The sequence below is a fragment of the Diabrotica virgifera genome, chromosome 8, assembly GCF_917563875.1.
Source record: "Diabrotica virgifera virgifera chromosome 8, PGI_DIABVI_V3a".
NCBI lineage: Eukaryota > Metazoa > Arthropoda > Insecta > Coleoptera > Chrysomelidae > Diabrotica > Diabrotica virgifera.
In genome coordinates this window covers 51,376,988-51,437,935 of record NC_065450.1, presented here as the reverse complement: position 1 = coordinate 51,437,935, position 60,948 = coordinate 51,376,988, and the positions used below count along the sequence as shown (strand labels likewise).

Here is a 60,948-nt window from a genome sequence, read left to right as displayed (position 1 = left end):
CTACAGATTACCTTCCATTTACCTTTCTTTGCTTAATATGCGTAAAGTTCTGATCTGTTGGAATATTTAATCCGCTTAACACTTCAACAATAGCCAATTTTTATTATTATGGCATATAAAATACAATGTTAAAATATAAATCAAGATTTTAGAGACAGTTGTTGAAGTAGGTAAATATTTTTACTCATATGATGAAAATCTATACCTATACTTACCTAAGAATCTCTCTAATAAATAAACGATATTTTTGCAATGATTAGTTTTGCAGACAGTTTTGTGGGCTTATTAGTTTCTGCACGGTAATAAAAACGTGTTCAGAAACAAAAGTTGTCATTACCTACCTATATACATAAACTAATAAACAATAACTAATGCAAACATTACCCACACAATAAACGCAAGTAGATAAAAGATGTCGAGATAACACTGTATGAGTTAATTCCGAAAGACACTGACACAATGTTAGTCAGTGATTGCGATTACTATTAAAATTCTAATTATATGTGTTAATAGTTTCCGATTAATTAAAATAAGTTAATACATATTTTTGCAATATGACACCTGCTATTGTTTGTGATATTTTAGTGATTATGTGTTTTGTGCACTCTGGTAAGATTTTTTTCATACATAAAGATAGCCTTTACCTTATAATGCAAGAATATATCGTTTTTTTCATGTTATTAATATATTACATCGTTTTTTATCTATCTGTCTATAAGTAAGGTTCCTACAGCTTCTGCCGCTTCTCGCATTTCGACCGTGTCATCGTTCTCTGTCCATCCATTTCTTCCCAAGCTACTGAAAGCCTTCCCCCTATTCTTCTTTGTTATGGTATGTAATTTAAAGCTTTATTTGGCCATCAGTCTTCATTAATTCATTTTACGTGACCATACCACACTAGTTGTCTCGTTTCAATTCTATCTACACTGCAATATACAGTATTCGTGCTCCTTCTAATATCTTAATTCCTGATTTGATAATATTTGGATATACCACACGCTCTCCTTAGGTAATCCATTTCTACTCCTTCTACTCTTTTTCGTGATCTGCCAAACTTCTGCTCCAAAAGTCATAATAAGCTCTACACCAAGACCAAGGTTAATTTCGTTTCTTGTCTTATATTTTTAGACTTTAGGCCATAGTAGAGATATTAGAATGTTTACCGCCTTTTTGCCTTGCTGCGTTCTGTTTGCGATGTCTCTTTTGGTAGTGCCTTCTTTAGATATTATAAATTCGAGATATTATATTCTTTACATGGTTTTGTGGTTCTAATTTCTAACTATGGATCTTCTTCATCAGCCCCTATTTTAAGATACTCTGTCTTTGACATATTCATATTGAGGCCCCATTTTTCATATTCTTTCTTTACTAAAACGGGAAAGTTCCCGGGACTTAACTGTATACCATGTATAACATTTTAAATATAATGTTATATATGATGTTAAAAAACTCTGACATCGAAGTAAAAAACTCCTAAATAGTAGGTATAATTTAATTAAAAACCATAAAAATCTAAATGGATTACATAAATATGTTCACAACGAACGTTTTCGGACTTATCAGTCCATCATCAGTGAACTCATGTACTTGCAAGATAGCCCCAAAACCAAACAATGGTTAAATGTATAATTCAATTTACATTCTTAAATATTAAAATTATAAAGACTTGAAACCGATGTTAGCGGATACTCTCCGGGAACATTACGAGACCCTACCCGAAATCTCAAACAACCATCTTGATCAACTGAAGTCTGCCAAGTTAAGTCAGACTAAGTTAAGACGTTAATTGAGGTATTGGAGGGTACCTCCAATACCTCCAATCAACGGTTAAGAACACTTGGCAGATTTCAGTTAATCAAGATGGTTGCTTGAGATCTCGGGTAGGGTCTCGTAATGTTCCCGGAGAGCATCCGCTAATATCGGCTTCAAGCCTTTATAATTTTACTATTTAAGAATGTAAATTGAATTATACATATAACCATTGTTTGGTTTTGGGGCTATATTGCAAGTACATGAGTTCACTGATGATGGACTGATAAGTCCGAAAACGTTCGTTGTGAACATATTTATATAATCCATTTGGATTTTTATGGTTTTTAATTAAATTATACCTACTACTAAGAAGTTTTTTATTTCGATGTTATAGATTCTTTCTTTAAGTTTTCTAAACATGTAGGCCATGTCTTCCTCATCATTCGATATGACATTTACCTCCGCCTATGTCTATTCCCAGTAGTCTCTGTGGCCTGTTTTCCAGGACATCGAGTAGAAGTTCCTGTCTCTATAAATGAACAAAGACACGTTGCACTACTTCGTGAAACTCCGTATCTATTAGCCACGTAACCTTAACTTCTTCCTTCCTGAACAAGAGCAACAATATGTGCAACAATGTCTGTACTAAAAGACATCTTGAAATTGCCTACAATTGACACGAGCAATAATTTTGACACCAATAAACAAAATATTTTTTTTTTTATTAAAAACTGACATTCATTATGTGTATAATTTAGTTTTAGCTACCAATAACATAAATAATAATCTACAGCAAATAGATTTTGGCTTGGAGGAAGAACAGGATTTTCCTTATCAAGTAAGTAACTATATATATAATAAGCGAGTCTTCTACAGCTGTCGCCGCTTCTCGCATCCTAATTTCCAGCGTCTTCTGTCGAAGCAATCTTCAGTTTTTAGATCTCTGGCGGTCATTGCATCTTCGACATCCTCTCTCCAGGATCGCCTCGGTCTACCTCATTTTCTTCTAGAGGGTGGAGTCCATTTTTTTATTTTTGCGGCCCTCTATTTTCCGGCATTCTCTGAAGGTGTCCGTACCAGTTGAGTCTTTTGGCTTCGATTGTGTCTATTATATCTATATCAATTTCCATTTCTCTCTCAATATCTTCGTTTCTCACCCTATCAAGTCTAGTGAGCCGGCAACATCGTCTCCAATAGTTCATTTCCATGGCCTTAATTTTTGATTTGTTTCTTTGGTTTATTTCCCAGAGTTCGGCGCCGTACAACCCAATACTTTCTATTATTGTTTTATGCATTCTCCTTTTATTTTCTTTTGTTATTTCATTATTCCACAATAGTCCGTGTAGCTGTCTGGTGGCTGATCTTGCTTGGCCAATGCTGGAATGTATTTCGTCATTACTCCCTCTTTTTGAAGTTATTTGGACTCCTAAGTATTTAAAGGTTTCTGTTGGGTTTATAGTTCCCATTTCAATTTGTAGGCTTCCTGGTGTTTCCCCTACAAATAAGTACTCGGTTTTTTGTATATTAATTGTAAGGCCCCAGGCCCCACTTAGTGTACTCCTCTTCCAATTTTCTGAGCATATAGTCTATCTATATCACTCTCGTCTTCAGCTAGAATGGCTTGGTCGTCAGCGATGTGTATTGTGTACAATCTAAAGTAAGTAACTAAATACGATTATAAACTCTTTTAATATTAGGAGTATGTGATTCCAAACCGTCTACTAAAACTGATGTTGTTTGATTCCAATACTTTGCAATTATGCGAACGTCTCTGCCATCCAAGCTAATGTATCTTAGAACTTCGATCAATATAGAGTGCTTAACACGATCAAATGCCTTTTTGAAGTCAATAAAACAACAGTATATGTCTACAGATATATCTCGACATCTTTGAGCAAGTACGTTCATCCCAAATAATGCCTCTCTCGTTCCAAACCCGTTACGGAAACCAAACTGTGTTTCACTTAGGTATTCCTCGCATGTATTATTTTTAGAACAATTTTTAATAAATGGCTTAACTCTTAACAAACTGAACGTTCTATTCTCCGTGTGAAAGTACTTGGAGGGGATACGAGAAACGATCGTGCGCAAATAGCGGAGAAATCTTGCAACTTTCTTAAATAATTCATTGTCAATAGGGCTTTTCATCGATTGTCATTTGTTTAGAGCTTCTGTCATAATATGTTGTATAATCTGTATATAATATTAATATATACGGATTATACGACATATGACAGAAGCCCGAAATAAATGACTGTGAATGAAAAGCCCTATTGAAATTATATAGCCCTATATTTCATATCTACTATCAATGAAGAAGAAACATTATATATGTTGCTCCACAACTTTGATATCATATGCAATCATTATATCAAATAATTAAATCATTATATAAAAGTTAATTTAATTAATTGTATTTTGCTTGTAGTAGTGCATTTTAATAATTAGTTTTATTTACTACATACATTTGTTTACCTTTTAATAACATAACCTTGATATTACTTTTTCTTCTTATAATTTTTTGGGCTATGGCCTTGACAATTGTTCAGCAACCAGGACTAATATAATTGGCCAATCTAATTAAAAGTGCTGAAAATGTTGCTGAGCTATGAATCCAGGTGTCGCTTTTCCGAACTTGCACGGTCCTAATAATCAGCACAGGTTTTTGCTGTTGTCTTCTTGAGTAGGTAGAGCTATTGTTGTAGCTATCGAGTTGCACTCCCATTCTCTAAGTTTGTCCTCTACTCAAAAAATTACTTTACCATGTTCATCGTATAGCAGTGCAGTCTCTTATTGAAGTTACCAGCCGCTTCTTTCACTTATTTATAGACGTTAAACGTGTAGTATATATGTTCGAGTTGTTCAATTTCATGACACTGTTTGGCAAGATGTTACCTCTTTGCTTCTCGTATTTTACGTCGATTTTTTTTTTTGTATACTTCTATAAAGTTTTTCGTTGATTTTGCTAGTCGCCGTTGCTCCATCAAATGCAATATGTTTTCTGTCATCCAAGCCTTCTGTTTTAGCTTTGAGCTGCCTTTTAAATCCCTTTATCAGATTTCGTTAATGTTATAATAATTTTATTTAAGCTCTCATCGACATTCTCATCGATATTTTCTCAAACTAAATTTTCGTTCAGTTGTCTTTGAAGCGTTTCCTTAACTTTCTCGTCTTGTAGTTACGTTGTATCAATATTTTTGCGAGACTTCTTTTTGTTCACTTTTTTAAATTTTAATTGAGTTGCTGCTACTAATATGGGATTGTGATCAGACCCAATGTCAATAAATGATATATCTATCTATTTAATCAGCCCTAAACATCCACCTTGGATATAGGCCTCCTCTTCCTTCTTCCATGCCTCTCTATCTTGAGCAATTTGCATCCATTTTGACCCAGTGTGTTTCTTCAGGTCATCTGACCACCGCATCTGTGGCCATAGATTAATAATATAGTATTACCGGATTGATCTGTGGCCTTCCTCTTTTTCGTTTGTGGTTCCACGGTCTCCCATGTATAATCATCTTAGTGAATATTTCATCCTTCTGCCGTAGGGTGTGTTCGGTGAACTTTCACTTAAGCTTTGCTACTTACGGGTTGAGACATCTTCCACTTTTGTTTTGTTACGGATCCATTCGTTTCTTTTCCTGTCTGATAGTTTAATGTTCAGCATTTGTCTTTCCGTGGATCTCTCTGTCTTTGCTATTTTTTCCATATTTTCTTTTGTAAACGTTCATGTCTGAGAGCCATATATTAGAACAATTATACATTGATTGAAGACTCTTGTTTTTAGGTATTGCGGGCATTTTCTGTTCTTTAGAATATAAGACAGTTTTCTGAATGGTGCCCAGGCCAATCTTATTCTTCTCTTTATTTCTTCGGTCTGATTTTCTTTATTTAATCTAGTGATTTGTCCTAGATACATAATATACTCTTTTACTTGTTCTATTCTTGTTTGTGCCACTGTAATTATTAGTTCTTCTTGTTGCGTGGTCATGGTTTTTGTTTTACTGTAATTCATCTTTAGTCCTATCTTTGTCGATTCTCTATCTAGTTCTTCCATTATTCTTTGTAATTTTTCACTTCTAGCTGTTATTAATACAATATCATAAGCATACCGTAAGTGATTCAAATATTGTCCGTTTATGTTTATACCCAATCCATCCCAGTGTAGTTGTTTGAACACATCTTCTAGCGCTTGGTTGAATAGCTTGGGCGAGATGGTATCTTCTTGTCTTACTCCTCGCTTTATTTTAATTTTCTCCGTTTGTTTTATTAGCTTAATAGTTGTTGTCGCCCTATTATATATATATATATATATATATATATATATATATATATATATATATATATATATATATATATATATATATATATATATATATTTGTAATTAAGTCATCGGTATATCTGTAGTCTATTCTGCTGTTTTGTAGGGAATTCTTTACTGTCCAGTGTTCCACGCCTTCAAATGCTTTTTCGAAGTCAATAAATGCCATGTATAGCGGTATATGATATTCGTTAGCTTTTTCGATTAATATATCAGTCAATGATACCATTAGATAAATATATTTTTTTTGTTCCAGGTATCCGTCCATTTGAATTATAACAACCAATTTGTTTGTGGAGCAGTAGTAATCGCTGAAGATCAAGTACTTACTTTGGCGCATTGTCTTTATTACGATTGGGGAGGTCTTTTACCGCCTATAATAATATCTGTTAATAGCGGCGGAAAAATGTTAAATACTGAAGAGTATGAATCTTTTTCTGTATCTGATATAAGATTTCATAAAGAGTTCAACACATCTGAGATGAAATATGATTTAGCCGTGTTAGATGTAAGTAATTGCTGTAAGTGTTGTTAGAATTATACATGTTATAAGGAAGAGGGTCGTAAGATGATGTACCTAATCATAGAAGCAGAATATATCTAGCGATTCTTTATACTTAGCTACTAACTTGGTCGTTTCTCGCACCCCTTACATAATAAATAAAAATTGATGAACATTTTACTTTATAAAAGGTACATTTATTTTAAAACCCCTAAAAAGGGCTACAAATACAACAGAACGTTTTCGCTCTCTAAAAAGAACATCATCAGTGTTCTTGCAAGCTTTACATGCTGTCACCAAAAATACATCGGTTAAAACTAAAACCATTCAAATATCGACTAAATGTCTCACATTAGACTGTTAAATATTAAATCCAAAGGATGGATAAAATCCCTAAGGATAAAATCCCTAAGGAACTCGGTGAAAGGAGTTGACTTTCACTGTTCTCAATGTAAAGACATAGAATTTTTACTCAACAACCCACGTGCTTCGTGGAAGGTTATATAATGCCTTAGGGCAGATCCTTAGGTATTTTATCCATCATTTGGATTTAATATTTAACAGTCTAATGTGAGACATTTAGTCGATATCTAAACGGTTTTAACCGATGTATTTTTGGTGACTTAGCATGTAAAGCTTGTAAGGACACTGATGATGCTCTTTTTAGAGAGCGAAAACCTTTTGTTGTATTTGTAGTCATTTTTAGGGTTTCTAAAATAAATATACCTTTTATAAAGAAAATTCCTGGGGAAGTATAGAGAGCATAGGAGAGACAGGAATAAGTTGGCTAGCAGGTCTCTTTAATAGAATTATGGAAGTTGGACAAATGCCAGACGAATGGAGAAGCAGTATATTAGTACCTGTCTACAAAAACAAGGGAGACATACAACAATGTACAAACTACAGGGCTAGAAAACTACTTAGCCACACCATGAAAATATGGGAGAGAGTAATTGATAGACGGATACGTGAAGAAACCGAAATATCCGATAATCAATTTGGCTTTATGCAGGGCAGATCAACAACAGATGCAATTTTCATTGTAAGGCAACTAATGGAAAAATACAGGAATAAAGAGGCCAACGCTCATATGGTATTTATTGATCTTGAGAAAGCATATGTAAGAGTTCCTCGAGAGATTCTGTGGTGGGCACTCAATAAGAAAGGAGTCCCTGGCGAATATGTAAAGATTGTGAGAGATATGTATGAGGAAGTAATGACTAGTGTTAGGACAGGTGTGGGAGAGACTGATAAATTTCAGGTAAAAGTAGGATTGCACCAAGGCTCGGTGCTTAGTCCTTATTTATTCTCATTAGTTTTGGACCAGATAACAGCGAAACTACAGGGTAGCATTCCACGGTACCTAATGTATGCTGATGATGTAGTGTTAATAGGAAATAGTGAAAGAGACTTAGAACAAAAACTGGAACAGTGGAGACAAGCTCTGGAGGAAAAAGGTTTAAAACTTAGTAGGACAAAAACAGAGTATTTGGAATGTTCATTTAAAGATGGAGAGAGAAAACCAATAGTTTTAAGTACCTATAGGATCGGTATTACAGAGTAATGGAGAAATAGATGGAGATGCATGCAGTAGAATTAGGGCTGGATGGACGAAGTGGAAAGAAGCGAGTGGTGTGTTGTACGACAGAAAAATTTCAATGAAGCTGAAGGGAAAATTCTATAAAACAGCCATAAGACCGGCTATGATGTACGGAACTGAATGTTGGGCAGTGAAAAAGAAAGAGGAACAACAAATGCATGTGGCGGAAATGAGAATGCTTAGATGGATGAGTGGAGTGACAAAGAAGGATAAAATTAGAAATGAGTATATTAGGGGAAGTCTAGGTGTGGCACCAATTGATGCCAAAATGAGAGAGCATGGGTTAAGATGGTTTGGTCATGTTCACCGTCGAGACGTTAGTCATCCAATACGAAGAATAGCTGAAGTGCAGATTCCTGGAAGTAGTAGTAGAGGAAGACCAAAGAAGACCTGGTGGGAGACGATAAGGCAGGAAATGTTGGTAAAAGGGATTAACATTGATATGACCCAAGATATAATTGTGTGGAGAAATGCAATTAGGGAAGCCGACCCCGCATAGGGATAAGGCAAAGAGAATAATGATGAAAGCAAATTTTTCATCAAATTTTTTGTAATTAATGGTATACAGCCAGCTACAGAAAATTCTTCCTTGTGAACCTTACATAATTCTTTTTTACCATTCCAGGAGTCCTCATCCAAATTTCTGCTTCTCGTCGCCTCTTTAATACGTTCTATCCATCTTTTTGCTGGACGGCTTCTCCTTTTTGGATCCAATTATGTCTCACCTCTATTCTGTCTACTAATGTCGTTTCTACATTCATTCTTTCCCTCCTGTACCCCAGCATTAGCCTTTAAGTATCTCTGTCTCTGGCTGCTCTCCTCCAGTTGTCCACCCTCAATATCTCTTTAGCATCGGTTCTCACTTCGTCTATCCACCTCTTTTTTGGTCTTCCTACTGGCCAACGTCTCACCATGTTCCATTAAGCGTTCTACTAGATGTTCTCCATTCTTCCTCCATGCATTATATTGTGAGTTTATTCATTTCTGACACGATATAATAATGATACTTAACATATCTTCTACAAAACCCTGTTTCAACCATATTAACTTTTTTGTTAGATATTCTCTTCTGATAATATCCTCACTTCTGCTCCTCATGTTACAGTGCTTTCTACCTAGGAACTGAACGACTTTTCCTTCGTTTGATTTGGCAACCTTTTATTCCATAGTAGGGAATGTAACTTTCTTGTTAGAGCTTTACCTATTTCCATCTTGTTTTATAAATATATCTGCATTAGGGATCCTTTATATTTTCATTTAATTGAAATCCTAAGCATCAGCAACAGTGTGTTCTGTCCTCTGTATCGATTTTTATATCCTTTATATCACGTTTTCCTATTTTGCGATACTCAGTTTTCTTAGCATTAATTTTCAGATCCTAATTTGAGTATTCTTCAAGTAATTTCCATATCATGTAGTTTGCGTGGTCCTCATCTTCATCAATGACGACATGATTCCGCAAATCAAAGGGTGTTGATTTACCTGATTCCAATTCAAACTCCCATAGGATTGCATTTCATTGTCCATTGTTTGAGTGCAGCATTGACGTATATTTTTAAAACAGTTGGTGAAATACACTAATCCTGTCTTAACCCTTTGTTAACTGAAATCATTTCTGAGCAGCCGTTTCGTGTTCCTACGCGGCTAAAGTTGCTTTCATAGAATTATTTAGTTTAAGTTAGTAAGATATTTTGCTGTTTCATGGCAAGCCACAACTTATTCAGGGGTACGCTATCATAAGTCAGGTCAATAATAACTATTAAGTGTAGTTCATTCTCAATTTCTTTAGTTCACTCGATTAACTGTCTGAGACATAATGGGTTATATGTACAAGACCTATGTACCAACTCCAAATCCACTCTGCTCTTCTACATCTATTATTTCTACTTCATGTAGAAGACCTATCAACTCCAAATCCACTCTGCTTTTCTACATCTATTATTTCTACTTCAAGTTGATTTCTTCAAAGTCTGTCATGCAGTCTATTAATAAAATAATATCACACTCAATTCTCATCCTCGATTTAAACTCTTGTCTTGCATTATTTAGATATTTATACAATTTTCTGGTTAAGTTTTGATCTGTTAACCTCTCAAGTTCTTCCAATATTCCATTTTCAAAAGCTCGCTCTTTTCTTCTATGTAAGTAGGTACTTCTCTTCTCTTCAACGATCTTCATAATTTTATTCCTTTCCGGGTTCTTCTTTGTTGCATAAGTTTATATGCCGGCATTTTCTCTTCGGGTGATGTCTTATACTCAGCATCGAACCAGTCATTGCGTGTTGGTGTTTTTTCAAGTCCTCAAGTTCTAGAACATTATTTCCTGCGGCGTTTTTAATTTTGTTCTGGTACTTTTCCTACTGTTCACTGTTGTTAGATAGATATAATTTGGAAACCTTTCCAGTGTTTGAGGATTCTTGCGGAGTTTCACATTATGGAGGGTTGTTTTGGTGCTACTCTCCTTCTTAGCATGGACGTAACCAAGGGGTTCGGGGGTTATAACCCCCCCCATCGATGTACTTTGAGCTCTATACGCTTAACATTACCATTCCATACCCCCCAGAGACCCTCAAGTAGTTGTAACCCCCCCTCTATTCCAGCTCGAATCTTTGTGCCTGCTAAAAAGTGGTCTGAATCAATATTGGCGCCACGGTAGGTACCTACCTACTAACATCTATTAGGTTGGAGAGATGTCTAGCATCTAGACGCACATTTATTTATTTATAAAAGTATATTTTAAATTCATTTATATTGTATTTGTTAACGATTTATGCTTTTTGTAGATACCAGTTAAGTTGATGTCAAAAAACTCACCCATCATTCCCATAGGATTACAAAGTGATTCGATGCCTTCCAGGTACGACAACTGTATAGCTATTGGATGGAATAACGTAAGTTTAATAATATTACTAAACTAAAATACTATATTTTTTTCACATTTCATTTACTTAAGGAGGTAGGCGCAAAATCTTAGTCCAATACTATTTAAATGCATTCATTTTTTCGAATCCTGAGAAAATTAATTAACATTTTTAAAAAATTTAAACGCAGTATAAGAGATTACATTATTACCAAGGGCCGAAAGTCTCTTAGAATAAACAAAAGGTTTATGTATTTTGAATGAAATATTTGAAATTAAAATTCACACTAATTTTTTTTAACTTGTTAAAATAAACATTATAGAAGTTTTCAGGGACTTTCGGCCCTCGGTAATAATGCAATCTTTTATTCTGCGTTTAAATTTTTCAAAAATTTTTATTAGTTTTCTCAGGATTCGAAAAAAATGAAAAATACGATAATTAACAGCATTAGACGCTAGTGTGGCGCTAGCATAAGAATTTACATTTATATTTAAGCTTAAGGTACGTCTTAAGCTTAATATCTGTTTTGCAACCAGGCATTAGTCAATTAAAATTATGCCTTTGCCCCTTTGCAATCCCAAAATACAGTGGCTATGACTTTTACAACCCATTTATCGACTCTTGGCCGCTTCGGAGTACCTACTTTGTCGGCGTCAGTCCACTGCTGTGCGTTCATTATGTTCTCTAGTGTGCAGTAGGCAGTAGTGAATCCAGGTTTCATCAACGGCTACCAATTGATCCTAAAAGTCTAACGGATTACGCTTCATAAGGTCCAAACACTACTGACAAGTGGTCATACGATCATGTTTTATGTTTTTAATTAATGGTCAACAAACGGGGCACACAGCGGAAGGATAATTTTTTCATATTCAAAACTTCTTTGAAAATATGACTAGTTCGCCCTTTATTAATTATTGTGGCATCTGTAAATTCACGCATCTTCACTTTACGATCAGCTTAACATTTCGTGGACTTTCTTCACATTTTCCGGTGTTACTACATCGGTGGGCCGTCCAGTACGTAGTTCATACAATGGGTACCGACGGTCTCATCGTGATACAATTTTATATGCATGCCTAAACAAGGTTATACTTTTTAGTACTAATGTCTTTTGGGAAGTCGCAGCCAGTGGCGGCTCGTGGCTTTAGGGACAGGGTCGGCAAGGTTTTGTCTCTTCAGATAGGTATGCCATCTACTTAAAAGGCTTCAATTTCATAGGATATTTTTAGTTTTTGTTTTTTTTGAAGTTATACTTCTTTACGGGCGTAATGACGGTGAAATTTTATATGGGAAAACCTAGCGACCGGGCGCATGCGCATTATAACTTTGTTCTGATTGGATGTTCAAATGACATGACAAAAATTATCCAATATGGCAGCTGTGGCACAGCTGTGGGACTGTGCATGGTTTGGTTATAATGTATGCTTGTTGCGTTTTAAAATTTGTAGGAAGAGAAACAACAAACAAATAGTTAGTTAATGGTTATACTGCCTTTTTAAATAGTTTTCATATTATATTTTTGGACTTATTTACATAGAAGAGATGATTGTTGCATGCCAATGTGAAAGCTCATCAAACTGTGCCTAGTATGAGTGCCGCAGATCTCGCTTATTCAAAGCTAAAGAATCTTTCACTGGTAAGTGTTTTATAAATAGTTGATCAAATTTTGTTATGATATTTGAACATAGCCACTTTGCACGACGCAAGTGATTGCGAAATTTATTAGTCGTTATACGGGCTCCGATACCTACCTTGAACCTACCAAAATACATAAGTAGTATGTAATACTTTTATTTACATAATTTGATTACCATCAAAATTTCTATCAATATTCACCTAATATATTGTCTTCTTACTCTATGTTTTGTTGTATTTTTTCAATTCTAAATCATTTCAATTCAAAATCAAAATAATTTGATTTACATAAGTTAAAAATGTCAAAAGGTTAATCTGTTTAGTTAGACGATCTTCGCACATAATGACAAGCTGTCTCTGTGGCGAAGTTTTAATGCGGGTGAATCCCAATACAACGCAAAAATACCAGCCGCGTGGTAAGTTGGTTCGAATCCCAATAGAAACTTTTATTTTTTTATTTTTTTTTTATACATTTTATGATTGTAAGTATATTTATTATATAATTTTATTTTCAGAAAATACGTATTTAGTTAAAAAATTTTCCGACAATTAATGTTCAGAAATCATTTGTGGCATTTTTAATGTGTTTTTTGGCACTGTTTTAATAAAAATGTTTGAGAAGTAGTAAATATAAATTAATTTAATATTTAAATAAAATATAAATAAAAAGTATATTAATTTCGTTTATAATCATATAATAGAAGTATAACTTCTTACGTGCGTACAAAGTACACACACATTGTTTTTTTATTTTTTTTTATTTTTTTTTGTTTTTTCCTATAAATTTATAACCTAAAGCTGTTTATAAATTAACTCTAGTCTATGTTGTTTCGAAGTAGCAAAATGGGTTATAACGTCATTGTAAAATTTATTATTGCTTTGGAGAGATTTTAAAAGTTTTTTCTATTGACATTTGAGACCACCTTGTCATTCTCTCTTGTTTTATGGTGTTTCGACAATACGTTTTGACTCTTTTGAGACAAGAGAAATCCCGTTGATTTGAGGCAGAATTTGTCCACATTTGAGCACAATAATTATTTATTAATTTCGGGAACATTTTGTTGTACCTGATGAATTGCAGTATATAGAGTTATACATATTTTGTAACTTATCCCACCTTCCGAAAATATTTCGATCAGCATATAAAACTGTTAATTCATTTTCTTATTTTATTTGATTAAAGAATTATGGATAATTTTTAATGAACTTGTCTAATAGATATTTTGAAAATCTTTGGCGTAACTTTTAAATTTTGAATCGTCAAAGAGGTCAATGACTTATGACAGTGAGTAAATAAAGCGGGGGTGCAATAGTTTTAACTTTTGCCTGGAGACCATTAAATTCACCGGACATCAAGGCAGCGCCGTCATAAGTTTGTCTTACCAATTTATTTTTGATATCAAAAAATTTTAATCTGTCCTTTAAAACACCAAAAATGTATTCTGTCTTAAGGCTTCTACTCACGTCTGAAAACCTAAAACCTCTCATAAATATTAGACGTAACGCGTATCGAAGAACAATTGATAACTGTGAATGACATGCTACCTCTATCAGTAGTTTCGTCTACTTCTACCGAAAATGATCAAACTGTAACTACTAATTGATTCCTTCATTCTGTGCTGTTTTAGGTATTCGAGTCAGAAAGTAAATTAGAAAATTCCAGATCGTATTGGTTAAAATTAAAATTGGTTAAAAAAATTATCAAAAATTAAACGACATAAAACTACTTACCTATTTCATAATTTCATCCCGGGCGCAATAGCAAGGTACGTGGCTAAGTACGTGCCTTGCTGCCGTTTGCAGATCACCGATCGACAGATTGGTATCTGCCGGACTTGCCGTTCAAATGAATACGGGGAAAAAACTTATTACAAGCAAAACCGTCAATCTGGGGACGGCTTGCCGAGCCGGGCTTTATAATAAGAATTCACACAATCTCAATCGGGTGCATGGCTATAGGATCATTAATTTGAAAAGTCTTTTACGCACAGCGCACAGGGATCACTTAACGTATCGGATCGATCGAATTCTTTTAAAAATAATGAATAAAATTTAGTCTGTATTATCTTACAGATATTTTTTTATTTCACAGAAACGAATATCATCAACTCTGATTAAATTAAATATTTAAAAAATCCATAATGTGTCTATAAATGTGTGAGTCGGCACTGCCGACCCTGACCAGCCTCCACTGGTCGCAGCGCCCTAATCGGCAAAGGAGGCTACTTATCAGACCACCAGATAAAATAAATTATTTTTCAGTATTTTATTTCTATTCTTTTATTTATTATTTGTAGGTTTCTGCTAATCAGGAGGTAATAGATGTGATTTTGACTGATTGTAATATTGAAACGTCTACAAAAATGTGCGCAAAACATAAGGCGCAAAATGAAACTTTATGTAACGTAAGTACTGTATTATTTAATAATTATTAAAAATTTTACTAAAGATAAAAAATACACTGCAATTTAGTTTAGTGCACACACAAAAACTAATGGAGTTAACCAATTAGCCAGCTTATATCAGCCAAATCGCAGATATTGAGATCTGGAAAATTGTTACTGGTATACTGTGTTTGTATTGAGAGTGAAAAGTTGTAAAATATAATAAAACTTTGGTTGACGAAAGATTTTTGATATAATCCTCTCTCTCTCTCTCTCTCTCTCTCTCTCTCTCTCTCTCTGCAATGGTACTACAGCCCAAATGTAGTCTTAGCCTCCTCTTCCTCCAACCTTTCTGGTTCTGCGCCGATCTTCTGGTTCTCATGTCCAGCAAATTTTGCTCATCCGCTGCCACTTTATCCTCTAATATTTTCTGTGGCCTTCCTTTTGGCCTTGAATCCTGCATTTTACTATACGGTTCTTTTCGGCAATTTCTCACTACCTAACCAGCCCATTGAAGTCACTGAAGTTTAACGAATTCTGCGATCGGTGCCTCTTTAAACAGTTGGTAGAGTTCATGGTTATACCTAGATCTCCATACTCTGTTTTCGTTAATAGGTCCAAATAACTTCTTTAGGACCTTTCTTTCAAAGACCTCCAGCTTTCTTTTGTGTTTTTTGTCGTACAGACTATTGGGCAATACAATACAGTACAATATAGTTTTGTACACCGGGGTTTTCGATCTCTAGTGTGTGTTTTTGTGGAAACAAAAAGTTTCACAGCACTGGCGAAGCGTCCATGTAACCACTGTTACCATTGGTAACAGTTACAAATCTTGCAAATAAATATTTTATGACGATGAATAATTCTATTTACCAATATTTCTACCAATAGAAATATATTATTATATTATGTGGTAATAGTACCTAACTCAGTAAATAGCCAACTACTCGTAGACATGAAAATATTGGCGAGTTTGTGTGACTCAGTTGCTCTTTATTATACTCTGTTACCAGACTCATTTCTGGTTACCATGGTTATATACCCACGCTGGCGCTCGGGACCGGCTAGTGACTGAAAATTTTGAAGAAGCGACGGCATAAGCACGCTGTGTATCAGTAGCGCTGTTACCAGATTGAAAATTGGTGACAGTACCTATAAAAAGTGTGCGTGCACCGTGCAATTAACCATGGATGAGTGTCGCTTCTTAATCGATCAACTACTTGAAAAGTAATTCTCCTTGTATAATTTTGAAGAAAAAAATGAGATTAAAAATGAAAGACCTATTTAGGAATCAACAAAAGTAGTTCGATATTTTAAATTTAGTTGGTACAGTGAAAATCCTTGGTTATATTATGGTTGCAAGAAAAATATACTGTATTGTTGGCCATGTCTTCTGGTTTCTACAGAAAAATGGGTGGACCAGGTTCACGATTTAAATAGTGTTAGATTTTTAAAAAGTAGACATGAAATTTCTCCGTTACCTACATGTAAGATGTATACCCAATTTGATTCAGTTTAGTGCAGCCGATATGTGAAACAATTGTGCATTTAATGATAGAAGCATATAATTTGGACCACATATACTACATATATAAAGGTTCAAATTCAGATACGAGGCCATCTCAGATTTTGCCTTATACAAAAATGGCGGGCGTTCAAAATTGCGACTATACATATGTGACTATTAGCACGATAACTTTTGAACGAGACTTCCGATTTCAACCAGATTTGGTACATAGGTTCTTTTTTTGATGTAAAAGATCGAGATCTTGAACCGGAAAAACCGGTTTACCAAAAGTTATGTTTTTCCTGGTTTTTATGTAAAAATACGTTGTTTTTTTTTCAATTCTTTCACCCCGTATATATTAATTTTTCAAAAAGTTAATACCGCCATTGAAAATAGCGTAAAAATATTTTTTAGGAACTATTTGGAACTTTTTAGTTATGTTAATTACCATTGAATAAATGCATAACATATCTTCACATGTACCTATGTACGGCAGACTGGTGCAAATATTATAAGAATTATTGTGAATTTAATGGTAGAAGCATATAATTTGGACCACAAATACTACACATAAAAAGGTTCAAATTTAGATATAAGGCTATCTCAGATTATGCCTTTTAGAAAAATGACGGGCATTCAAAATGGCGACTATACATATGTGACTAATAGCACGATAACTTTTGAACAAAACGTCCTATTTTAACCAAATTTGGTATATAGGGTGAGGCAGATAAAGGGCCTATTAGAAATATCTCGAGAACTAAAGGTAACTGAATATGAAAATTGGAATAATGGGGTTTTGAAGACTGATCTATTTAATGAAAATATTTTCATCTACTTGGTACTTCCGGTTATACCGGAAGTTGCTTATAACTTCATTTTTTTAAATGGGACACCCTGTATATTTTGACATTTTTGGTTTCTCCTCGATTTCTTCTTTCTTAAAATATAATGTTTTGTAACATTATACAGGGTAGGTTAAAATATAATTACGTTTTCTTATTAATTTCGTAGCAATATTCACACCCTGTAGGATTGTAGTAGTTTGACATAATAAACTCTGTTTATGTTCAAATGATTTTTAATATAGTCTACTATTGTTAACAATTATTAGTATAGCTAAATTTTTAATTTTAGTATACAGGGTGGGTCTAAACTCGAAATGAGTGTTTTCTGAGTTTTCTTAAATGGAACACCCTATATTTTAGTATTGTAAGGAAATGATATTTCATGGTACTTTTTTATTTCTTAAGCATTCCCTATACCTAAGTGCTTTAATTTGTGCTTAATTGTTAATCGCCACCAACAATCTTAACTTCGATGGTATTTTGACAGTTCAACCATTATTGGCAATTTTAAGTATCAGTCTAGATTATTATGTATTTATTTCCAAAAAATTATTTGTGATTGAATATTTTCACGGCCAACCTAATACAATTTCACATATTTTGTGTTGCAATTAATGTTTTGCTTGAATCACCAATAACTCACAAATTAAAGCAGTTAGGTATAGGGAGTGCTTAAGTAATTAAAATGTACCATAAAACAACATTTCATTACAATACTAAAATACAGGGTGTTCCATTTAAGGAAACTCAGAAAATACTGATTCCGAGTTTCGACCAACCCTGTATACTAAAACGAAAAATTTAACCATACCAATAATTCCTAACAATAGTAGACTATATTAAAAATCATTTGAACATAAATTGAGTTTATTATGTCAAACTACTACAAGCCTACAGGGTGTGAATATTGCTACGAAATTAATAAGAAAACGTAACTATCTTTTAACCTACCTTGTATAATATTGCAAAACCTTATATTTAAAGAACGAAGAAATCGAGGAGAATCCAAAAATGTAAAAATATACAGGGTGTCCCATTTAAAAAACGAAGTTACAATCAACTTCCGGTATAACCGGAAGTAGCAAAGAGACCAAAATATTTTCATTAAATAGTTCACACCTCAAAACCCCTGTATAACAATTTTCATGATTTTCTTACCTTTAGTTCTCGAGATATTTCTAATAGGTCCTTTATCTGCCTCACCCTGTATAGGTTCTTTTTTTGATGAGTAAGATCGAGGTCTTGAACCAGAAGAATCGGTTTACCAGAAGTTGTGTTTTTACTGTTTTTTTTATGTAAAAATATGTTGTTTCTGTTTTCAATTATTTTACCCTGTATATATTAATTTTTCAAAAAGATAATACCGCCATCGAAAAGAGAGTAAAAATGCTTTTTGCAAATATTTTGAAATTTTTGTTTATGTTAATTGCCATTTAATAAATGTATAACGTATCTTCACATGTACCTATTTGCGAGAGATACATTTTGAATGCCCGCCATTTTTGTAAAAGACAAAATCTGAGATGGTCTCATATAAAAATGCACAATAATTCTTATATTATTTGCACGAATCTGCAGCACATAATATGTTCATAGGTACATGTGAAGATACGTTATGCATTTATTAAGTGGTAATTAACATAACTAAAGATTTCAAAATATTTTCTAAAAAATATTTTTTTTTGCTCTCTTTAATGCCCATATTAGCTTTTTGAAAAATTAATATATACAGGGTAAAAGAATGGAAAAAATAAACAACATATCTCTATATAAAAAATCAGGAAAAACAATTGTGCATATACTACACATACAATTGTTCAAATTTAGATATGAGGCCATCTCAGATTTTGCGTTTTACAAAAATGGCGGGTATTCAAAATGACAACTAATCATATGTGACTAATAGCACGATAACTTTTGAACAAAAAGTCCGATTTCAACCAAATTTGGTATATAGGTTATTTTTTGACGTAAAAGATCGAGTTTTTGAACCGGAAGAATCGGTTTACCATAAGTTATGTTTTTCCTGATTTTTTATGTAGAGATATGTTGTTTATTTTTTCCATTCTTTTACCCTGTATATATTAATTTTTCAAAAAGCTAATATGGGCATTAAAGAGAGCAAAAAAAATATTTTTTAGAAAATATTTTGAAATCTTTAGTTATGTTAATTACCACTTAATAAATGCATAACGTATCTTCATATGTACCTATGAACATATGTGCTGCAGATTCGTGCAAATAATATAAGAATTATTGTGCATTTAAAGGCAGAAGCATATAATTTGGACCACACACACTAAACATACGTAGATTCAAATTTTTATATGAGACCATCTCAGATTTTGTCTTTTACAAAAATGGCGGGCATTCAAAATGTATCTCTCGCAAATAGGTACATGTGAAGATACGTTATACATTTATTAAATGGCAATTAACATAACTAAAAATTTCAAAATATTTGCAAAAAGCATTTTTACTCTCTTTTCGATGGCGGTATTATCTTTTTGAAAAATTAATATATACAGGGTGAAAAAATTAAAAAAAAAACATATTTTGTAAAAAAAAAAATAAGGAAAAACACAACTTCTGGTTAACCGATTTTTCTGGTTGAAGAACTTGATCTTCTACATTAAAAAAAGAACCTATATAGCAAATTTGGTTGAAATCGGACGTCTCGTTCAAACTTTATCGTGCTATTAGCCACATATGTATTTATAGTCGACATTTTGAACGCCCGCCATTTTTGTAAAAGGCAAAATCTGAGATGGCCTCGTATCTGAATTTGAACCTTTATATATGTAGTATATGTGGTCCAAATTATATGCTTCTATTATTAAATGCACAATTCTTATAATTTTTGGCACGAATCTGTCGCACTAGTTTGGCAAAACAAAAATCAAAAGTTCTCCTAACCAAGCTTTTAAAGCAAATATTGCTAAACATAATGAGTTTGTTAAAAAAATAGATAGGTATATCCTTAGCACACTTATAGTAGATACTGTATGTTTTTGGGCCAAACAAGAACTAGCGTTTCGTGGTCATTTTGAGTGCGACGACTCTGACAAACGAGGCAATTACAGGGAATTGTTAACATTAATTGCCAAAAAAGATCAAAAATTTTGTCAACATCTAGAAACATCTGTTTTTCGAGAGTTTCAAGTGATATACAAAATGATATTATTGAAGCTACACTCACCGGCACAAAATTCCGCCACCCAAAATTTTTGATTACCTAAGTTTGACAATTTATAACTTTATTATTAATTTGTGCTCCGATTTTCAAGATTCTTACACCAGTTTGTAGGTACATGTATTCATATTGTTTGGTATTATTCCGGTAACAAAAAATTTTGCTTGCATGTCACTGTACAGGGGTGAAAGGAAGCGTTGTATTTTCTCCTAATTTTAAAAAATTCTGTGGAAAAATGGAACATCTGATTTTGTTTCATAGTCCTGTCATATTTTTCCGAAGGCATCACCAACATTTTGTTTTTTGAATTATCCGAATATCTTTTTTCTTGTAAGAGCTGTACCATTTTTTGTAAATAAAAACACTGATTGACTCATACAATTGAGGTTGGATTGATAAGATTAGAATGGCCCGCATGCAGCCCAGATCTCAGTCATATTGAGCATTTATGGGATGAATAAAAAAAGCTATTTGCCGTCATCCTAGGCCTCCAGAAAATTTGGTACAGTTATGGCCCTGGTAGAGGAATATCGGGCTATTCCCCAGGCAAGGAAAACACATCTTTATTAGATGCTAAATAGATTGCGAGCAGTCGTTGCTGCAAGAGGTGGACATAACCGCTATTGAATTGTTTTGTTTTGTTGTTAAATTTGTTTTGTTTTGTTAATTTTAGTGCGTTTGATATTTTTAATTAAATAAACCTTCAAAGCAGTGTTTTTAATTACAGCTCTTACAAGAAAAGAGATATTCAGATAATTCAAAAAAACAAGACCTTAGTGATACCTCCAGGATAATACAAAAGAGTATGAAACAAAATCAGCCCTCCAATTTTTCCACAGAATTTTTTAAAGTTAGGAGAAAAAACAACGCTTACATTCACCCCCGTATAATGCCATCTAAGCAAAAAAATTTTGTTACCGGAATAATAGCAATTGACATCAATACATGTACCTACAAACTCGTGCAAGAATCTTGAAAATCGAAGTACAAATAATAAAGTTATACATTGTCAAACTTAATCAAACATTTTGGGTGGCGGAATTTTGCGCCGGTGAGTGTATATATACATTTAGCCATATCTTCATTTTTTTAAATAAGATTTTTTGCATCTGGTTTTGGTAACACTTCAGAAAAGTCACGCGTCGCCACTGTTTCACAGGTATGCGAAACTCTAGCTTTTTTGTCTTTTGAATATTTATTTCCAAACCATATTACTACTACTACTATCGGTTTACAGCGTTCTCCGACGCCTTCCGACTCCTAACCGCCATTCTTCTCTGTTTAACCATAGACCTGGAGGGATTTCTCTTTCCTCTAGTTCTTTTTCAATTCCCTCCCTCCAGCTTCTTCTCGGCCTTCCTCTTTTTCTTCTCCCTTGTGGTGTCCATGCCAAAATCTGTTTAGGGATCCTGTCATCTGGCATTCTCTGTACATGGCCGTACCATACCAATTGTTTTGTTTTTATGTCATCAAGTATTGTATGTGTTACTCCCATCATTTCTCGTATTCTCTCGTTCGGTATCCGATCTCTTCTTGATTTGCCTGCTGCTCTTCTCCAGAAGTCCATTTCTGTTACTAGTAACATTTTCTGCGCTCTTTGTTTCAGTGGCCAAACTTCACTGCCATATGTGATTATACTTTTAAGTATGCTATTGTATATGAGCTGTTTGTTCGCTTTAGATATTGTCTGGTCCCACAGAATGCCGTTCATCATGGATATGGCTTTTCTACCCTGCATGTTTCTGTCTTTTATAGCAGCATCGAGTGTTCCATCTTGAGTTATCTTCATGCCCAGGTACTTGTATTCATCGCAGTGTTTAATTTCTACCCCATCGTCTAATGTAATGGACTGTTTTGTTCCTCCAATACACATGGCTTCAGTTTTCTTAATGTTGACTTCGAGACCCCATTTGTTATATTCTTCTATTAGCTTCCGCGTCATGTAACTTAAGTCGTCATGATCTTGAGCAATCAGAATTTGGTCATCAGCGAAACATAGAGTGTATAGTGTTGTGTCGTCATTGAGAGGGATTCCCATGCCATTACATTTTCTTTTCCACAGCTTGAGTGCTTGTTCCAGATAAATTTTAAAAAGGGTAGGCGAAATACAACAACCCTGTTTCAATCCTTTCGTGATCTTAAATCCCAAACCATATTCATTTTGCATATTCCCAACTGTAAACAATCGCACGTGAAAGCCAAACAGTGTCATACTTTTCGAAACATCAATAAATTAAAATATGTATTGCTTTTACTTTGTTTTTGGATACCAAAAAAATCACTACACATTATAAAACTTATAAAAAATAACATAATACCAACACGCTACAGTTTTAAATTTAATCAGAGTGACAAGTTTGGTACAGTCGATTAGCTAATCTGAGACACAACTGGCTACACTATAATCACAATAAAGATGTACTAGAAATAAACAAGCACGATGAGTACTCCCAAGTCATGATTTGGGAGTGCTCCTCGAACATTCAACGTGTCTTGGTTTGTTTATTTCTATATAGTGCCTTTTTATTGTGATTGTAATGTAGACAGTTGTGTCTCAGATTAGCGAATCGACTATACTACATCAAAGATTATACAAAAAATGTAAATGTGAATGAGACATGAGTGATCCTCGGTTTGGGTTTAGGCAAGGTTTAGGAACAAGAGAAGCAATAGTAGCAACACAGATGTTGGTCCAAAATTGTTACAATCAGAGGAAGGACGTGTTCCTGTGCTTTTTAGATTACGAGAAAGCGTTTGATCGTGTCCAACATCACAAGTTAATGCAGATCCTCAAGAAGCTTGATATAGACCAAAAAGACATAAGATGCATTGAAAACTTGTACTGGTATCAGGCAGCACAATTAACAATAGACAATTCTATATCCAACCCATACAAATAAGAAGGTGTGTTCGGCAGAGATGTGTACTTTCTCCTCTTTTATTTAACACTCGTAAGGCGGTGCTTAGATTATTACGTAAACAACGGTGCGGGGTGCATTTGCACCCCATCTGTATATCCATTGTTTTATATGTGAACGTCGGGGAAATTAATTTGAAAGATAATTAGGACTTATTTATTATAGTATGAAACATAATTTTACAAAAAAAAGTACTCATTTCTTCTTAAAAAAAATTATTATCGTCGCAAGACAAACACATGAAATTTTTCACAGAATGAGCAACACAAAGTTTTTACACACAATACAGTTATGCCGGGACTTTCGGCCTTTTTTCTCTGACATAAGTAACACCGACCTTGTCCCGTAGCTCTGTTAGCTCCAGGTGGAACATCAGAAACGTCCAACTCAGGATACGAAATTTTCATCATTTGCACCCAAAAGTAATTTTTTCAAAAAAGCACGTAAACGCAAAGAGTTTTAAATGCTGTAATGGGTTTAATACGTTTAGAATTGAATTTAATACGATTAAAAAAATAGATAAAAATAAAAAAAAATATTAAAAAAGATAGGTGAGAAAAACGAGGTCTGGGGTGCAGCTGCACCCCGCACCGCCTTACGAGGGTTAACATTTATTCGGAAACCATATTTCAGGAGTTTTTCGAAGATGCAGAGATGGGAATCAAAGTGAATGGAGTATTGATCAACAACATACGATATGCTGATGATGCTGTCTTAATTTGTGATAACATAGCAGATCTTCAACAACTTGTCACTATAATCGGCGAATACAGTAAGCAAATGGGATTAGAGATTAATACCCAAAAGACCAAATTCGTGATCATCTCCAGAAACTTGGATGCATTTGAAAATTCCACCATAACACTGAATACTAAGTCCACTGAAAGAGTGAGCAAATTTAAATACCTGGGAACGTGGCTTTTTGAAGACTGGGCATCAGACATGGAAGTAAAATGTCGCATTAAGCAAGCTCGACAAGCTTTCGTAAAATTCAGGAAGGTACTGACCTGTTCAGAGTTCGATCTTACACTGAGACTAAGGTTTACTAAATGCTACGTGTGGTCGGTGCTGCTATATGGCATAGAGGGCTGGACACTCAAAACGAGGGATATAAACAGATTAGAAGCCTTTGAAATGTGGCTTTATCGCCGTATCATAAAGATACCATGGACGGCGAAAGTCACAAATGTAGATGTCCTTAAAAGAATCGATCAAGAACGCCAGCTTTTCGAAAACATCAAGAAAAGAAAAACGGCGTATTTGGGTCACATCATGCGAAACGAAAAATACCAGTTCCTTCAACTTATAATCCAGGGTAAAATTAAAGGCAAGAGAGGAATAGGAAAGAAAATGTCCTGGCTCCGAAACATAAGGCAATGGACAGGGATTAACGACATACAATATCTGATACACATTGCAAGAAACAGAGAGTTAATGGAAAATGTGATCGCTAACATCCATTAGTGGATTTGCATCTGAAGAAGAAGACAAGTTTGGACCTGTAAAATGAGAATCATTCTTATTTAAGGCGATAAATAATATTTAATAGCCTCTTGACGAATGAAAAGGCGAATACCAACACGTGCGTGTGTTTATAGTTGGAAATATGCTAAATGAATGAACTGTAGTCCGGTCTTTCTTGCCACTGTTTTTAGTTGCGAAAAAATTTAAACTCCTGTTCCGTTCTGTGAGACATAATGCTGATGTCCGCGACATAGGAGGTAATCTGTATTCATTTATTTGTTAGCAGATTAGCTCTTTCTATATTCAACTGCCATCACATAATCGAGAGACAGGTTAAATATTGTCGGCGCCAAATCATTCCCTTGCTTTGATCCTTTGACTAATGAGAAGTTCTAGAGTTGTCTGGATATGTATAGATCAGGATGGGTAGTGAATCTAGAATATTACCTTGTCAACGTCTAAATTGTAATCCTCTAGAGGTGTTCGTTCGTTTTGATATCTAAGGAAGCATCTTCAATTTTTGGGAATGGGATTGTAGGCTTATAAAAATATTATTAGTGATAAAAAATTTAATTAGGTCAAGTCAGTAAACCTGGTTGCCAATACATCACAAGAATATATTTCAAGAGAAAAGAGAGCAATTTGATGTTTTAATGTGGCAAAAAGTTGGAACACCTTTGAACATCACTTTAATTTGATACTTTAAGTAAAGCGTAATCATATAATCTAATTTCTTTTTATTGCAGATGGTTCCTGGCAGTTTGTTGGTATGCAGTTCTACACTTGTAGGTATTATGTCCGTAGTCCCGGAATGTGATTCCACCAACCAAATATCTCTTTTTGAGAGTGCTAGACATGCTAAAGATTTATTGATATCGTCCGCTGCATCTGTAGCCGTAGGGTTTCCATCAATACTAATATGGATTTACAGTATTCTTACAATACTTATAAATACTTTTATACGATGAATGTTTAAATCAATTTAAATACTATGTACCTAATATAAATAATAAATGCTGTGAATGCTTTTTTTTCAAATTATTTTTAAATATAATTAAACAATTAGATTTATTATTCTTCAATGCAAAAAAAATGAATGTGTGTACTTTGTACACACGTAAGAAGTTATACTTCTATTATATGATTTCAACGAAATCAATATACTTTAAACAGTTTCTCTACTTCTTTCCAAAAATTTTTATTAAAACAATACCAAAAATTAAAAAAATAAAACACACAAACACATTGAAAAATGCCACAAATGATTTCTGAACAATAATTGTTGCCAAAAATTTTAATTAAATACGTATTTTCTGAAAAAAATTATATAATAATATACTTACAATCATAAAATTTATAAAAAAAATAAAAAAATGATATAACTTGCATTGGGCTTGAACCTACTTCCCGTGTATCCCGCCGTACGAGAGTCGAAGCGATTTCAAACTGCACCACCTTCGCGTATACGTCATGTGGGAATATACACAAACTGAACAACTTTTTGACATTTTGTTTATATGAATTTTTATTAGTTTGATTTTTGTCGAATTAAAATACAACAATATATAGAGTAAGAAAACGATACATTAGATGAAAATTTGTAGAAAGTTTGTTCGTAATCAGATTATGTAAATTAAAGCATTGCCTACTAGGGGTATAGCATAGCAAGTACTAGGTAAGTACATTATTTTTTTTACATTTTCCAAATAGGTATGAAGATAATTTTTTATTGGAATACAACTGAAACATTTAGAATTACGTAACTGTGGCTTTTCAAAATTATTTAAAAAGTCACTATAATTATAAATTTGATTTTATTTCTGTCCTCACAACAATAAAAACTAATATACAACATTTTTGTTTACCGATAACCTCCATATTGAACAATTATTGACAGATAATTTCAACACCCAATCAGAGCCCGTATAAAGACTAATACCAAACTGTCGGTGTGCGCATGCGCGCAGATCAATATAAATTCACCCTTAATCTCAATCGCGCCTAAAGAAGTATAACTTCAAAAATATTAGTAATAGTTTAACTTACAACACTAGACTATGGTAGTGTGGATCTATTTTACCTCAACTTGCGACATTCCGTTGCAGGCATACCAGCAATAAAAAGGCTAAGAAGAAAGGGACAAGCACAGAGCCCCGTGGAAGACCATTATAAGTTTCACTTTTTTGCTCATATTCTTTTTTTATTACTTGGAAGGTTCTCTTTGTCAACAAGTTGTCAATGAGGTTAGTTATCTTTCTGCATATATTAATATGGGTCACTTAATCAGTTTATTTGATTAGTTCCTGTCTTCAAACACTACCATATACTGCTGTTAGATATGCTGATGAATGCTGCATCTGTTTTTTTTTTTGAATAATAGTGACAAGATTTGGTCCTTCTACTTCAAAAGTAGAAAATAGATTGCTAATAATACGCCATAGTTTAACAAAATTATTTATTAAAATTTAAAAAAGTTAAATATAATAATTTATAAAAAGTGTTAACATTGTAAATAGACAAATACGTAGAGGGGGCAAATTGCTATTAACTTTTACGCGGAAAAAATACCGAAAAAAATTTCACTAAACAATTATAAACCTCATCGATGTAAAATAATTACAGGGTGTATACTTCAATTTTAACATATTTATGTAAAAATTTTCAAATCTGTATGATATACCATCCCAGTATGACGGGTTGCCTACTTTAATAAGTAATTACCTATGTAAACGTAACTTTTAACCTGTCAAAAATTACATTGCCTTTTCGCTAGTTAGCGTATGTTATTTTAAACCATTTATTTATTATGTATTTTCGTTTGTTTTCTAAATTTTTACTGTATTTTGTTGATATGACTTCAATTAAAAAAAACAAACAAAGGCCCAATTACAGATAAGGGGGGATGTGTTTTGAAATCAACATTTCAAGCACATTTTTGAGATTTTTTCTATGGTACAATTATTATTTTAAAATAAATAAGCATATTAAGTACAATTCAAGGAATATTAAAAAAATTCAAGACAAAATATTGAAAAATAAACCAACGGTGGCAAATTTTTAGCTTATGAGTATGAGTTTTTCGAGGAACGCTGTCGAGTTTTTTTTAATATTAACGATTTGTAAGTTCTTGACTAACGAAGTCAAAAAAACTAAATTCTTTGTAACAAAAGGGTGAAAATTAGCATATTTATTATTGTTAAACAAAAAAATAAGCATAACAAAAAATAGATCTAGATAGCGTTATCTCACGAAATGTCTAAAGGAAATATACACAAAATTGCAGATGGATCGGTTGAGTAGTTTTTGAGTTACAATGTCCACCGCCTTTGAAAAAGCAGTTTTGAGAAAAACGCGTTTAAAGTTTTGATGTCTTCGTCTTCTTTTTTGTCTGACACGTAAAGTGATGCACATCAGAATATGTTTTTGAATCGCGGAGTAATCTAAAAAAGAAAAGGGGAACAGCTGTTGAATGTTTCTCACTATGCTCACGCATGCTGGCACGAAACCGCGTCAAAGCGCCTCGAAGGGAGGGATATTCAACATACTGTATCTCCGGTAATTTTAATCCGATCAATCTGAAATTTTTAGAAAGTATACTTGTAGTTATGCACTTTCATTTAAAATAATAAAAAATCGAAAAATTTCAAACCGTACCCCACCCTTAATAAAAGATAACTTTATTACTTAAAGTTTTTTATGAATGCATTACCTATTTTTTGTATTATATACAATCTAAAAGTTCTTGTGTATTGAAAGAATCCTCTTCTGTTGGAGAATCCTCTTCGATTTTGGCTATACTGGCACTTGTGGTTTCTTTATCTATTTTCTGTACTTTGCTAATTTCTGCAGTATTACAAATTTCTTTAAATTCACTCATTCCCCTTTGTCTTTTGGGCAGATTACCTAAATCTTCAGATTCGTCGAAAATCGAACCATAATTAACTTTCTTTGATGTACTGGGAAGCACTTTTTCGGTTACATTTTCCGCCTTCTTCGATTTTTCGTCATCGGTGTTATACCCATCCGAATTGTTACTTGATTCTGATTCTGAAACGTTCACTTCCTGCTTTGGTTTCTTATCTTTTTCCTTTTTTAAAGTTTTCGGTTTCCTCGCTTTTATTTCGGGATTCAATACCGGTCTTCCTGCCTTTAACGCTTCTATTGTTTGAGTTAAATGCTGAATTTTTCTTTTCTTTTCGTTAAGCACTAGGACAAAATTACTGTATAATTCTTGTTCTCTATTTAAGTTTCTATCTACTAGTTCTGTCAATTTTTCTTCCAATTTTGCATGCCCTACAAAAGAATTTTATTGAGTTATTGATTATCAAAGAGTTTACACATAAAAAAAGTTTAAGTTTTTAATCTAATAGCACATAAAATAATATTCAAAATACCATTTTTTATACTACCCGATCAAAAACATTGGAACCGTTCGTGACTGCACACCGGAGGTTATTCTGGTTCAGTCATAGAGAGCTGCATATATACCTCCTGATGAAAGACTAATAAGTTTTGAAACCGGTAGGGGTACTTGCAGTGCTCTCTGATTGAATTAAAATAAAATATAATGCGGCTGCAGTTTCGTGTTGCAACGAAATTGAAAATGTTTATTCATTTTTAATTTTCATTTTTACTCTAATAGGAGTACAGGGATCCATTCTCGTTGGAACTTTACCACGCTGAGCAGATGGGATGTGAATTATAAATTGTAAAATCCCCTCATCTTCCTTTCTCAGCATCCGTTATGGCTTGCATTTTTAGAAGCCTCGGAGGTGTAACCAGAGAGTGGTTCCAATGTTTTTCATCTGGTAGAATATAAAATGGTATTTTCAATATTATTTTATATGCTATTAGATTAAAAACTTAAACTTTTTTCTAGTAGATGTCGCTAGGGTATCCCTACCATTTCGTTCATTGCAATTCATGACTGCACGCCGGGAGTTATTTTGGTTCAGTCAGAGAGTATTAGTACCTCCTGATGAAAGACTATTAAGTCTTTAAACCGGAAGGGACACTTAAAGCGCTCTCTGACTGAATTAAAATCAAATTTAATGCGGCTGTAGTTTCGTGTTGCAACGAAATTTTGAAAACGTTTATTCATTTTTAACTTTATACATAGGGCCGGCGTAGCGCAGGTGGTAGTGTGCTTGCCTCGCATGCCGGTGGTCCGGAGTTCAAATCCTACCGCAGGCAAGAACAACTAGACATTTTTAAAATGTCTATAGACCTCAGGTCGACTCAGCCTGAATAAAATGAGTACCTTGGGCAAAACTAGGGGTAATAATAGGCGGTTGAAGCGTAGCACTGGCCCTGTTACTTTCCTTGTATATCGTAGGCCCTAGATATAGCAGACTACCCTGCTATACTCCCAAAGCCGCGTGCGGTATAAAACGGGAGACTATTATTATTATAACTTTATACATAATTTCATCATTTGGGTATAACAAATATTGAGGCTCTGACACTGTTTTATTGTGGCATATTTAATTAAGTATTATGTTTATATGGAAATTAGTTGCACTGAGCTTATATGGGAAATCGATATGGATGCTGTAGCGACATCTGCTTAAAACAATTCGAAGTTTTGCCCCCAAATGCCTTACAGGTTATTCTTTTGACTACAGAGACTGTCAGAATTTCCACATCTATGTAAAAGGATAACTCTCATCATCTTACCTAATATATCTTTTATAACAAAAATATTAAAAATATTCTTCAACGCGAAATATCAAATAAATAAATCAAGCTAAAAAATATAGGATTGATTGCTGTGCATTGTGTGCAGGTTTTATGTATACATTTTCTCAACACTGAAAAATATTTATAAGCTGATTTTTAGTACCTTTTTTTAACTCTGCTGTTTCAGTTGAATTATCTGTGTTCTGTTTCTTATTATTATTTAATCCGTAGCTATCTAACAAATCATATATACATTCTTCGAACGGTATCTAAAAGAGAAGAATATAGTAGATTATTATTAAGAATATTATCAGTAGTAATTGCACAAGAGCTCTGAAATTCTATATTAATTTCAGAGGTCGAGTGCAATTTGTTGCGATTATTTCATGAATAAAACTGTTCAAAACCAAAATTTTATTGTAATTTATTTATGTAAGTACCATTAAACACACAGTTTTCATAAATATTTGACGATTGAAAGTCATCACTTTTATAATTTTTAAAACATTAATTGTCATTAATGTCACTGAATGTATTTTTTCGTAGCAACGAAGGGCATCTGACGTAATATACTTAACGACGGGAGATTATCAAAAATTATCGATTTAATTCAGATTTCTGTAGCTTTCTATTGGTCAGAATCTTCTATGAATGAAATAATCAGTAGTAATTGCACAAGAGCTCTGAAATTATTGAATTTTTCCCGAGTGACACTTTGACAGTTTTAATTTCACGAGCCGAAGGCGAGTGAAATTATGTCAAAGTGTCACGAGAGCAAAAATTCTATATTAATTTCAGAGGTCGAGTGCAATTTGTTGCGATTATTTCATGAATAAAACTGTTCAAAACCAAAATTTTATTGTAATTTATTTATGTAAGTACCATTAAACACACAGTTTTTATAAATATTTGACGATTGAAAGTCATCACTTTTATAATTTTTAAAACATTAATTGTCATTAATGTCACTGAATGTATTTTTTCGTAGCAACGAAGGGCATCTGACGTAATATACTTAACGACGGGAGATTATCAAAAATTATCGATTTAATTCAGATTTCTGTAGCTTTCTATTGGTCAGAATCTCCTATGAATGAAATAATCGTATATAATATCACAAGAGAGAAAATTTTGCCGGCAATATTTTAGACTGGTATGAAAGTTTGTTGCCTGGCAATTTTCGCGAATTAAATTTTGACTTAAATCACGAGACGTCAGTCGAGTGATTTTGTAAAAATTTCATAACCGAAAATTACCAAAAGGCAACAAACTTGAATGAAACCAGGAGAAAATTTTGCCGGTAAATAATTTTCTCTCGAATGATATTCGACAAGACTATTTCACGAGACAATTAATGCACCATATCAACGAAATATAATCTTTATTTATTTGTTATTACCAGACACTTTCGTGACGGATCTGTCATAATTTTGTCGCTGGGAAATCCCGTCGCTAAGGTGGTTTGTCACTAGGAAACGATGCGTTGCTATGCCGTTTTATCAGTTAAAAACAGTCTAGTGAAATAGTCGGTATCATAACACCCTTAATTATGCTGTCTCTGCCCATGAAACTATAAATACATATTATAAGTTTGGTTTTTCTGTCATTAAAACCAGAGCAACCAACTTGCTTTATTCAGTTATGTACATGCATTTACAGTCGGAAAAATGAAAGAATACCCCATGAACGATCACATCAATCACTTATTTTGTATTTGCTGTCGTTTTCTATAACAAACGTTTGTTATTTATAGAAAAAGAGAGCAAATACAAAATAGGTGATTGATGTGATTGTTCATGGGTATTCTTTCGTTTTTCCGACTGTATACCTATATGTTTAAAAACTCAATAAAAATAAGCAATTGGACTTCGTAAGTCCTATGTTTTGAACCAATGTGACCGGAAGTAGAACCAGAAGTTGATATCTGAACTCTTCAAGTCAATATTTTTGCGTAGACTCTTCTAGTCGATATTTTCGCGTCACTTAACCCGGGAGTAGTCGCGTTCACTTCTGTAACGTGAATAGTCGCGTGTTAGATTCTATCTCACAATACGAATTTAAATACGAATTTCTCTCCCCAAAGCCATAAATTCCACAAAAAGAAGAAGAAAAAAAATCCTACGTATTACTGCACCCTTCCTCGAGGCACTTACGATTTTTTTTTTAAATTGGAAAATTTTTCATCAAGTTATCGCGAAAAAGGATAAAATGTAAGATTGTATCTAACGGCGCGACTACTCGCGGGTTAATATATATGATGTCACTAATTTTCAGTAATTTTTGCCAAACTTCTGCTCATAACTTTATAACCGGAAATGGCATCAAAACCGGAACTAAATATTTGAGCTTGACCAGCTTATGTTTTCCGTCTTGCTAAGGCAAGTCGAATAATATATCGCTTGTACTATTTCAGTTACTTTAAAACAGTACTTCCGGTTGCAACTCTAAAACCGGGAGTCCGGGGTCAACTTTCTCACCTCTAACATCATCTTTGGGTTATAAGCTCTCATTTGACATCATATTTGTCATTCTATCTGTTTAAGAACTGAGGAGTTATATTCGCGGACAGACTGATGTCCAGTTGCACCAACAAATAAATGATTGATTTGGATTGCCCGTTTATTTTAAAATATAATTGTCAAAAAACTGTCAAATTAAAATCAGAAATTTTAACAATTCTCCCAAAAATATTAAATTTTAACCTTTTCAAAAAAAAATGTTATTTATTATATTTGATGGTAAAAAATTTAATATATTTCGGGAGAATCGTTAAAATTTCTGTTTTAATTGACAGTTTTTTGACAATTATTATATTTTAAAATAAACGGGCAATCCAAATCAAAAACTCAATCGTTTATTTGTCGGTGCAACAGGACATTAGAGGCATGAAACCAGAAGTATATAACTGCTGCTAAGGCACGTCGAATAATATATCGCTTGTACTATTTCGGGACTTGAAAACAGTGCTTCCAGTTGCAACTTTAAAACTGGACGACCAATGTCAATTTTCTGTAACACCATATTTGGGTTATAAGCTCTCATTCAACACCTCATTTGTCATTCTATCTGATCTAACGACGGAGGAGTTGTGTTTACAGACAGACAGACAGTCATTTCTCATTCTATCAGATCTAATGACAGAGGAGCTGTGTTTACCTCAGACAGACAGCCAGCCATAAACACTATAAACGGGTGTTATAGTTCAGTTGTCTAAAAGTGTTTTGGTTCTATTACATGTAAACTATTTAACCCTTTCAATGCGGAAAGCGCACCAGTGCGCTTTGTTCATTTTTAATAAAAATACCAAGTTTCTTGTAAAAGGTATATATTAAAATACCCTAAATAAGGGTCACAATACAAAACGTTTTCGGATTAAGGAATCCATCATCAGTGTTTAAAAGCCCTAAAATTAAGTATAACCTAATTAAATGAGATAAAAGTTAAAATTGACAGAGGTTTTCAAGAACAAGAGGTCATACTTACAAAATTTGCATGCCTGAGCCACCAAAATGTATCGGGTAAAAACCCTTTAAATGTAAATAATAAGGAAGTTTTACATATTTATATAAAATTCATTGGATGGTATAGATAAACCTGGATGTTACCCAGGGCAACACAGGACTCTCTCCACGTGGTTGGAACTTTTTTTGGAGAAAACCTCACATATTGGATTTCAATGGCCAACTGACAAATGAATTCAAGAGCAACCCAAAATGACATCAAGAACTGTCAATGTAACCTAGTTGTAATGTTACTTCAGCCACAACATTAAAGATTAATTTAAATGTTTTAAGATAAAAAACAGTATCAAATTTACAAATAGTAATTATTATAGTTATTATTTTTACTATTTGTAAATTTGATACTGTTTTTTATCTTAAAACATTTAAATTAATCTTTAATGTTGTGGCTGAAGTAACATTACAACTAGGTTACATTGACAGTTCTTGATGTCATTTTGGGTTGCTCTTGAATTCATTTGTCAGTTGGCCATTGAAATCCAATATGTGAGGTTTTCTCCAAAAAAAGTTCCAACCACGTGGAGAGAGTCCTGTGTTGCCCTGGGTAACATCCAGGTTTATCTATACCATCCAATGAATTTTATATAAATATGTAAAACTTCCTTATTATTTACATTTAAAGGGTTTTTACCCGATACATTTTGGTGGCTCAGGCATGCAAATTTTGTAAGTATGACCTCTTGTTCTTGAAAACCTCTGTCAATTTTAACTTTTATCTCATTTAATTAGGTTATACTTAATTTTAGGGCTTTTAAACACTGATGATGGATTCCTTAATCCGAAAACGTTTTGTATTGTGACCCTTATTTAGGGTATTTTAATATATACCTTTTACAAGAAACTTGGTATTTTTGTGATTTATGGTATACAGCCAGCTACAGGAAGTTTATTTTCCTCCTGGATTTTTAATAAAGTGTGAAAGGCGCACCGGTGCACACATTAACTTTTCATTTAAACAAATTATGGCCGCACAGGGCAACTCCCTACCATTTTCCGCCACACTGAAAGGGTTAAACCTACATTTGAGCCGCTGAGAGCAAAAGTGGTGTAAGTCAAAAAATCGAGTTCTCCGCAAATTGATGTTTTGTTGGAAACTGTATACACACGGGGGTTTTTGTGGGGTTTATTTTTTGTTTGAACAAAGCAATATATTATGTTCATTTATCCGAACAAAAAACAAATTCCATAGAAACATTCGTCTGTACGGAGTTTCTAGTAAAGAGCTGGTTTGCTGTGGACTTTATTTTTTGACTTACACCACTTTTGCTCTCAGCGGCTCATTTGTAAAGTAATTAAATTATAACTAATATAAATATGTAGTTACCTTTTCAAGTTTACAAGAAAAATACTTTATATTAATACCATTTTCATTGCAGTAACAAACAAAGAATTTGTTTTGTTGTAATTGTTGTAATTTTAAATTTACATTATTTGGAGTATCCTGTAAGTATAGTTTCAGGGTAGAATAATATTCTTCAGCATCTAGATCAAGTTGTTTGGCAAACTTCTTAACATCATTACATGAAACCTACAAAAAAAAAGTTCACAAATTAAAAAGTAAATAAATAACAGTTGGAGATGTGAATAGAAACCAACTCAAAGTGGGTGATTTTCCAGAAACTGAAGCATGAGATTCAATTTGCTATAATTATTGTATATTCGCGGTGTGCAAGTACTTGGAAGGGAAACGAGAAACGACCGTGCGCGAGTCGCGGAGAAATATTGCAACTATCTTAAATTGTCAATTGAAATTGTCAAATTGACGTATATTTCATACCTTCTGTCATTGAAGTAGAAAAATTATATATTGCTCCACAATATTGATATGATATGCAATTGTTATATAAACGTAAATTTAATTAATTGTATTTTGCTTGCAGTACTGCATTTTAATAACTAATTTTATTTACTACATACAATTGTTTACGTTTGCATAACATAACCTGCATCTTATTTTTTCTTCTTATTATTTTTTTGGACTATGGCCTTGACAATTATCCAGCAACCAGGACTAATATAATTGGTCAATATAATTAAAAGTGCGAATAAAAGTACAAAGCGTAGAAATAGAGGTCGCTTTGCCGAACTTGCACGGTCCCAATACAACATTGTATATACCTCAAAAAAAAAAGAGCTGTTAACCACAATAAAAACAGCCAAAATCGAATACCTTGGTCACATCATGAGGAACAGCAAAAGATACAACTAAATTTACATAATAAATGTACCACAGATGCCATGTTTTCTGTACCACATGAGGTTTATCAAGCATTAAACAATAATCCGCACACTGCCACTGTTTTTTGTGATTATGCCAAAGCTTTTGATTGTGTGATTCACGACATTTTGATAAAAAAAACTAGATTTCTATGGAATTCGAGGTATTTCTTCGAACTGCTTTCAATCTTACTTGGATAATAGGAAACAACTGGTTAGAGCAAATTATACAAACTCTAGTCTCAAAAATGTTGTATGTGGAGTACCACAAGGTTCAGTCTTGGGTCCTCTACTTTTCCTTATCTTTATTAATGACATCGCTAGCTTAAAAATCGAGGGAAAAGTTTTTCTTTTTGCTGATGATACCAGTATCACTTGGAGCAACTCAAATATCGCAACTCTTCATGCTACTATAACTTCTGATCTACTCACAATAAAATCCTGGTCCTGTTCAAATTTACTCTCTTTTAACGTAGATAAAACAGTGGCATTATCCTATAAAGGAGCTCTTCAACCCTTACCTCTTCATAACAGCCAGATCAGTATCGTTGATTCTAAGTTTCTTGGTATTTTTTTTTAGATAGAAACCTTAAATGGTCCCTACATATTGATGTCTGAAGCAAGAAACTATCCTCAGCTTGCTTTGCAATAAGATCTGTTTCGAAGGAAATGAATTTAGCTTCTTCCAAAATAACATATTTTTCTTTGTTCGAGTCACATCTTTGATATGGTCTACCTTTTTGGGGTTCTGGTACGGCTGCCCAATCTGATGTTATTTTTAAATTACAAAAAAGAGCAATAAGATATCTGTTTGGCCTCAGAAGAACACATTGCAGAAGCTACTTCAAAGATCACAGGATTCTAACACTACCTTCGAGTACACAAAATTCGGTGTTGATCTTTTCCAGTGCGTCTCCGTTGCGTCTACGTCTACGCTACGTCAAACTATAAATCCAACTTTAATAAGTAAAATCTATAAAATTTTATCACCTAGTCTAAATACTTAACACAAAGTTAGAATATTAGCATAAAAACACAAGAGCACACAGAACATTTAAGAGAGCTGTAGGACTATCACAACAGGGTAGCCCCGAGATATTCCTCCTGAGAATAGTAAGCACCCACCAAAAGAAGTTCTTTGATTTTTATTTTGTATGTATCTAAGGGCAGTTCTCGAATTGGACGGCGTTATGCATAACTCGACCAAGCACCAAAACGTAGTTTTGAGATAAATGGCTTCAAAGTTTTTCGTTTCTTGGTTGCTTAATGGTCGCTTAATGGTAAGTGGATTAATGTCGCTTGGTTTAATTTTGTTTTTCTTAGTAACCGTTAACGTGACAATAACAGGGATTTTTTCCAAGATAGTTTTAGCTATGTGTCACCAGAATCCGCTGTTATCTCGATATTAAAGAAATGGCGCTTGGTCGAGTTATGCATAACGCCGTCCAATTATTAGGGGTAATTTATTAAAGAAATGTATAGCCAGACATGATTAGCTTTGCACCGATTGTCCAAACTGTCTTTTGATATCATTTTGAAACAAAAACAACATTTTTACGTTTTATTGCCATTACGTAGACAAAAAAACACGCAAACACAAAATCTGAATAGATTTACGAACGATTACAGAACAGAAGCGAACAATGCGACTTTACTACACACAATACTGTCTCAATCGCAACGAAGTTATGTTATTTAATAACAGTGAAGACTAAGACCATTGTTTGAAAAGTAATTTTTAATAGTCTTTTAATCTTTTCTAAACAATGCTAAGACAGTTTCAAATAAATAAAGGATACTACAGGTGCCTGTTGTTTTCGATAACATGACAATGAACGTTGTGTGCCATGAGTCATTTTTACTATGGTATATTATGTAGTTCAAATTACACAAATACGCATTATCTCTCAAATATTATATTACATACATTTTTATTGTTGAAATGTTTGTCTGATAAAAATTGGTCTGGGTTAGCCGGACTTCCGGGTTATAGTCATAGTCATAGTCATATAGGGGGTCGACTTATCGGGGTTCCACTGTACTTATAACTAGCTCAGGGGACTAATGTGTAGTGTGTGTTGAGTAAATGTCTTGTTACTTTGAAAAGTCAGACAAGAATATAACAAACAAAATGATTGTCTATAATAGAACATTAATTAACCCCGTAGTAACCTGTGGTTGTGAAACCTAGGTAACAACAAAATAAAATGACGCCCAACTCAAGATATTTGAGAGAAAGATACTGAGAAAATCCAGGTACAAGAGGAAGACGGCATATTGAAAATCAGAAGAAAAGACAAAATAAATGAATTAAATGAAGGATATGATATTGTAAGATTTGTAAAAAGTCTGTCATGGCTGAAACATGCCTAGAGACAAGAAAATACAACAACAAAGAAAATATTACATTGGATGCTGAAAGGATGATGAAAAAAAGGAAGGCCTAGAACAAGATGGAGGACATAGAAGATGACTTGAAAACCATGAATGTAAGACAATGGAGAAAAAGGGCACAAGAGAGTTCTCAGTTCGTTTGTGATCATTGAATCGACCGGTCGATTTATCGAGTGCGAAGTAATTAATACCAGTGTCCAATTTCGAATAATTTTGTTAAAATTTCGAGTGTAGTAGATTTTATAAAAAACTTAATTAACAGTGAGTGTATAATATGAGTGCCACCGAGGGGGGTGGTGAAGCCCCCCAAATTGGAACTCATTCTCCAAGCAGTGGTGACATGGATGTCCCGAATAATTGGGATATGGACGTCGAATCACAACGTAATGTATTAGACAAAAAAACAATAGAAAATATCAACATTCCAAATGTAAGTACAAATAATATTTCTAACGTAAAACATACGGAGACAACAACAGATATACAACAGAAACCAGTACGTATTGCAACTTTTTATAATAATGTCGATATCGCACCTTACTACGTGTATATTGAAAATAGTCTAGACAAATTCGATGGTAAATTAAACGCTATTAGAATAGGAGATATTTTGTTCAAAGAACATCCAGAGTTGGATTCCAAAATTAATTGCATAGATTCTATAGGGCGTAATAGGTTGAGAATTAAATTAAAAGACTATAAATCGGCAAATAATTTATTAAAATCGGTTAATTTAAAAAAATATAATTTGTTGGCATATATCCCTAAATTCATTACACATAAATTTGGTATAATAAGAAATATAGACTATGAGTTTGGTGAAGAGTATGTTAGAGGGAAAATAAATCCGTTTGATATGCATTGTAAATTTAGTGTGGAGGCGGTTAAACGAATGAATCGAAAAGTAGTTAAACAGGACGGTACTAAAGAATACGTGCCTACAAAAACCTTTTTTGTTACTTTTAAAGCATCTAGGTTACCACAATATATATGCATTAATCATGTAAGAATTCCGGTAGAACCCTACGAGCAAAAGGTCCTTTTATGCTTCAATTGTTATAGGTACGGACATTTAATTAAGCAGTGTAAAAGTAACGTTCGCTGTTTAAAGTGTAAAGATGGACACGAGACAAAAGACTGCAAAAAAAATTTAGTAGAAAAAACATGTTTCTATTGCAGTGGAAAACATTATACAAATCAAATAAAAGAGTGTCCAGAATTCGATAGACAAAAATCAATTAAAAAATTAATGACTGAGCAAAATTTATCTTATGCAGAAGCAAACACAAAAACCCCTAAAGTTACTTATGCACAAGTGGTCGTTAAAAATCCGGGACCGACCGAAATTTTAAACAATAAATATATAGCCGACAGTAATCATAATTTAAACAATAATTCTCATGACCTTCAGTTACAATCTAATATATTTCCCTCTTCCCAAATGCAGTCAAGCGGGCAAAAGTCGAGTTCGGTGCACTTCCAGCATTCTGCGGTTTCTCACAAAAGACCTAGGTTGGTGAGGTCTCAAGAACAGGATAATACACTGAATTTACATAAAAAAATTATATCACCAATTCATTTACCGAGTTCATCGACAGCCGTTTTCGAAAATCAAAATTACAAATCAAACTTAACATTGAATCAGTCTCATCAAGAGACTTGTGTCACTGTTACGGAGAATGCTTTAGTAGGTTTAATTTTATCCATTATAGGAATCTTAAAACAACAAAATAAATTTGAAATTCAAGAATCAACTTTACTTAGTATTATTCAAGATAAATTTAATGCAATATCTGATGATGAGTTGTTTTAAGATCTGCCAGTGGAATTGTAGATCAGCTATATCTAATAAAGAAAACCTTCAAAATATGTTAATAAATGAAGATATAGATATTGCTATGCTTTCAGAGACGTGGTTTAAACCATCAAAATATGTAAATTTTGCAGGTTATAACGTTATTAGGGAAGACCGCCCTGACGGGTACGGCGGGGTGGCTTTTCTGGTAAAGTTAAATTTAAAATATAATGAGATTATTGTAAGACACTCCAATAAATTGCAAGCAAACTGTATCCAACTACTATCAACCAACAAAATCAGTATATTTTTTGTAAACATTTATGTTACTCCAAGAAGTTCCATAGGGACGGATGAGTGGGGCGAGTTTTTTGAATCTCTCCCGAAGCCATGTGTAATCGGGGGCGATTTCAATGCTCATCACACCGCTTGGGGATGTTTAACAACCAATTCTCAGGGCAACAGGTTACAAGATGCCATAGACAATACGGATTTGGTATTATTAAACGATGGCAGTCATACATTAGTGCCCACATTAAACAGTAACTCCTCAGCGATAGACTTAACACTCTGTTCATCAGGTATAGCACATCTTTTTGAGTGGCAAATTATGGACGATCCACATGGTTCTAACCACATTCCGATTTTAATTAAATTTAATTGTGAAATGAGCAGTAATGAAATGATGGTGTATAGTAGATGGATAACAAAAAAAGCCAATTGGAATAAATTTCAAAGCGAAATGGACGAACATTTTATAAATAATGATAATAATTATAATTACAGCCAATTTATTAATGCAATTAATAATGCAGCTGTAAAAGCAATACCACAGAGATATAAATATAAGCAAAATAAAAAAAATAAACACTGGTGGAATGATGAATGTCAGGCAAAAGTTAATAACAGAAAACAATTATTTATAATATACAAAACCAATCCAAACCTGCAAAATTTAATAAATTATAAAAGAGCTGATGCAATAGCAAAAAGAACGATAAAAATAACTAAAAAAGAATCATGGAAAATATATTGTCAGTCCTTAAATAAAACCACGCCTATGAAACAAGTTTGGCAAAAAGTAAATAGTTATAAAAATAGAAAACAAAACAATACACATTACATAGAATCAAGTGCTGAATGGATAGAGGATTTTCAAAATAAATTATGTCCAAAAGTTTGCATTTCTAAACCATTGCAACCTTGTTTATATGATTCCTCTGGAAATTCAGATAATTATTTAACAACGCCTTTCAGCATGCATGAATTGAATAGAGCTATGAAAAAAAATTGTAATACATCCCCTGGAAAGGATCAAATTCAGTATAACATGATATTTAATCTATCTTATTCCGGCAGAAATGCGTTGTTGGACATATATAATAATATATGGTTTAATAAAATACCAATTCCCAATGATTGGCTTGATTATATTATAGTCCCTTTATTAAAACCTGGGAAAAAATCTAATAATTCAGATTCTTATCGACCTATAGCTATGGCATCTTGTTTATTAAAAACTTTTGAACGAATGATTAAAAACAGACTAGAACATTTTTTAGAATTCAACAAATTATTACCCGAAAACCAATTCGGATTTAGAAAAAATCGTTCAACGTTAGATAATGTGACTACTCTAGTTACTGACATACAAAGTGGATTCTCACACAATTTTTCAACAACCTGTTTATTCATAGATATAAAAGGAGCGTACGATAATATTCAATTAGACATTTTAATGGACAAGATGAAAAAGCTAAAACTACCGGAACTACTTATTTTTAATATTTATAAATTGTACAACGAGAGAAATATTTATATTCGTACAGTAGACAAGTTAATAGGTCCTCAAAAAGCCGCTGTAGGCCTTCCTCAGGGCAGCATATTAAGTCCTATTTTGTACATTATATACGCATTTGACTTCGATACTATATTCCATAGGAATATAAAAACATTACAATATGCCGATGATATATGTATATATACGGCGGAACAAAATATAGAAAAATGTCATCAAAACTTAGAGGTAGCTTCAGATTCATTAGAAAAGTGGATAAAGAATAACGGACTTTCCATTTCAGAAAATAAGTCAGCAGCTGTTACATTTACTAGGAAGAGGTTTCATCATCCGTCTTCCATAACACTAAAAAATTACACAGTCCCGTACCTAGCTTCAATTAAGTATCTAGGTATTACTCTAGATACGAAACTTAACTGGAAATCTCATATTCATTATATAACATCTAAGATTGAAAATGCTATAAACATCATAAAAGTTTTCAGCCATAGTAAGTGGGGGGCAGATCCGAATATTTGTCTTCTATTTTATAAATCTTTTATCCAGTCAATAATCGATTATGGGTGCGTATTATATGGATCGGCCTCTGAATGTCATCTTAAAAAGATTGATCAAATCCAAAATAAATGTCTACGAATCTGTAATGGGTATCTGAAATCTACACCCATAGTTGTTATGGAGGCGGAAAGTTGCATACCTCCACTTCTGTTAAGGAGACAATTCCTAAGTAATAAAAACTTATTTAAGATATACGCAAAAAATGACAATCTTACACACACAATTCATCAGTTAACTATCGAGGTTTTAACAAATCGTTATTGGAAATATAAAAAAACTCCTCTATTGATCGAAAGTTATTATAACTACCCAGAAATTAAGGACAATATATTGACTATTAACAACTTCACATCATTTAAACACTACGATAATCGCCCTGTATTCCATTTAATCGATGACTACCCTAGACTCCCGGAAAAATTACTAAATAAATATTTTCTTAATAAAATTCATCATCAGTGGGAAAATCATGATTACATATTTACTGATGGTTCTGCAATTAACGGAAATACCGGTTTGGCTCTTTATCACGTTAATAAAAAGATAAAGCGACTGTATAAACTGCCTAAGGGATCGTCAATATTCACTGCAGAAATAGTCGGAATTAAATATGCACTAATCTATGCTCAATCCCTATCCGGCACTAATATAGTAATATTCTCTGACTGCAGAAGTGCATTAGAAAAGATAAAAAATATTAACATAACTGACCAGTATGACGATTTAATGAAAGATGTATATGAAGTACTTACAAAATTGAATAAAAATGGAAAGATAATTACATTATCATGGGTGAAAAGTCATTGTGGGATAGAATATAATGAGATAGCAGATATATTAGCAAAAAGAGCTACTACAGAAGGGGAGATGATTAACATGAAGCTACCTTTTAACGATCACGTAAGCCAAATGAAAATAACTATGAAAACTAAATGGCAGGAAAAATACGAAAAAGCCAACTCTGGGAAAAAGTTTAAATTGTTGCTTCCAAAAATAAAAACAAAACCATGGTTTTTTAATGTACATAATAGAAATTTTATAAAAACAATTTCACGAATCAGAAGTAACCATGCAATGTGTCCGGAATATAAACACCGTTTAGGTATCCAAAACGAAGATTACTGCGAATGCGGAAAACATGGTAGTTTAGAACATATTATATTAGAATGCCCGTCTATTCAACAAGAGATCTCTACACTACTTAATAATCTATATAAATTAAAAGTAGACACACCTTTTAACTTGTCGAGCTTACTAGCAACTGAGGATATACGAGTATATGAGGTTATTTATGAACATACGGTTAAATGTAAATTTAAATTATAAGCACACTAACATAAATCCTACTCTTTTGTATCCATTCCAGGGGTCCCCTCCCCCGTGTTACAATACCCCGCCGAGATGACCCTTCGGCAAATTAGCACTCCTTCTAAATCTCCTTTGTGATAACTAACAAATTTATATGAATGGTAAAAAAAAATAAATAAAAAGTAACCAATATAGTTAAAAAAATAATAAATTAATTAAAAAAAAAAATGATAAAAAACAAAATAAAAAAAATTAAGAAAAAATAATAAAAAAAAAAAAAATAAAAAAGAAATATTAAAAAAAAAATAATAAATAAATACTAAAAAAAAAATAAAAAAAAATAATAAAAAAAAAATAAAAAAAAAATATACGTACCTATATTAAAAAAAAATAATTTTAAAAAAGATACAATTAGGTACATTATAAGGATAACCATTAATATAATATTGAGTATTATGTACAATAATATGTGTTGTTCATTAAATATAAGATAATATAAGATACACATTATGTGAAAATTAATACTTACCTGAAGCATTTTCCTTATAACTTTTACACACTTGTTCTGGCTAATTGGCTTAGTTCCAGTGCCATAAAACAAAACACACACACACACACAAGAGAGTTCTGAATGGAATGACAGCCAAACAGGTAAGGACCCATTCAGGGTTATGATCACAAAAAACGAAAAAGCTTTTTCTTATGAGAAGACCTTGCGATTCTAAGGGTCAGAAGCCAATGGGAAGTTGCTAGGAATCGACAGCAGTGGTGACTTCTCTGAGAGCAGGCCTAGATCCACAAAGGAATGTTTAGCTAATTATGATAATGGTATTCTTAGAAATGTGATGCATATTTTAATATTGACATTAATAGAGTACTGATTCAGTCATTTACATAAAATATGAATTATTTTTCGTTAATTATCAGTTAACCAATGATGGAAAGAAAAAAGAATGATGAAAGGCATGGAGACATATTTCTCCACCTACCTTGACACTGTAAGGTATAAGAGGACAGCTTAAGTAAGTTAAGTATTAGTTAACCAATGCTGTTATCCTCAATACAGTTTTTACAGTTACAGCACCATCGATACATATTTAACAATTCTCTATCTTCATATTTACCTCAGCTTTCCAAGCATTGGATTTTTCTAAAATAACCAAACTAAAATCACTTTCATTAAATACAATATTTAGTCTGAATTGTTGTGCATTTTGTGTTTCCACCTTTTTAAAAAGCGAACTCATTCTACCATTGACAAAAATGAAAAAATCTTGATTAAAACATGAACATAATATTAAAACACTTATAATTATGTTAAAAAATTTAAAACATTTGTTTATTTAGATTATTTGTTAGGTTATATATTAATTTAATGTCAAATAGATTCTTCTGTTCCTCAGAATAGGGCAATTTGTCTACTTTCGACTGCATACTTATAAAACGGTGAAATTAATATATTGTTATGACATACAAATAGATTGGAAACAACTAATTAAAATGCAGTATTTTCAATAAGAATAAACTTTTAAACAAAGCTTTTTATTTATAATTAAATGTGAAATGTGGTTTGTATGTTCTAGGATTTTTCTTGATGGTTGTAGTCAGCATAATCATAGACAAAGACAACTAACTATTCATTGGCACGAACTTGGCCACGAAACGAAAATGTCACATACACATAACCTAACATTTGATTAAAAGAAAAGAACATTAAAAAGTATTTGTATTGAATTTTGTTGATTGTTGTAAATAGAACCAAGTACAGGACATAGCCTTTAATTCAAAATGGCAATGTTGGTGCCTGCCATAAATAAAAGTTTTATGTTATTAGGTCAATGTGTACCATGCCTTAAACAAGGAGCATCCAAATTTAAAGTGAAGCGCTTAGAGCTTGATACCAATTTAAATATGGTATGTATTATTTGCAAAATAAAAGTTTATGTAATCAAGTATAAACCTCTGTTTTTGGCTATATTATAACAAATTCTTCCTCTCACAGGCCAGTTTCTTAACTGTCAAAATTGCTCTCTTTGTTACAAGCAGACACAACTGTTATAAGCAAATAACATTCATATTAGTCCAATATGTTGTTTAGGGTCATTTAACTTATTTTTTCTTAGTTTCAATAAATTATCTGCAATGACTCACAGTAGCAGAAGCTCTGTAGTTTTTCATCAATGTTATTGTTATATTATCCCTCAAGGATCTGTTTTAGGACCGCTTATATTTATTCTTTTTATGAATGATCTTCCTGATAACATTAACACATTCGCGGTCATGACTGCATATGAAGTCATTTACTCCATAAGATTATGTGTATAAAATGACAGCGTGTCCGCGAATGTGTTAAATCTCGAGTTATTACTACTTACACAGATGATACTGCACTAGCGATTTCTGCGCCTAGTAAAGAGGAACTTATATTATTATCCAACAGTGTTTTTAGGTCATTTGTAGATTGGTCCAAAGCAAATGGATTCATAGTAAACGTTGATAAAACTCAATTTTTATATTTTCATTCCCAAAATGTTCTTAGCAATGTATACTCATTATCATTTAAATTTGACGATATACTTATTTCGTCAGTTACAACAACAAAATTTTTAGGTTTAAATATAGATTGCCGTTTGAGATGGACTGAACAAGTCAATGCAACAAATACAAAATTAAATAAATCCTTTTATGCTATTTCTAGAATAAGAGATACTATGCCGATATCAACACTGATCAATATCTATTACGGCCTTGTTTACAGTCATATGAGTTCCGACATACTACTATGGGGAAATTCTATTGACAGCTGTAAAATTTTTGTAACTCAGAAAAAAATGATTCGAAAAATATTCGGGCTAAAATTTCGGGAAACTTGTAAACCAACGTTTATAAAATACAAAATCATGTCATTCTATAGTCTGTACATTTACCACACTCTTCTGTTTGTCAAAGAAAATTTCAATCAATTTGAAACTAATGCTCATCAACAGGGCACGAGGATATATATCCACTGATATATATCACGATATATATCGTAATATATATCATGATATTTATATTATATATATCGTGATATATATCAGTACTTTATTTCGTACTAATTTTTACATAGGAAGGTTAAAACCAAGGACAATTGCTGTCGCCGTAGAAATTTGGATTCAACTGGAAAAAGATCTGAGTGATCAACCAATTCAAATTAAGAACTTTTATTACAAAAGGAGGAATATGGCTCTAGGTTCGACTCATTTTTTGGCAAACTTAGTGGACTATCGCTTTTTGGAAGAAAGACTTACTGTCGAACAAAGAGAACAGGTTTATGAATATTTTAATTCAACCAACACAGATTTTGTTCCGTTTGTAATGGCCCTAACTTCGAAGTCTCAACCTTTTTCATCTTTCATGTAACATCCAAATTTCAAAAAAACATCTCCATTATTATGGCAGAAGTCTGTTCCAATCGCTGAATCTGCTTGGCCTGATAAAAACATATTTATCAAACGAATTAACCAATTACTTACACCAGTAGCCTCAACGGCAGGCATTGAAAGGTGCTGTTCAAGCTTTGGACTTGTGCATTCCAAATTACGAAATAATTTAGGAATCGAAAAGGCTGTTAAACTTGTATTCATGTTTAAATATTTAAACAGTTCTTCATACCAGAAACATGACAATTTGGAATGGATTTGGCCTGAACAATAAACTGAAAGAAGGGAAAATGAAGAGGCAGAATTAAGTCTTGGGTGCTTTACTGGTTTTGATTCAGACACTTCCGATGTTAAACCATCATTTTAAATAATTTTCTAAATTTTGGTTTTATTTTTTAAATGTTCAGAATTTTAAGTTATTTTGGGAAAATAGAAATAACTATATGTTTACATTAATGTTTTCAATATTTTTACTTAATTTAGTTGTTACTTGGATACTCGCATCATTTTGTTTTCCGTTTATGTAACATATTACCATACATACGTTTATATTTTTGTATTTTTTATTTAAGTAAAAATATATCTTTTATACTCTTACATTCTACATTTAGAGTCTTATTTTGGTCAATTTAGTTTCTCCATTGAAATGTTTTCCAAAATATCATAAATATCACATTTTGGATATATATCAGATATATCATATATTATATCCGATATTTTGATATTTATATAAATATCATGGATATTTTGTGCCCTGCTCATCGACATGATTACCATACAAGAAATTCTAATAAGCTCCGAATCCCCAGTTTAAAACATCAAGATTAGAAAATAGTTTTAAATTTATGGGAATGAAATTGTACAATAAACTTCCCGATGAAATGCAGGAGATTGCTAATTTTAACAGTTACAAAAATAAAATCAAAAATTTATTATTAGCCAAATGCTACTATTCAGTCAAAGAATTCCTTGACGATAGCCTATAAACTATTTTAAACTATTTTATTTTTTATGTATAACTTGTTTTGTATATGTCTAAATATGTTATTTTATAATATATGTTATCACGTGTTAGGTGTTAGGTACCTATATAAAATTTTGTAGCTGAACAATGTTAGCTTGTAACAGTTATATTACTGTTCTACAATGTAAAATCATCTATATGACCTGTCTTATACATTTGTAAAAATGTCTTGAAATGATCAATAAATATTTCTATTTCTATTTCTATTTTAACGTTAAAGTACCATTGATTGGTATATTCTTGCTGTGATGGGGCATCTGTGCTCTCCTCCATCATCAATTGTCCACGATATTCTTTTCACCTGTGTAAAATATCTTTTTTAGAAGTGAGTAGAGATCCGTTATCATCTTTGATAGTGAAGAAGTTTGGTGTAAAGAAACGTGTTATCTGATTTATTTTTTAAACATGTCTCTGATCTAAGTTTTGGTTTTATGCCCTTCTATCTCCTTGCAGATTTTGTTCAAGTGTCTGTTCTTATCCCTTTTGTAGTCATTGTATTTGATAGTTCAGCTCTTTATTATGTAATCAAGAATTGAAAATAACAATGTGAAAGCAAAAAGAAACAATCGTTTTATTGATATTTATCATTTACATGGGATTGTACTAGAACACTTACTTATTCAAATATAAAATATATCTTTTTTCTACTTATCACTTACAACTTACCTACCTCTTCCTTGTGGATCACTTTCCTTCAAATTTGCCTATGCATATTCTGCTTTCCTCATTTTTCAATATTTATTTTACTAATATGTAATCTAAAATAAAATATAATAATAGGTTTGTTCAACACAACGAAACACTATCATGTAATGATCACACTCCTGTGCAGTAAACAAAATAGGGGAGACGGGGCAGAACGGGATACTTAAGAAAGAAAGCATCATAGAAAGAAAACTAAACTATGTATTAAAAAATAACAAAGTCAGACAGTATCACTTGCTATTGAACTTCATATAACTTACTTTATACTTACTTACTTAAGCCATCCTCTTGTACCTTACGGTGTCGAGGAACTTACTTTATTTATAATCCAATCCACGGGGCAAAATGGGAAATAATATGGGGCAAAATGGGAATGTATTTTAGTCAGGCTGGCAGAGTTCACAAATATGAGCACCTTTGTCTTCATCCTCAACACCTGGAAAGGAATTATGAGCCCATTCATGGCAGACACTGCACACTACTCATCCTTTAGTTGACTACAAATATAAGTATTCGCAGTAGATGCAACCACACTCTTCATCATCTTCTGATGAGTCAGTGTCCATCTCGTTTTCTTCTTTAGTTTTCTTTGATTTTTTTTTTATTAATTTCAGTTTTAGTCAGATTCTTCTTACGAAGTTTAAATGCTATAAAGTAGTAGCAAGATAGGATACTACCCTGTCTTGCCTTGACCGTTTTGCCCCAACAGACATTATTTCAAATAAAATTGGTAATTTCTAACGTAAAAGATATAAAACGGTTCACAGTGTTACATGATAAAATTTGCTTACTTACTTTATAGCACTTCTATAAATATCACCAAACTTTTTAAGAAAACAAAAGAAAACGGATTTTATATGCAAAGAAACACACTACGTGACTAGAAGTTTCTTTCTAATGACTGAAGTGAGTCAACTCACGTTGGTTCGAATGGCGCTAGTGCCGATATTATGACGACTATAAGTTATGCACACCGATGCATTTCCCGTTCTGCCCCGAGCCTCTTTTTGCCCCGGTCTCCCCTACATTACAACAAAAAATGATCATTCATCGCATCATCCTTCTGATTGTTCCAACAAAAATTAGGATCATCTAGTGACAGTTCCACGACGATCATTTCAGTAATTTTTTGTAATTTTCTTGTCAAAACAACATGTTTTTTACATTAAAAAAAATTGATTTTTCTGGCCAGTCTTTTTCAAAAAAACATTGCATTAAGGGGTTAAGCACTTCCTTGCCTCTACGTTAGTCCATGTGCAGTCTGTATTGTTTCCTTCTTTCTTCTCTATCACTCTCTTAACGTTTTTGGTAGATTTTGTTTTAAGATTATTATTCACTAAACATGTGTAATGTAATGTAATGTAATGTAAATAATAGTGTAAATAATGTGTATAAATATAATGTTTAAATCTTTTAGTTTTTCCCAAAACATGAGTTCGTGTATGCACACGATCCTGAAAAGAAATGTAAGTCTGGTGATATAGTCATAGTTGAACTTCTGCCAGAAAGACTTACTAGATTGATTACGCACAGAGTGAAAGAAGTCTTGTACCCATATGGTGACATAACAGACCCTGTTACTAACAAAAAAGTTGTTGCTGGTAAATACAGAGATCATATTGAAGACATAAACAAGGTATATGGTGAGAAGAAATCATCGTTTAACTATAAAAATGCTCCAAGTAGAGGTTGGCAAGAAGATAAGAAAGATTTTACACATTTGGAAACATATATTAAGTACCATGAGTCAGGAGAAGATGATCCTAAAGCGGTGTAGAAAGTGTTTTTATAAAAAAATTGTACAATTAAACTTTCGTTAATAGTTATATTAATAGTTATTATAGTTTTATTATTACCATAATTTTTATTTATTATTTATGAATTTTAACAAACTTACTGAAGGTTTTCATATTTTAATGTTGAAAACAGTTAATTATCCATGTATATCTGTCTGTCCGTCTGTAAACACAACTCCTCCGTTATTGGAAAACAGATAGAATGATAAAACGTCTCGAATGAGAGCTTATAGCCCAAAAGTGGTATTAAGGTGAGGAATTTGACCTCGCAATATTATTCCACGCCCCTTAGGAAAACGAGAACCAATATAATAAATACACTTCTCCAAGAAATTAACGCATCACCTTAAAAATTAATCATTTTTAATGTCGAATTTCCTAAACCTGTTGTTCGATTTAAGTGATTTTTTTAACATGGTATGTATACTCTTATTCTTTAACAATATCGCTGTAATAATATTGTTGCTAGACAGGTACATTGTCATTGTATACCGGATGTACCAATCAAACTGATTTTTTCTCCAAGTTCGAATCACCCTGTGGAATATTCTAGCATTTATATAATACTGAAATTAAACCCAACTATAGATAGCCTCATGTTTTCTTAACATTCTGTTTTTTTATTCATTCGCTTATGTTGGATAATAAAAAGTTAGGTACTTTAACCACTAGCCGTGTGTTATATCTGCAGATTGAATAAGTAGAACATTTCGATAAATATATTTTGACAACTAATAAAATATGAACTGACATAACTACATATAACATTACATAACAACTGCTATAAATAGAGGAGGATACTATAATCTCCCACGCTATTTTGAACTTAAAAAAATAGAAAAGAATTAAAAACCTAAATCTAAAATCTTGACTTGAAAAGTCGAATTCGTTCAGATCTTCTTAACTGTGGAAGATCATTACGTTCTTCAACAGCAGGTTCATTAATGGGTACCGCAGCAGGTTCATTAATGGGTACCAGTTCATTATCAGGATGATCAGGTTCTATCATTGGATCTACATTTTCGTTGATTGGATTTGGATGTAAATGGACTGGAGGTTGGATAGATGGCAGAAGATGCAGGGGTAGTTCTTGATACTGTGGCTGATAATGAATTACTTCTGGTTCGTTTACAAAGGTTACATTCTTTTTAGGTACCATGGTTTTACGAATTTGGTCAATGTGACGTTTTAAACAATAGCCATCATCAAGTTGGACTTCGTAATGTAACAATCCATACTTTTTAACAATTGTGCCAAATTTCCAAAGTTCCTGGTTACCTTGGTAATACCGTACTTGTACTCTCTCCCCCACATTTAATTGTCTTGCACCATTGGGTTGATTTTGTGATCTTCTAAGTTTTGGTGGACGTAGTGCGTCGAGTTTGATTCTTAAACATCTGTTCAGGTACATTTCAGCTGGTGATTTTCCACAGGAAAGTGGTGTCGCTCTATATTTTAAAAGAATTTCTTGTACTTTCTTACTCATGGGTAAACGATCAGTAGACATAGCTTTTAGTCTCATTTTTAGGGTTTGAACGTTTCGTTCAGCTAAGCCGTTTGTAGCAGGATGACCAGGAGCAATAAACTTTTGAAAAATACCATGAGTTTTTGAAAAATTTTTAAATTGATCACTTACAAAAATTGTAGCGTTGTCTGACACCATAACCTGAGGATATCCGTGAGTAGAACATATCTCTAACAGAAGATCGATGGTTTTTTCTGATGTTGGCGCATCCCTAAGAATTTTGATTTCAGCCCAGCGTGATTTAGCGTCAACCACAACAAAAAAATAAAAACCTTGGAATGGACCCGCATAATCAATATGGATGCGGTCCCAATTTTCTGTTGGAGTATCCCAGTGGTGCAGTGGAGCTTTTGAAGGTGATTTTCGAATTTCAGCGCAAGGTTGACATGACTTGACCATAATTTCAATGTCTTTGTCAATGTTTTTCCAATAGCAATACTTTCTTGCAAGTTGTTTCATCTTTGTAATACCTATGTGAGTTCTGTGGAGTTCCGATAGGACCAGTCGTTGGAGTTGAGTTGGAATAACAATTCTCTGACCTTTAAAAAGGATCTCGTCTTCTAAAATAAAATCATGTTCATTTTGATTTTGTGATTTTAAATCAGATTTAATTCTTGATAAAATAGGATCTTCGTCTGTGGCATCTTTGATATTTTGATAGGTTAGATCGTGTGTTGAAATTTCTTTTATTGACTCATGACATAGATTTAATTTCTTCGTTGAGAATTTTTTCTAAAGAAGATGAAGGTTGATTGATAGAAGCTCTAGAAAAACAGTCGACGTTAACGTGATCAGAAGATTTTCTGTATTCGACTTCGTAATCAAATCCTGATAAAAATGATGCATATCGAAGTAGTCTAGCAGAAGTCATTGAAGGTAATTTTGAATTTTGATGAAAAATTCTCGTTAGAGGGCTGTTATCAGTGATGAGTTTAAACTTACGCCCAAAAAGATACATGAAGAAGTGATTTACTGAAAACATAATTGCAAGTGCTTCTCTGTCTAACTGACTATAATTTTGTTCACATTTGGTAAGAGATCTTGAAGCAAATGTGATAGGCCTTTCGATTCCGTCAATAACATGAGATAGTACCCCTGCAACACCGGTTGGACTTGCATCACAAGCTAATACTACGGGCAAACTTGGGTCATATGGAATTAGAACTTGATCACTCGCAATTTCCTCTTTTAATTTGTTGAAAGCTGTTTCACATGAATTATTCCAAATAAATTTTGCTCTTTTCTGTAAAAGTTTCCGTAGAGGGTACGTTTTAGTTGAAGCATTAGGAATGAATCGGGTATAATACATTACCATACCAAGAAACCTTCGAACTCCATCCACATCTGTGGGACGTGGCATGTCGAGAATAGCTTGAATCTTTTTTGGAGACTTTAATATTTAGTTGTGCTTGATAAGATGACCAAGATATTCTGTACTGGTTTCGAAAAAAGCACACTTTTTGCGATTAAGGTGTAGATTGAACATTTTTAGTCGTTGAAGGCATGCGTCAAGATTTTGTCGACATTCTTGTTTACTGGATCCATGAACAATAATGTCATCAAAGTATGAGTGAGTTTTTGATAGACCAGATAGAATTTGATCAATAATTCGATTGAACTCTGAAGGGGCAGTTTTAATTCCAAAAGACAGTCGATGCATTCGATATGTTCCTCGATGTGTTGATATAGTTTGGATAATACTGCTAGATGAAGATATGCTTTGAACAGATCCAATCGACAAAAATATCGTGAATCTTTTAAGCTGTTCAATATATCTTCGATTTTTCTGATTGGATAGTTTGCGGACACAATTCTCTCATTAACACCAATTTTGTAATCTACACAAAGTCTCACACCTCCATCAGCTTTTGGAATAACAACCAGTGGTGAACCCCAATCACTATGGTTGACTTTCGATATAATTCCTTGAGCTTCTAAGTTGTCAAGTTCTTTCTCAACTTTCTCTCTAAGTGCATACGGTACATCTCGTTCTTTAAAATAGACTGGCTTGGCATTTTTACGCAGTTGCAAATTTACTTTAAAATTTGATACAAGTCCAATTGATTCTTCAAATATGTCTGAATATTTTTGAACAAATTCTTCTTCATTAGCCGGTATATTTTTGATTTGTCTGATTCCTGTTGAGCTATCGATGTCTTGAAGGTTAATGTTTAAATGTCTTATCCATACACGCCCTAATAAGGAGTCTAATTCATCAGGAACTACGTAAAATTCTTCTGTTGAAATTTTATTTTGATATTGTATTGATGTTTTTGCTTTCCCTAGGGGATAAAATACGTTTTTTGTATATGATCTAAAGGCAATATCGGATTTTTGAAGTGGTAAATCAAGATCTAGTTCTTTAAATTTTGATTCTGAGATGAGTGTAAATCCTGCTCCAGAATCAACTTCAAATGTTGCCAGTTTGTTTTTAATAAGGACTGTCACATAAAACTTTTCAGCATCCGTGTAAGATTGATTTTCATAAATATCTACAATTTTATTAATGCCAAAAGTATCCTCTGGTTCTGTTTCGCTGGATGGTTGATATTCATTAATTAGATGATGGGTCGAGTTAGTTTTATCTTTGTTTGCTAAAAGCGTTGAAATACAGACTAAAATGACGTGACCATATTTTTTACAACCTTTGCAAAAAAGTCGTTTAGGATTGATTTTACAGTTTTTAACAAGATGTTGCTGACCACATCGTAAACATCGATTGTCTATCCCCAACTCTTGAAAATTGATTCTTGATCTAGACTGGGAACGCTTCCTATTATAAGACGCTGAATTTGGTCTCTGTCTAGATTGATTGATTTGGTTGATATTTAAAGAATTGTTACTTGATGAAAATTATTTACTGTCGATAATTGAAGATTCTAAGATTAAAGCCTTTTCTTCCAATTTTTCAAATGATTTTTCATTGGATTCCAGCAGACGTTCTCTAATTAAGTTATCATTGATGCCTCGAATAAACTGAGCTCGTAAAAAATGTTCAGAAATGTTTGCCTGACATTCGCACGTAGAGATAAATTCACATTCAAGAGTAGCTTGTTTTAGAGCAATAGTATATTCGGAAATTGACTGATTTTCTTGTTGATATAAGGAAAGAAATTTATGCTGCAACACTAAAATATTTTTCTTTGGATTCAGGCGATTATCAAGTTTCTTTACAATGGTGTTGTAATCAAAATCTCTAATTTTGTGAGGTGCAACTAAAGATGAAAGCATTGAAAAAGTTGCAGAGCCAATAGAATTCAATAGTAAGTCTAAAGCAAATTTCTTGTCATCGAAAACGTGTTTGATTTTAAGGTAGTTTTCGAAACGTTCTATGTAAATTTTGAAGTTTTCTTTTTGTTCATCAAAATTTTCGAATAGAGGGATAAAATTATTAGTATTATTTGAAGTACTTGCCAAACTTTTATGCAGTTGATTTAAAATTTCCTGGTTTACCATCATAAATTGTTTAAATTGATCTGGATCCATGTTTGGTATGTAGTTTAAAAATCTGGTTATTCAATGATTTACCTCGTCGCCAATTTGTTATATCTGCAGATTGAATAAGTAGAACATTTCGATAAATATATTTTGACAACTAATAAAATATGAACTGACATAACTACATATATAACATTACATAACAATAACTGCTATAAATAGAGGAGGATACTATACCGTGCTTTTCATCAATACAGGGTGTTTTTAAATAAGTATGGCAAACTTTAAGGGGTAATTCTGCATGAAAAAATAATGCCAGTATGCTTTATAAACGTGTGTTAGCAAATGCTTCGTTTCCGAGATAGGGAGTGTTTAAATTTTGTTTACAAACTGACGATTTATTTATTGCTCTAAAATCGGTTGAGATATGCAAATTAAATTTGGTGGGTTTTAAGAGGTAGTTATTGTGCATTTTTGACACACAATTAAGAATTTTATGTTCACCATTGGCGCACATAATAAGGGTCATATTACCCGTATATGCGCCAATGATGAATATTTAATTTCCAATTGTATAACCCTGCACCCACAGAAGTTATACAGTCTTTTTTTAATCAAATAACTCATCAATAATAATAAAATAAACATGCAAACAAAGTAAAAATCGACTACTATCGGACTACCTTCAACGTTGCCAATTTTCTCATGTCGCGTCTTAATAATTGATTTAGCTTTAGGTGGCTGTGGTTAAATACTTATTAGCGAAAAGACACATTTAAGATTTTGAAGTATGTCATATGTCACTGTCAAAGCCAGGTGTGTACTTTGAATTTTAATGAGGTCGCCGTTTGAAATCGAAATCGATCAGTTAAAAATGGCGGAAAGAACAATAAGTATATTTCAACAACAAACAAAACCTATAAAAATATGTAAATGGAAAATACGAACAGGAACACGAATTTCTATAGGATGTCCAATATTAATTTATGATTTTGAAGAAGCTACAAAACCGGAACAACGTAAATTAAAATCAACACAAGCTGGAACTGTGCATCAGATTTTAGTCCTAGAAGGACAAATTGTAAAACCCGGGTAAGATCCAGTATCAAATACTGCACTTTTATAATTCACGCAGCGGTAATTGTATCGTTAATGTTTGATAGAGTATTTTTGACCTATCATGGTTAATGATTATATTTTGCTATCATACTGGCCACACTCTAGCTCTAATTCATACATTATGCAATGTGTTTAAGAGATAAACAGCCAGTGAAAATATATGTTTATTATTAGTAATATTTACTATTAAACAGATGTTTAAAAGTACTTAGATTGTTCTGACTTAACAAATTCTGAATTGCATTAGTATCATAATTATATAAGTTGATAAAATGTTGACAAGTGTGTAGATAAGATATGAGAATTATGCTGTAATAGGTTGTATTTTTTAATCAATTCCTATATTCCACAGAATGTACTAAGAGTATTAGGAATAAATAATATGGAAAAGTATGTTGATCTTATATTTAAAGAGGAAAGGTTTAAGGGCTACTTATTGCCTGCAGTTTTTAATGTGAAACAAAAATTATTCATCCCAGAGAACAGTAGTTCTAGCCAGTGGCGCACATCCCCTTATATGCGACACTATATACGTGAAGCTTTCGATTCTGTCAACCTGACTGAACTGAAAAATGGGCCAAATTCCATCTTAAAATTTAGGAAAAGACCCGGGAATCCATATGTCAACCATCTATTTTGGTCCAAGGATTTTGGTTTATGGCCCTCTCCATTTGTGCGCTTATTCTTGAATCGACTCCCATTATGGGGAGTAAAATTCAACGCTTTCTTGGACTAGAAATGCAGATTCACTTCATAAAAATCGTACCCATTAAATAATCTGTAAATATCTTTTTTTGTGATATATGGTTTCTTTTGGATGTTTTCCTTGTAACATTTTCAACGAAAATTTTGTTTTTGTTTCTAAATTCACAAAGTCTTGGAGCCAATCTACTGATGGATGCCTGTGTAGCTTTGTCTCTTGAACCCAAATCTGAAAACGACATTTTGATATCTCAAACGATCTTCGAGATAACGAACCTCAAAGTCAACTTGCATCTCGGGACAGCAATTTAGGGTCTCTTAGCAATTTTAGATAGCGAGACAATTCTACAATAGAGACACAGCTAAAAACACATTAAGGGCTGGTTGTTCGAACGCTAATCAACAATGATCACTATCAAATATTTAATTACTGTCAAAATTGTCAATGTCAACTTTGATTGGGTTGCTAAAAACATAATTGATTACAATTCTGAGACTATAATCAATTAATATAACAATAATTATTAACATAATTGATAATAAATCTCATAATTTTAATTAATTATGTTTTCAGCAACCCAAACAAAGTTGACATTGACAGTTTGGTGACAGTAATTAAATATTTGATAATGATCATTGTTGATTAGCGTTCGAACAACCGGCTCTTAACCTAATGTACGTAAAAATGCAAACGAAAATTTCATATTATTTCAATCTAGTGCATGACTTCGACTGACACCGGATCAGCTATATAAACGCTTGTAATCAGGACCCTAAATTGCTGTCCCGAGATGAAAGTCTTTGTTTGGTTTGGCACATAAACGTCAAGTTGAAATGTCAAATAAATTTTATTTATTAATGTTAATAGGTTTGTTACTGCACATGTGTTACTGCACTTACGTGTTACTTAACGAAAAATGTGTTACTGTGCATAATTATTCGTTATTGTGCATGCTCGTAACGATTCAAGAACGGTTTTGTATTGAGTTGGAACAAACCTAATGTAGGTAATGTTATATGGCAACTTACTATTTTTTTTATTTGAGATGTCTACCCAATGATATGTGTGTGTGTGTGTGTGTGTTCACAAAGAGGGGATGGCATTACCCGATGATATGTATTATACAGGGTGTTTCATTGGGAAAGTAACATACGTTAACTGTAGAAAGAGGACATTTAGGCGGTCTCAAAAATACCATACTTAATCGGTCTTACTCCATTAATAACAAAGATACTGGGTGTTTTATCTATTTTGCCATTTTTTTATTTGGTTCATAACTTTTTAACCACACCGTGTATTTATTTTATATTTGGCACACAAATATCCTTTAAGGTTTAGAATAAATCAATTTATTTACAATTATAAAAAATCCAGGCCCGGATTAAAAAATATTAGAAAAATATTCCGACCCAAAAACAACACCCTGTACATTAAATTTTTTTAAAATGGATTTTTCAGTTGAAAATAAGATGAAAAACTAAATTTAGTGGTATATTTTGAATTTTCGGCAAAATGATTTTTCTAATCAAATTTTGAATTTGAATTCTGAAATTATGTGAATTTCGAGAGCTCTAAGTAGAAAAAAATTGAAATACAGCTTACAACTTGTCAACTGCACTGTATATTTATTTTATATTTAACACGCGAATATTCTTTTAGGTGTCCAATCAATTATTTTATTTACAATTATAAAAAATCCAGGTCCGGATTAAAGAATATTGTAAAAATATTCCGACCCAAAAAAACACCCTGTATATTAAATTTTTTTAAAATGGATTTTGCATTTGAAATGAGCATGAAAAACTAAATTTAGTGGTATACTTTCAATTTTCGGCAAAATGATTTTTTTGATAAAATTTTGAATTTGAATTCTGAAATTATGTCAATTGCGAGGGCTCTAAGTAGAAAAAATTAAAATGCGACTAAATTTTAATTAATACCAATATTTAATTTAAATTTCATAAAATGTTAAAACATTTCAGTGTTTTTTATTATGTGTAACAAATAGGTTATGGCGAATATTCATCTTTAAATAATGAATAAATAATAAAGAGTCAATAAAAAATACATCACTTTAATAAACAAAGTATCTAAAAGTTATAACAAAAACAAAGAAAATTTGCAGCATATTAACTATTCAAAATTACCACCATTAAAAATTATTGTTATGTGTCAAAATGTTAAAATTTTACCAATTTAGATTAAATAATGGTATTAATTAAAATTAAGTCATATTTTAATTTTTTTTTACTTTGGGCTTCGAAATTCACATAATTTCAGAATTCAAATTCAAAATTTAACCAGAAAAATCATTTTGCCAAAAATTCAAAGTATACCACTAAATTTAGTTTTTCATCCTCTTTTCAACTGAAAAATCCATTTTAAAAAAATTGAATTTACAGGGTGTTTTTTTTGGGGTCAGAATATTTTTCCAATATTTTTAATCCGGACCTGGATTTTTTACAATTGTAAATAAATTAATTTATTTGACACCTTAAATTATATTTGCATGCCAAATACAGGATAAATATACAGTGTGGTTAAAAAGTTATGAACCAATTAAGAAAATGGCAAAATAGATAAAACACTCGGTATCTTTGTTATTAATGGAGTAAGACCCATTGAGTATTTTTGAGACTGCCTAAGTGTCCTCTTTCTACAGTTAACGTATGTTACTTTCCCAATGAAACACCCTGTATTATTATATTTCTGTAGGTATATGTTACGGGTAAAGTTAGGTAAACGGGTAATTCTAGGATTACTCGGGTAAAGTGCGACGTTCCCACGAGGTATCGGTAATATCCAATAGTATGGACATAAAATAAATAAATGCCTCTTGATACAATTTCCTGAAATACAACAAAATTCAATATTCAATAATACAACAAAATTCAATATTTACCTTGTAATGCATGTTATACAGGGTGTCCAGAAACTCTACCGACAAACGAAGACAGG

At 32.7% G+C, this 60,948-nt stretch overlaps 4 protein-coding genes across 6 annotated transcripts in view; 3 read left to right on the top strand and 1 right to left on the bottom strand.

Annotated features, from left to right (window-relative positions):
* Positions 1–233: 233 nt before the first annotated feature.
* Positions 234–26,016, top strand: LOC126889455 (chymotrypsin-1-like). Its single transcript, XM_050657771.1, has 6 exons — positions 234–609; positions 2,511–2,590; positions 6,334–6,585; positions 10,962–11,069; positions 14,972–15,079; positions 25,735–26,016. The coding sequence occupies exons 1-6, from the start codon at positions 555–557 to the stop codon at positions 25,954–25,956; spliced, it is 825 nt and encodes a 274-aa protein (XP_050513728.1). The 5' UTR covers positions 234–554; the 3' UTR covers positions 25,957–26,016.
* A 1,413-nt stretch (positions 26,017–27,429) lies between these two features.
* Positions 27,430–45,628, bottom strand: LOC126889454 (DNA repair protein XRCC4-like). 2 transcript variants are annotated; one of them, XM_050657770.1, is made up of 5 exons: positions 45,383–45,628; positions 35,513–35,716; positions 30,831–30,936; positions 28,698–29,281; positions 27,430–28,563 (listed from the first exon to the last, which is right to left on the bottom strand). In XM_050657770.1, the coding sequence occupies exons 1-4, from the start codon at positions 45,503–45,505 to the stop codon at positions 28,710–28,712; spliced, it is 1,005 nt and encodes a 334-aa protein (XP_050513727.1). In that variant the 5' UTR covers positions 45,506–45,628; the 3' UTR covers positions 27,430–28,563; positions 28,698–28,709. The 2 variants fall into 2 exon arrangements, with proteins under 2 accessions (XP_050513727.1, XP_050513726.1); XM_050657769.1 differs by having other exon boundaries at positions 27,430–29,281.
* Positions 45,264–51,270, top strand: LOC126889457 (28S ribosomal protein S17, mitochondrial). The gene is made up of 3 exons (XM_050657773.1): positions 45,264–45,280; positions 45,842–46,172; positions 50,827–51,270. The coding sequence occupies exons 2-3, from the start codon at positions 46,047–46,049 to the stop codon at positions 51,184–51,186; spliced, it is 486 nt and encodes a 161-aa protein (XP_050513730.1). The 5' UTR covers positions 45,264–45,280; positions 45,842–46,046; the 3' UTR covers positions 51,187–51,270.
* Positions 51,271–56,954: 5,684 nt separating this feature from the next.
* Positions 56,955–60,948, top strand: part of LOC126889453 (RNA polymerase II subunit A C-terminal domain phosphatase) — a 67,117-nt gene continuing 63,123 nt past the window's right edge. Inside the window, exon 1 of one of the 2 annotated variants that reach the window (XM_050657767.1) lies at positions 56,955–57,260. In XM_050657767.1, the coding sequence (XP_050513724.1) occupies positions 57,004–57,260 (257 nt within the window). In that variant the 5' untranslated portion in view covers positions 56,955–57,003. The remainder of the gene's footprint in view (positions 57,261–60,948) is intronic. The other variant, XM_050657768.1, reaches the window with a different exon arrangement.

Coding starts and splice junctions, on each gene's coding strand:
- LOC126889455 (XM_050657771.1), top strand. CDS start 555: ATGACACCTGCTATTGTTTGTGATATTTTAGTGATTATGTGTTTTGTG. Junction 2,591..6,333: donor AACAGGATTTTCCTTATCAA/GTAAGTAACTAT, acceptor TTTTTGTTCCAG/GTATCCGTCCATTTGAATTA. Junction 11,070..14,971: donor TAGCTATTGGATGGAATAAC/GTAAGTTTAATA, acceptor TATTATTTGTAG/GTTTCTGCTAATCAGGAGGT.
- LOC126889454 (XM_050657769.1), bottom strand. CDS start 45,505: ATGAGTTCGCTTTTTAAAAAGGTGGAAACACAAAATGCACAACAATTC. Junction 35,717..45,382: donor CCAATGCTTGGAAAGCTGAG/GTAAATATGAAG, acceptor TTTTTTTTGTAG/GTTTCATGTAATGATGTTAA. Junction 30,937..35,512: donor TTTCTTGTAAACTTGAAAAG/GTAACTACATAT, acceptor CTTCTCTTTTAG/ATACCGTTCGAAGAATGTAT.
- LOC126889457 (XM_050657773.1), top strand. CDS start 46,047: ATGGCAATGTTGGTGCCTGCCATAAATAAAAGTTTTATGTTATTAGGT. Junction 46,173..50,826: donor TTGATACCAATTTAAATATG/GTATGTATTATT, acceptor TAAATCTTTTAG/TTTTTCCCAAAACATGAGTT.